The sequence below is a fragment of the Beta vulgaris genome, chromosome 8 (genome assembly GCF_026745355.1).
Source record: "Beta vulgaris subsp. vulgaris cultivar EL10 chromosome 8, EL10.2, whole genome shotgun sequence".
Classification (NCBI taxonomy): Eukaryota; Viridiplantae; Streptophyta; class Magnoliopsida; order Caryophyllales; family Amaranthaceae; genus Beta; species Beta vulgaris.
Genome location: NC_079209.1, coordinates 44735958 through 44808046, shown reverse-complemented (window position 1 = coordinate 44808046; position 72089 = coordinate 44735958). Strand labels below are relative to the sequence as shown.

The 72089-nt window shown below is 36.5% G+C and overlaps 3 protein-coding genes, 1 long non-coding RNA gene and 1 other non-coding gene across 5 annotated transcripts; 1 reads left to right on the top strand and 4 right to left on the bottom strand.

Annotated features, from left to right (window-relative positions):
* Positions 1 to 4280: 4280 nt before the first annotated feature.
* LOC104883678 (protein NDL1) lies at positions 4281 to 9105 on the bottom strand. The gene is made up of 11 exons (XM_010668227.4): positions 8747 to 9105; positions 7335 to 7434; positions 6686 to 6783; positions 6457 to 6545; positions 6266 to 6326; positions 6095 to 6181; positions 5945 to 6022; positions 5800 to 5856; positions 5659 to 5714; positions 5406 to 5541; positions 4281 to 4780 (listed from the first exon to the last, which is right to left on the bottom strand). The coding sequence occupies exons 1-11, from the start codon at positions 8810 to 8812 to the stop codon at positions 4568 to 4570; spliced, it is 1041 nt and encodes a 346-aa protein (XP_010666529.1). The 5' UTR covers positions 8813 to 9105; the 3' UTR covers positions 4281 to 4567.
* Positions 9106 to 15835: 6730 nt separating this feature from the next.
* LOC125492734 (uncharacterized) lies at positions 15836 to 17176 on the bottom strand. The gene is made up of 3 exons (XM_057391564.1): positions 17047 to 17176; positions 16694 to 16936; positions 15836 to 15870 (listed from the first exon to the last, which is right to left on the bottom strand). Exons 1-3 carry the CDS (start codon positions 17174 to 17176, stop codon positions 15836 to 15838), a joined length of 408 nt encoding a protein of 135 aa, XP_057247547.1.
* A 22757-nt stretch (positions 17177 to 39933) lies between these two features.
* Positions 39934 to 48318, bottom strand: LOC104883677 (glutaredoxin-C4). The gene is made up of 5 exons (XM_010668226.4): positions 47865 to 48318; positions 41690 to 41763; positions 41285 to 41383; positions 41072 to 41198; positions 39934 to 40148 (listed from the first exon to the last, which is right to left on the bottom strand). The coding sequence occupies exons 1-4, from the start codon at positions 48269 to 48271 to the stop codon at positions 41122 to 41124; spliced, it is 657 nt and encodes a 218-aa protein (XP_010666528.2). The 5' UTR covers positions 48272 to 48318; the 3' UTR covers positions 39934 to 40148; positions 41072 to 41121.
* Positions 48319 to 50238: 1920 nt separating this feature from the next.
* On the bottom strand, positions 50239 to 53123 carry LOC104908374 (uncharacterized). Its single transcript, XR_792167.3, has 2 exons — positions 52369 to 53123; positions 50239 to 52272 (listed from the first exon to the last, which is right to left on the bottom strand). It is a non-coding gene; the product is annotated as an uncharacterized LOC104908374 (long non-coding RNA).
* A 15875-nt stretch (positions 53124 to 68998) lies between these two features.
* Positions 68999 to 69105, top strand: LOC125493065 (small nucleolar RNA R71). Its single transcript, XR_007269446.2, has one exon. It is a non-coding gene; the product is annotated as a small nucleolar RNA R71 (small nucleolar RNA).
* The last annotated feature ends 2984 nt before the right edge of the window (positions 69106 to 72089 follow it).

The window sequence follows — 72089 nt, the reverse complement described above, 5'->3', positions numbered from 1 at the left end:
TGACTGACAAGACGATCGCAAGAGCAAAGAAAGGAGATCACTCGGGAAAAAATTGCGGATGAAGTATGGTTGGATGTTGGTGAATAAAATGTATTGATTGGAGGGGAGGATGTAGAAGATGAAGAAAGATATTCCGATAAAGAAAGATACTTCGGTGATGATAATGAAGCAATCAATTGATAACATTTATATCTTTTATTGTTATTAGTATCGAAAACATGTAATCTCTAGTTATTTGAAGACGAATTACAAATTATTGTAATTATGATGATTATTATTGTTAACCGTACTTGACCAAGATTGTAATATTTTTTAATAAAAATATAAGAAGCTAATAGTAATATGAATAATAAAATAATAGACAATAATACAAGTATAAGACAATAATGCAAGTATAATACGACATAATCATCGTGGTACTTTAATTAAAATTTTAATAATGACATGATCAGCTAATAGTGATATGAATAATAAAATAATGGACAATAATACAAATATTTATTGATCATTAATTATTTGGACCTTATTGAAACTTATGGACTTGATTAGACCTAATTAATAATACTATTAAAGCACCACAATAATTATATTGTATTATAGTTGTATTATTGTCTATTATTTTATTAAATATTTAGATTATTGTCTATTATTTAATTATTCATATTACTATTAGGTGATTATGTTATTATTTAAATTTTTAATTAAAGTACCACAATGTATAGTATTATACTTGTATTATTGTCTATTATTTTATTATTCATAATAGTACTATTAATAAGACTATTAGATATCTTTTCTGTATAGACAAGTATATAAATATTTTTTTTGTTAAATTGTTTATCATAAGAGATAATTAATAATAATTTTTTCAAAAGGGTAAATTTTAATAATAATTATTTTATAATAAATTTTGAAGGGTAGTATTTACGTTAGGGGTGATATTTATGTTATAACTCATCAATTTTTTTGTCGAATAAGGTCAAATAAGTTCCAAATCAAGTTCAATAAGGTCCAAGAAGTTTCAATAAGCTAAGGTCCAATCAGGTCAATAAGTTTCAATCAGGTCTAATAAGTTTCAATAAGGTTCAATCAGGTCCAATAAGTTGAATCTGGCCTAATCAGGTCTAATAATTTTAGTTCAGGTCCAATAAGTTCAGTTTAGATAAGTTCAGGGTTATTCAGGTGAAGCGAACACACCCTCAATTGTATGCCAAAGTTCTCTATTATTGCACTTGATTGGAACTTATTAGACTTGATTGGGACTTATTGCACCTGATTGGAACTTATTGCCTTGATTGAACCTGATTGAAACTTATCTGAACTGAACTGAACTGAACTTAGGGTGTGTTCTATTCAACTTATTGGCCCTGAAGTTATTGGACCTTATCTGAACTGAACTTATTGAACCTGAACTGAACTTATTGGAACTTATTAAACCTGATTGGACCTGATTCAACTTATTGGACCTGATTGAACCTGATTGGAACTTATTGCACCTTATTGGAACTTATTGACCTTATTGAACTTATTAGACCTTATTGGCCCTGATTGAAACTTATTAGACCTTATTGGACCTGATTGAAACTTATTAGACCTTATTTGACCTTATTAGACAAAAAAAATTGACTATTAGTAATATAAATATTACCCCTAACGTAAATACTACCCCTCAAAATTTATTATGAAGTAATAATCAATAAAATTCATCCTTTAAAAAAAATAATTATTATTAATTATCTCTTATGATAATTAATTTTTTAAGTTGAACAGAACGCACCCTTATTTGAACTGAACTGAACTTATTGGACCTGAAACTTAATTTATAAAGGTGAAGAGAACACACCCTTAGCTTACTTTAGCACTATATAAAGCAAATTCTTTGTCGTATCAGGTTGAGCTTATTATTATATTATTATTAAGGGGGATTTATCTTGATCAAGCATTCAAATTCTTAGAACCCTAGGAGAAAGAAAGTTCAGTTTGAAGTTTTTGAACTCTATTTCCAGATTTTATTCAAGATTAAAAGTTGGTAAGTTGTTAATATCTCTAATCTTGTTTATTTTATGTTTTATTTTAATTAAATCTTGCTTTATTAGTTTATTAAATCCCCTTTTCTCTTTTCCCCTATTATTATGTTGATGAGATTTCTTGAAACTTTAATTTGTTTTCTCAATATGATGTGTGATGTACCTTTCATTTAGTCTGCTAGGGGAAGGGATGTAACTTTCATTTAGTTTTTATATCCTTAATCTAGGTTAGAGGGTTTGACATAGGGGTTTAGCTTGTTAATTAAACATGATTTCTTTGGTTTGCTGGGTGATTGATCACCACCTAGCTAGCATTTAGGAATCCCTAGTGGATGATTGGGATATGAAGTTAAGGACATACTATGTTTGATTGTTAGATTGACATTTCCATAAAAATAGGCATTTCTTGATCTAGGGTTTCTTGATTAATCATCTTGTTATGTATTTGCCAGATTAGTTTCTCATGAGTCATGTCATGAGTGACTAAACGGGATTTCTTATGAGCTCGAGAGAGTAATAAGGGTTCTTATTGAATGATCATTCCCCATGTTAAAGCCCATATGATTCCCCTTGATATTGATTTTGAATGTTTGAATTATTTGATTGTGAATTTTCCTATTCCCCTAGTTCCTTTATCCTTGATTTACTTTGTTCATCCTATTTTCGTTAACTTGAGTTATTGATTTTCTCGCCATTTTAGATTTTAGACCTCAGTTTCTAATAACTTCAAAAACGTAAAAATAGGTTTAGCTCATTGTCATTGGCAAATGTATCTTTGTTTACCCAAAATGGAATACAAGCACTATATTGAATGACGGGGGTAGTATAATTAGGGTTGTGCAAACACCATAATCAGGTCAAAATCTAGGCCGGACCGGATCGAAGATTTTGATCCGATCCTCGGTCCACAAAAAATCCCGATCTCAATTTCTGTTATTTTAATTAAAAAAAGTTTGAAAAGGTAGAAAGTTGAAAGCCTAATATTTATTGCCTTTAGTATTATTGTTAATAAAATTATTAAATTTTAATGTATATAATTTATAAATATCTTCAAGTCAAATAAAAAAATTAAAAATTATAGATTCCGGTCCAATAGGTCCAAAACTAGACCATAACGGAATTTTTCTAGTTTAATCTCAATCCAAAACATTCCCAAATTTCAGTTCATCGGTTCAGTTTAAGTACACCCCCTAAATATAATAATAGTGAACATGCTAAAGATAGAAGAGTTCAAACTACATGGAAACAGATAAAAAAAAAAGTGATCTAACTATTCTTGAACGGGAAAGTAGTATTTTGAGAGGAAATTCTTTCGCATTTATTCATTCATTATCTTGTAAAGGAAGGAGGAATATAAAAAAGAGAAAGAACAACAGCACAGAGATGACCAATCCATAATTGGTGCCAGCTCAGTCATGAAAATGAAAAAATGGACCCACCAAAAGACAACAATGATTGGTGGCCACCAAAAAATATAGCCAAACCCCAACGCCCACAAAAGCATACCTTGGCTTGAACATCAATCACGCATTCACGCCTTTGCCAATAAAGACAATAGTGCCACCGCACATACACTCCTTTGTCCTTGTTGCCTTCCATGTGAAATTGTGAATTGTGATGGAATTTATTCAAGTACAAGTAACCCAAAATATATAAAAATGTAACATCTTTGCAGCTTAAATTTTGCTTGCATTTCAAAGAGCATAATCATATACTTCATCCAATTCAACTTTTGTTACTTTTTTTCTCTTTTTGGAAGTGTTTCTTTCCATGATATCCTTTTGAAAACGTAAAAAGAAGATACACATGGCAACTTAGCTAAATTGGTGGAAATGTTTGTTCTTATTTGGCAAAACTCAATTAGGTGGAGTCATTTCAGCCTAATTTTCTTCTTCAAGATTTCACACTGGCCTAAACTTTTCAGCTCCATTGTGTGTTAAGTGGGATTTTTCCAAGTTTTGTGTAGAATTAGATCATACACTGTCTTGACCGTTAATTATCACTAAATTAGATGTAGAAAAAGATTAGTTGACTGGAATTAAAAATTGTGAGATTTTACACAACAAAATTTTGTTACAATCTTCTTCAGCTAGACAATGATCACAATTTTTGTCATCAAGATGGTTAACAAAAAAAGTGTGAAAATAAACATAACGTCGTAGAGTCCTGGATTTATATTAAGGTGTGCGAAAACTCGAAAAGAATAAAAATGCTTGAGTTAGCAAGAGTATAGCCATTAGATAGAGATGATAAAAAAAAAACCCATGAATTTGCTCCATTATTAATTGCTCGTCATCATAGAATGTTGTTGTAAAGATTTACAAGCAAATAACCAATCTCTGCTCGCTTATGAATGACTACAAATGAATGAATAATAGTAACCCCCCTCCCCTATATAAATGTCCCCTTCCTATCAAAAACATTCCTAAATATCTACATCCCTCCAACTATGAACCTCCATCGTCATCCCAAAAGATATAAAAAAATTACAACAGAAAGAGTGGAAAATGTAGGGAAAATACACCTTGTAAGTCATCCATTCAAAGAATACGAGTCTTTATTGGTTTCAGCTTCAAGCCCATGCTTTCAGGGGAAAGCAACTCGGGTGAGATACAAGATGGACTGAGAGGACTTCTCGGGCTTCCGTTGAGATGAGACGGCCTGTACAATCCGTATCCCATGAGAAAGTATTCCAGTGGGACCAGCATGGCATGCGGCTGTTCCTCTGTCACCATTGATCCACAAGATTGTACCTACAATTTATCAATCCCTTGTTAACAACAAACACTTCCATTGTGTACTTTCATTTGACTCAAAAGATACAAGCAATTCTTTAGAGAATTGTTTACATATAGAGTTAGGCTATTCCAGAATTGTACTACATAGAACATGGAGAGGTAATTCTGTGATTTTAGTTTGAGATGCACCCCACCATACTCCTCTCTCGTTCTGTAGAGAGCAATTTCTCTAAATAGCCCATTTCTTCCATATAACTACGCAAGGCCAAACTTCCTTTTTTCATCAGAAGTCATCTCTTTGAGCAAAAGTCACTCAAGAAAATCAATTATATCTTATAACAACTCACTTCTGTCTCAGGCAGCATAGACCCAATTTACCCTATAATTATTGAGGGATACATCACACCAAGTCTATCCAATCTATATCTCAAATGGACGGGATTAGGGCAAACAATAACAGATCTATATCATGGTGGCTAACCGCTAACTTAATTTGGTTGAAGTGGTTTCAGAACTGGGGGAATATGTTCATGCATTAATTGAATCAACCAAAACTGGAAAAATCTTGATAAGAAAGACTTGTAAACTAGGTAACCACAAAGAAAGCATGTTTAGAGTCTTGTTAGTTTCATGCAAATACCTCAACCAAAGCACTGCATCTTTTGTCCAGTTTTGAGATCATGTGAAGGGCATCTGCATGAAAAGGAGATTCATCCCCAACAAATATCAGCGTCCGACATTTCAGTTTTTTCAATCCTTCGCTAAAGTCGGTCCTCCTGCTTGTTTGAATAATACGAATGGGAAAAAGACAGATGATTAAAAATAAGCACAAGAAAGAAGAGTAATTCATAGAAAGGTGGGAGCTTGACAAGCAAACTTGCCACAGAACTCACCCATTCATCGTCTCTAAAAACCGTAAGACGTTAATGCTCTGCCTCTCATCTAGTAACTGAAGAGACAAGCAGTTGGTTAACAAACATGGCCTAACGAGAGAATACACAAAAAAGATGCAATGGAAAAGAATGAATGCTAACCCTTCTGCATGCTTGCACTATGTCTGATTCTGGGACTTCTGCACTGCCACGAACTTCCTGCATATAATGCAAAGTTCAAAACAAGCTACCACAAAGCAACTTAAAACTGTGAAGTCTAGATTGGAAAGTAACATCTAAGCAATACCTTACTAAAGTAACGTTTCAGCAGACACTCCTTCACCAAGCCACATATTCCATAGAAATAAAGCAAATTCGACAAAACCTGTAAATTGATGAAATTAGTGCACAACTTTTTGTATATAAGATCTAGCATAAGATAGAGAAGGCAACAAACCTTATTGTACAGCCATTCAGTCCATGAAGGTCCTTTGCACAGAGGTGACACAAGTATCAAACCAAGAACACGCTCTTTGTACTTCAGCTGTAATACCAATAACCTTCATCAACTATATAAATCAGCTAAGATAATTATTCAGGCACCGTAACAAATATGCGAACAACATACAGCGAATAGGGTAAGTATGTAAGCTCCTGCTGTTACTCCCATGCACATCACTGCACCAAGCCTAAACAAGTATAACTGCTGTCAGAATTAACTAACATAGAAAGAGGTGAAAAAGTTACAAGCAACAGCAACTTTTGCATGAAGAGCATGAGTATCATACACACACATGCGTGCATGGAAACTTAGCTTACCCAAAAAAGTTGAGAACCTCGAGGATCTGGTCAGCTAAATCTTCTGCTGAGGGCACAGGATTATCTGGACATAACGCAGCAGCTCCTAACTGCAACAACTCTTGACAAGAGTTTAACAAGTATTATGTGAATAATAGGTCATTTACAACACTGCAACAAAAAATTACACAAAGAAAAAATATGGATAAAAGCAGAATATAAAGGAGACCATACACGAAGAGTTACAGACCTCGTGTCCAGGAGGGCTAATATGGTAGATGCAAAAGTTGTGGAGCAACAAAGAGGCGGCCTCAGGGAAAAAGAATAATCCTTGGAAACAAGACATATCTGTTCAATAATTAAACAATCACAACACATTAGCTAGAATGTCAGATATACTAAAAGTGAGAAACGAGAGTTACCAATAAAAGAAAGTGTGAGAATAAAACTACATGAAGAGAAAAGGAAGAAAAAAGGTATCTATATCATAATATTCAATTTCATCACGAGACTGTCCATTAATGAGTAAATGCAAATCCACCTATCCCACTTTTATGAACCCCCATGCTTGTCCTCCATCCCTCTCTCTGAGTGCCTTCCACTCCAAATGTCAGGATAGAAAAAAAAATGGAAACTTAAGAAACATGAGACTCAGTTGTGTGAGTCTCCATGTGCTCCTTCCAAACTCACTCTTGTGGTGGTTGGAGTAGTGAGAAGAGATAGAGGAACCAGTGTCTTCTCGTATCATAACAATAGCACGAGCAGTAACTATCATATATAGAACTTTTTAAGATACCAGCCAACTACTCCAGCTTCTAGCATGAGCAAATCACATAATGGCAACATTACTTTCATTGCAAACCTTCAAATTAGAAACAAGTTTTCGCCACAACACTTACGATTTAAAGCCAAATCTGGATATGTAACCAATGCTGGCTTATCTCTGTCTCCATAAACAATGACAGACACAGGGCCGTAGCCTGTTTTTACATGGTATTCCTGCAATCAAATTAAACAGAATGCATCATCAAAAGGAAGCAATAGATACACAAAAAGAAAATGAAAATAAGGCACGGAATATCGGCTTATAAATGAGACTAACTTGCTGGATATTCACAATAAGCATAATCTATGGACTTCCCAAAAACAAAAATAGAGATTTCTAGATAAAGTTAAAAGAGATAATTTGTCATGTTATTACTTGCTTTAAATGAATAGATTAAAGCAATATACATAACTTCTTCTTATGTGATATAAAACAAAAGGAGGAATCCAGATAGGATTTCACCTTAAAGTAGCTTGACATGTGCAACTAATTCTCTGACTTCTTTCCAGAAACAAAATTAGATCTATACAAGTTCTGGTACTTTAGTCTAATACTACAGAATAATACCACCCTACTATTTCAATCACTTCCTTAAGAGGCTAAGAATCAAACTCAAACACAATATTCTTTACTTCAAGTCTTCAACTCTTTACCCATTTGTATTATTTGAGCACTTAAGATAAAATAGTTTAGCTACTTTGTTAAATAAATAAAAAAGTAAAAGTTGAGAATGAAATTGATGATTAAGGGTTCTTCAAAAAGCTGACAAGAAGTTTCAGGAGGGGAAACATTCACTGCAATGATATGAATTTTGGAAGTCAAAAGCATATGATAAGAAGTGAGTAATATTTATACATAAGAATAAATAACTACAATAAAAAATGTGGAGAAACCCAGAAAATCCCAATTTCACATATAAAAAGACAGATAATTGCAAAAATAAAACAAAAAAAATTAACTAAATTCAATCCAAAATGATCACTTCAACTTAGAATAACAGTAGTTGCCACCATAATACACCATAGAGAAAAGTCCACATTTCAGGTAAAAAAGAGGTCATACAACAGAGATAGCATAGTAATAATATCCAATATACTAGAACAGTCAAAAAATTCATATTATATAAGTTTTAGACTTAGTCATCTAAAATTAGCAAAATTCAAGCAAAAATACTAGTTAAACAGCACATATTGAGTCAATAAAAACGAATAAATTAAGAATTTCAAATATCCCAATTTCCAATTTTCTGAATTGCAAATTGCCAAACAATTACAAGCAAACAATCCAATGCATTTTGAAGAAATACCCAGAAAACGAAAAACCAAGATCTATAATACCCAGTTGCTAAAATCTTCAAACTCAGAAAATAAAATCCCACAAATGCAAGAAATAGAAAACCAAAATTCCACAAAAAAAAAAAAAAAAAATTAACAACAAATTCTACATTTCCTGAAAAACCCAGAAATGAAAAACAAGAAATCGAACCTTTCCACCAAGATAAATAGTTTCCATATCAAGAGAAACTGAATCAGTGCTGGAAAAATCCGCCATTATTGAATAATTTGAAGGGGACAACGGCTTATTTATTTCTGGGTAATCTTCTGTTGTTCTAAAGCCGGTTTCTTTTTGGGTGTCCCCTCCTCTTTCTCTCTCCTCTGGACCTCCAAACTTCGCAGTTTCTCTCTCCTCTTTATGGGTTTGCTTCCAGAAATTCAGACCTCAAGCTTTTGATCGCTTATATACAAAGCTTTCTCTCTCTAGAAAATTTCTCTCTCTAACACTCTCTTTCTCTCTCTAGAACTCCGAAGATCCCTGCGGTATAATCTCCCACCGACGCCTTTTTGTAATTTCTCTGTAAATTATAATTATTCTATCATATGAATAATTCTAATAATTTTTTAAAATATACATAAAGTAAAGGAAGAAGAATGAAGAATTTTTAGTAAAACGACGACGTTTGCGTCGGCTCTACTGATGATGTAGTTGACCGTTGAGCTGGAGGTATCAAAGTGTCCAATTTTCTGTTTGAAATGGAAAATGATATGTAATGGTCCATGTATGTAAGTTGTAGGTGAAGGTATGAAAATCCAATCAATATTAAGCTGGATGAACTGTTAACAGAGAGTAGTTTTTTGGAGGTTTTTTCCAACAACGTTTGGATTAGGTTATTCACTCATACTTTATCTCATATTTTCTCTCTATCTTAGGGTCTATTGACTCTATTCTCTTCGACGTAAAACAACTGAACTGATTGATTCAACTAAACTGAACTGAATTGAACTAAATTACGTTATAACTAATAATAGTGATAATAATATAACATAATATTATTTAATTAATAATGATTTATTAGTAATAGTAAGTTATTAAATAAAATTTTAATAAATAATTAAATAATAATAATAAATTATTGTGAGATAGATGGAGTAGTCCGTAATAAACAGATAAACTAATAATTTGACGAACAAAATTAGAATATCGAAATATAGAATATACTTTATCACCCAACGCTTAAAAAGAATGCTACAAATTTAATATGATGTGTACATTAATTTTCATGTTTTTTTACTGTAATTTTCAAAAGAGTTCAAAATCTTTCCTTTTTTAAAAAATCTTTTCTTTGTCGTTGATCGGTTGTTTTGATTGCGCTAGATTTTGATTTTCCTATAATTATGTGTCTTTATGCTTTATTTTAGTTTAGATTTTGGACTCGGAAAAATAATCCTGATCCAATAAGTATTAGGTTATTTTTTTCTTTCACCAAAATATTTAAATAGACACACGTTATTTTTAATAACAATAGTAATATATAGGAGTAATAATAACAATAATAATATAATAATAATAATTTTAACCATGATAGTAATATTTATAATAGTAATAATATTAATAATAATAATAATATTTATTATCAGAGAATTAAATGACTGAACTGAACTGAACTGATTTCAACTGAAATGAACTGAAAATAAGTTGGGGAGAACAAGCCCTTATTCTCATTTTTTCCTCTTTAAGAAAAGAAAATCATGATACGTTAGATGTATAAATACTAGAACTCTTCTTATATATAAAAAACTAGTTACTAGGCCCGGGCTATATCCCGGGTAAGAAAAAATTTCATTTATTAATATAATACTTTATGATAAGAATACTAAATATATCTTAGCATAGTGGTTAAAACTTTAGTATATGTACTTGAGGTCTCGGGATCAAACCCTATACTATGCAATTTCTTATTTTTTTTATTGTACATGGATTACATAAACTAAAACTTCCTAGGGAGAGCGCCACGTGGCACAATTTCTTGTTTTCGCACGCCTTTTAATATATTTGTATAGATGTAGTAATAGAAATCTTGTAGATTATTAGTTTTGAAGCCTATGTAATACACAAAATATAGTCAATAGGGTGAGGTCAAAATTAATAGACATTAAATGATACTATTAATAAAATATTAATAGTAGTAATTATTATATTTACGTGTTTGGTACTTCGTGAATTTGTTTATTAATTACATAGTTTCTGATTTAGTTGTTTTATACATGACGTCATGATCACACTTTTTTAACATAAACTAGTTATTAGGTCCGGGCTACGTCCCGGGTAAGGAAATTTTTTATTTATTAATATTATAATTTAAGATGATAACACTAATTATTATTTGGTTTAGTGGTTAAGACTTTAGTGTATGTTCTTGAGGTTTCAGGATCAAACCTTACACTATGCAATTTCTAAATTTTTTTATTGTTGTGGATTGCATGGAATAAAACTCCCTTAGGGAGAGTGCCATGTGGCATCGTTTCTGGCTTAGGCACGCCTTTTAATATATTACTCACTCCGTCCCAATTTAGTTGCTACATTTTGACCGTAGACACTATTCACGTCATAACTTTGACTATCTTTTACTCCTTATACATAAAAAAAAAATATATATATAGTCATGTTGGATTTTATTTGATTCGTCTCAATTTGTATTTATTTTCCAAATATATTATTTTTATAATTTTTTCATATATGTAATTCAAGATATTGATGTTTGAAGTTGCATCTCGTAAACTGTGATAAAGCAAATGTAGCAACTAAATTGGGACAGAGGGAGTAGTATAGATACTTAGGAAATACCCTATGAGTCTGATAATTAATCTAATTGTACATAGTAATAATGGTATATGGGTAACTAATTATTATATTTTTGGATAATAGTTATGGTTTTCCGGTTGATAGTTTTAAGGTCTGTTTGATTCAACTCATTTTTTCTTATCTTATCTTATCTTATCTTATAAGATTTTATAAAATCTTATTTGATCTTATCTTATCCGATCTTATAAAATTTTATATAAGTTACAATAAGTTGAATTGAACAGAACCTTAATATTTGTTTAATTGGTAATTATGTTTATTAAATGATAGGAGTATTATTTTATCATGGTTTTCGGATTAATAATTATTTTAACTAATATTTTCTTTTAAGATGGTGTAATAACTAAATATATTGGATAAGAATTATGGTATTTGGATAATTAATTATTATGTTTCTAGTAATAATTTATCGTCTTTTTCCTTTTTTTTAGAGGAATAGGGTAGGGGTGATTTTATTGATAATAAAACTTTTGACACTTACAATCATCCCGTGGAGTCACTAGAAAACAATAAAAGTTAAAAATAAACCTAGACATATTAGCATCGTTTCTGATCAGGTTTGATCTCCTATACGATGTCTTTGCACCTTTCTCATTAGAGCTTCATTGGTGCAACATCTTTAGGTTAGTACTACTAATACATTACTAGTTTTCGAGACCAGCATCCCTTAGACCAACGTTCCACTAGTTCCATAATTCTACAGCACAGAGCTTCCAAATTTGTGTCACTAAATCTATACACAACAAGCACACAACCAAAGACATGAGGGAGCAATGCCCCTGTTGTGTTCATGAACATGATGAACTGAGTATTCCAACCCTACCTTGATAAGTTTGTGGTAGTTCTTATTTATGACATCTTGGTATTTCTGAAGAATTCAATTAAGTGAGCATAAAGGACACTTGAGAAAGGTGTTGGAAGTGTTAAGATATGAAGAAAAGAAGTCGTGTGCAAAGTTGAAGAAACGTGAGTTCGGGTTGAAACAAGTTGCCTCCCTATGGTACATCATTTATGAGAATGGAGCCTCTGTTGATCCCAAAAAGATACAAGCTATTATGGAGTGGTCTAGACCCACCATTATCCTTGAAATTCAGAGTTTTATTGGTTTTGCTGAAAACTATGGAAGATTTGTCCAAGATTTCTCTAGGATATCTATGCCCATAACTCGATTGGTGAAAAATCAATTAAGTTTGAATGGAGTGAGAAGTTTTTCAAGAGTTGAAGAAGCGTCTTGCCTCTTATCCTGTTTTCACCCTCACTTTCGGTACAGGAGGATTTGTAGTATTCAATGATGCTTCTAAGCATGGATTAGGGTGTGTCTTAATACAAAATGAGAAACTCACAACCTATGCTTCTTGACAACTCAAACCCCATGAGCATAACTACCCAACCCATGACCTTGAACTAGTCGTAATTGTGTTCGCTCTCAAAATATGGCGACACTACCTTTATGGTGTTCCATGAAAAATTACCGACCACAAAAACCTCAAATACATTTTCGCACAAAAAGATTTAATTGAACCTGAGTCAGCATAAGTGGCTAGAACTCCTAAGATACTACGATATAGACATCCAATATCCCCCTGGCAAAGCCGGTGTTGTAGCTGATACCCTTAACCGTGCTAAAAGAAATCAGCAATGATTTAAGAAAGATGAAAGTGGAGATTATTCAGCGAAAAAGGGATGCACACTTGTATGCATTGGAATTGAGGTTGAATCTATTGGAAGAGATAAAAGACGTACAAAGTGAAGACTTGGAACTTGAAAACATAAGGAATGATGTGAAAAGAGAAAATCACTGGAATTTGTGATACAAGATAATGGCATGATGAGACTTCAAAGTAGAGTATGTGTCCCAAACAATGAAGCGTTAAATAAGAGAATTATGGAAGAAGCTCACAACAGTCCTTTCTCTATTCACCTTAGATGAAGCAAGCTGAAAAATGATCAAAAGCAAACATTCTGGTGCAGAAATATGAAGCAAGAAGTTGCAGAATTTGTGGTAAGATGTTGAATTATCAAAGGGTAAAGATCAAACACTAGAGGCTTGCAGGATTGTTGCAACCATTAGATGTTCTCGCTTGGAACGGGGATTCGATCTCAATGGATTTTATTATGGGATTACCACCATCATCTCGAGGAAAGAACTCTACTTTGGTTGTTGTGGATAGATTGACAAAATGCTCACATATATTGGCCATTAGAAATAATTGAAGCTTGAACAAGCTAAATGAGTTATATGTGAGCACAATTGTCAAGTTACATGGGGGTGTCAGGTGACATTGAGTTTACAATTGTTAACAACACAACATATGAGATCCATCAAAATGACACCAAATTCTTTTAACTAAACTGTCATGATCTTTTCTAAGACAACACATTTTTTCGAATGTGTAAAAGGTGGGCTTTGTGGCAGGAACTAGGAAGATAATCAATGGATACTTGACTGTTATTCGATAAAGTAAAAATGTGATATTACAATTTACCTTGAGGAAATAATGCAATCCAAGTAGTACATGAAACACCTTTATCGATTCTTTCATGAAAGTAAAATGCTGGTGTAACATCCCGTCCAAAACCAATACGACATAGCCTTAAGATAAGGAAAAGGTTATAGATAATGGCAACGGAAATTCAAAGAGACGGAGATGCCACTCTAAGGAGTAGAACAAAAACTAAACATAGAATAACCATCATAGGTAAAAGTCAACTCCAGTACATATAATCAAAAGGGAAAATGAGGTCCCATACCCTCATCTCCAATAAGTCTCAAGAGTCATACGACCACCAAAGTAAACCTCAAAATCATAGAGTAAACAAAACTAAGACAACTGAAAACCATAGTTCCAATACATAAGTCAAAACTAGAATTAGCTACCTAAAACCAACTAAGTAACTAATCCTAAGTCCAGATTTGGAATACCCCCGATCCAGACTAGAACCACTCCAAACAGCGTCATCGTCTGCACAAAGATACAATAATTTCCACAATCAGTGGGGAGTAACTAGCAGTTCTCCCAGCTCAAATAGAAACAGATAAGAGCTTAAATAATAAGAAACAACATCTGAAATCATAATACCAAACACCAAACTCACCATAAGATACAAACGATAACCATGCAACAAATGCGGTCAACGATGCAACAAATGCAACAAATGCGGTCAACGAGCTCACAATAACAGACCATACCGCCTGTGAGTAGACTCATTGGACCATACCGCCCAAGGCCTACGTTGCATACTCGAGGAACCATACCGCCCTTTTCGAATAGCTATAATCTACGGATCATACCATCCGTAGTAACCAATGGACCATACCGCCCAAGGTTTAGTAACCAAATCCTAGGACCATACCGCCCTTAGGATAACAACTCAAGTTCCTAGAACCATACCGTTCTTAGGAATACAACTCAAGCTCCTTGAACCATACCATTCATAGGATTTCCTAATGAAGACCTCTAGAACCATACCGTTCCTAGAGTTACTCTAACCAACAACGTGCAATCATACAAGTCAAGCACACATCAACCAAATGCAACCATCAATATGAACAAGTTATGAGCGTAACTCAACCAATCTTACCATCAAGGTTCCAACATGAGTCTGCATAGCAACAACACGTTTCAAGACTCAAATCAAGGGTTACCCATCACATAAGACACATACCCTTAACGTAATACTTAAACCACCCAAAAACTACTCAAACATCCTTAGCATACTTACCTAAGACCAACCAAGCAAAGACACACAAGCTGTAAACCAAAAAAAAAAAACGCCACATCACGACCCAGGGGCAGACCACCCGTCGCGAGGTGCGACGATGCTCGCGGGTCGCGACTGGCAGCCGTCGCGAGTCGCGACGAGGCTCGCGAGTCGCGAGCAGCCTCTGCCGTGGCCTGCGAGCTTCGTTCGCTCGCCCACGGAACCCCTCTGAGGCTTGCTCCAGCCATCCCCTTCTACTCCAGCTCCCTTTACACCCATACTTACACCAAATTCCCTCGTAACTCCATGACTCACAACAACAACACCAACAACACAACTCCATCAACATCAACAACGACAATAACAACAACAACAACTCCATCAACATCCACAACGACAATAACGACAACAACAACAACAACAATTCCATCAACATCAACAACGACAATAATCAACAACAAAAATCTCCAATCACCAAAACAACGACAATAATAACAACAACAATCTCTAATCACCAAAACAACGACAATAATAACAACAATAACAAATCCATCAACAAGACAACAACAATAACAACACGAAATTAACCATACAATCTTCAAGTTCTTCCTAACATGATACTACGTTCTCTAACGCATTTCTAACAACTAAGTTCAATATCTATACTCTACCGAACTATAATAACGCTAGTTACCTTTTTCTTGGAAGATTCACAGAAAAGGTTCCAAGTCTCTAGAGATCTTGAGAAATATCACCACTTCCGCCTCCTATGAACACAATCGCAACAAACTCAATACACGCTTGAAATCGGTACAAATATGCATGGTTCGAGAACAAGTAACAAAAATCTGATTTTTGTGTGAGAAATGTGGATGAAGAACAAAAGCTTTTCCCCTCCTTTTTTCTTTGAAAGTGGCGTGTGAAATGAGGATGACAAAGGGAGAGTTTTTTTTGATTTTTATTTTCAGAAAAGAAGGTGAAAGGATGATGATTAAAAAGGCATTAAGAAAGGTAGATGAAGAGATGACCTTTGGTTATCACAACGTTACAAGAGAACTTAAAAATCTGTCCAAACTCTTCATATAACAGGCTAATATCAGAATTTTCGGACCTCCCTAAACAAATAACAAAATGTCCGAAGGCTATTACTAGTACAATGTACGTTTTCCGGCACTAAGTAAAACGTTCAAAAATAATATGTATAAGTATATGTTTTCAAACTAAAAATTATTATTACCAACGTAATAAAAATATATACGTATTATACTATCACATTATACACAGGACACACGCAAAAGTACTACATTATCCGTTTCATAAAATCAGCCAGACAACTATATTATACGACTAAACATGCCACATAAATAAGACGCACGTTATAACCTTTGCACAAAGTCAATTAAAAAATGTAGGTGTAAAAATATATATACATAAATATATATATTTTCGAAAATAATTTAGTAGAAATATAATTTATCACATCAGATAATAATAATTAACACGCGAAAATTTCAGAGAAATTTCGGGGTGTTACAATCTCCCCTCCTTAAGAAAAAGTTCGTCCTCGAACTTAAAATAACAAGGAAATACCTGAGACAAAAAGCTCGGGATACTTGAGCCTCATCGACTCTTCCGTCTCCCAAGTGGCTTCCTCGTACTTTTGGCTTCTCCAAAGCACCTTAACCAAGGGTATCACCTTCCTTCTCAGGGCACGATTCTGACGGTCCAAGATCTGAACAGGTCGCTCCTCAAAAGTCATGTTCGGCTCAATAGAGACCGACTCTATAGGAATGACATGAGACGGATCGCTGCGATACCTCCGCAACTGCGACACTGGAACACATCGTGCACCCTGACAACTCAGGGGGCATAGCCAATCTGTAAGCCACCTCCCAATCCTCTCGAGAATTTCATAGGGCCAACATACTTCGGGCTTAACTTGCCTTTTTGCCCAAATCTCGCCACTCCCTTCATCGGAGATACTTTTAACAGCACCTTATCCCCAACGGTGAAAGAAATAGGCTTCCGACGCAAGTCTGCATAAGACCTCTGCCTATCTTGAGCGGCCTTCATTCTCGCCTGAATCACCTTTACTTGCTCGACAGTATCTTGGATCAAGTTGGTCCCAACACCAACGAGTCACTTTGTCGCTCCAACAAGTAGGACTACGACACTTTCGCCCTACAAGGCCTCATAAGGAGCCATCTGAATGCTAGCATGGTAACTGTTGTTGTAAGAGAACTCCACCATTCAATGACTTCAACCAAGACTCTTGAATTCCAAAGCACAAGCACGGAGCATATCCTCCAGAGTTGAATAGTCCTCTTGTCTGCCCATCCGTAGCAGCATGGAAGCGGTACTCAATTTCAACTTAGTACCAAATGCTTTTGCAGAGATCCAGAAATGAGACAAGAATCTAGGTCACGTCAGATACTATATCCTTCGGAACACCGTGCAACCGAATGATTTCATTAGCGTAGGCTTCCGCTAACTCTTCCATAGACAAGTATTCTTCATCGGAATAAACGAGCTACCTTAAGTCAATCGGTCCACAATCACCCACACCGCATTCTTACCCCAGCAGTCTCGGAAGACCCATAACAAAGTCCATCGAGATAGAATCGAACTTCCACGCGGGAATTGGTAATGGTTGAGCAACACCGGTCTCTGATGCTCGATCTTAATCTTTTGACACACCAGACACTGCCACAAATTCGGCCACTTCCTTTTCATGCAAGGCCACCAGAAAATTCGCCTTGAGATCCTTGTAAAGCTTATCACTCCAGGATGAACTGAGTAGGGAGTACAATGAGCTTCTTCGAGAATCTTCTTCTTAAGCTCCAAGTCATTAGGCACACACCAACGACTCATAAACTTTAGACCTCCCTCGGAATCGACTTCGAAATTTTCGGCTTGGCCCTGATCCTTAGCTTCACAGATCTTTTCCAACTTAGGATCATACTTCTGCTTCTCTCGCAACTCTTGGAACAAGGCAGGCTCGGCACTCATAGCACAGAGAGTTTCCACCGAACCCCGAGGTACCACCTCGATTCCAAGCTTCCGAAATTCATCACATAAGTCTCTCGGCGGAATTCTAACCGCATTAAGGGAATGCTTCGACTTACGGCTGAGAGCATCCGCAACCACATTAGCTTTGCCCTCATGGTAATCAAGCTGCAGATCGTAATCCTTGATCAGCTCCAACCATCTCCTCTGCCTCCTATTCAAATCCCTTTGAGTGAAGATATACTTGAGACTTTTGTGGTCGGTAAACACCCTACACGATACCCCATACAGATAGTGTCGCCAGATTTTAAGAGCGAACACCACAGCAGCCAACTCCAAATCATGAGTAGGGTAATTTTTTTCATGCACCTTCAACTGCCTGGATGCATATGCCACCACTTTTCCCTGTTGCATAAGAACACAACCCAATCCAAGCTTCGATGCGTCACTATATACTTCAAACCCAACCCCTTCAGTAGGCAAGGTTAGAACAGGAGCGGTAGTGAGGCACTTCTTCAATTCTTGGAATGCTTTTTCACACTCTTCGGACCACATGAACTTACTCTCCTTCTTCATCAATTTAGTCAACGGCTGAGCTATCCTTGAGAAGTCCTTGACAAACTTCCGATAGTAACCCGCAAGACCAAGGAAACTCCGAATCTCGGAAACATTCTTAGGACTCTCCCAATCCACCACAGCTCTAACCTTAGAAGGATCTACCATAACTCCATCCTTGCTGATAACATGGCCTAGGAACGACACTTCCTTCAGCCAGAACTCACACTTGGAGAACTTTGCAAACCATTTCTGTTGCCTTAGAATACCCAAGATCAACCTCAGATGCCTCTCATGCTCTTCTTCATTCTTAGAGTACACTAGGATATCGTCGATGAAAACAACTACACACGAATCCAGGAACTCATGGAAAGAGCGGTTCATCTGATCCATGAACACAGCAGGGGCATTAGTCAGACCGAAGGGCATGACAACAAACTCATAGTGCCCATATCTTGTTCGGAAGGCGGTCTTAGGAATATCCTCCTTCTTCACCGGAATCTGGTGATAACCTGACCTCAGGTCAATCTTCGAAAATACTCTTGCACCCTTTAACTGGTCAAACAGATCCTCAATGCGGGGCAAGGGATACCGATTCTTGATAGTCACCTTGTTCAATTCACGATAATCGATGCAAAGCCGCATACTCCCATCTTTCTTTTTGACAAACAGCACAGGAGCACCCCACGACGAGACACTTGGCCTAATAAATCCCTTATCAATCAATTCTTGCAACTGAGTCTTCTGTTGAACCCTAGTTTTGATAATGACAAAGAAACAAAGGAACAAACTAAGTAGTGAACTAATGAATTATTTAAGTGTATGGTGTCTAAGGTATCAATGCAAGGAACTGGGAGAATACAAAGTCAATGAAGAAGTCAAGAGAGGATTTCAAAGGCTAAGTAAAGAAGTTTCTATGTTGATACTGGAGCAAGCATTGGATCAAGAATAATAGAAGCTAGGCGTTTTATTTTCTAGTTCCAATGTAAAGGAACAAAGAAAGAATGGTAAGGAACTGTGGCAGAATATTTGAGAATGAAGCGTTTGTTCCTCTGTAAGGAACAAACTCAGTGGCACTTAGTAAATATGTTAAAGGAACTGAACTAATATAAGGAACTAGACTTAGGCGTGTACTTAGTATAAACGATTAAAAGATAATGGAGTAAGTCATGCCTAGATTATAGGAAATTAGTTATTTCTAATTTCAAATGATAAAATCAGTTTTAAAAAGAAAATCTGTTTTGGAAAAGATATTATTTTTCGGAAAATAAGAAAATAAATATCCGGTTGTTTGAAAGATTTTATTTTAAAGATATTATTTTCTTAAAGATTAGAAATTCAGATTTAAAGATAAAAAGAGTTTATAAAAACTGATTTTCGGATAATGTTGAAGGAACTCCTATTATTTAGGAGTAATGGCTGCATTTTATCCACGTTCATTTATAGTTCATGGGATCATGGGACATGATGTAAAACGTGTTCCTTAGGGGAAGGAACATCATGGGTAAATGGATTAAAACGTGTACTCTAACATTAATCCCACGTTCTTCATGATTACCACTATAAATATAGAAGTCTAGATAAGTTCCAAATTGTGTCTGACTAAGTAATTAAGTGAGTTTAACTTATTAAGTGTCAGTGCCTTCATTCTCTCATAATAGCCATTTATTCTTTGCCTTCTTACTCTAATTCCACTAAGCTTATTTCGATCAATTGTATTTTGGTTTTTGGGGTAAGGGAACTTTGAGTGAAGTTCTGTAAGAGAAAGGCTTTGAGTGAAGCTTGTATGTGTGAGAAAACTTCGAGTGAAGTTGAGAGGAACTGCTGTTAAGGGAACAGTGGTTCAGGAACTTGAGTTTAGGAACTCAAGGTAGGGCTCAAGTTAGAATTAGGTTGTAACAGAGTTGTTTGGCCTAATTAGTGAAAGTGTTGAGTTTAAAATCCCTAGTGGTCGAGGTTGTTTCTTCTTGTTGGGCCCAAGAAGTTTTTCCTCGTAAAAATCCCTTGTGTTCCTTTAGCTTGTTTATTCGTTTAAGTTTTAATTTCCGCAAAAAGTTACGTTTATTTCTACACCTACAATTCACCCCCCCTCTTGTAGTGTTCCTAGGGAAATAACATCTTCAACTCTTGCAACTCAGCAGGCGCCATCCTATACGGGGCCTTCGAGAAGTCAATGCTGAACTCAACTTCTCTTTCAGGAGGGATACCCGGTAGCTCATCAGGAAAAACGTCCGGATACTCACGGACAACAGGGATGTCCTCTAACTTCGCTTCTTGGGTCAAATCTTTCACCATACAGAGGAACACTTGCTCCCCTTTCTGACGGAGCCTTTGCATTTTGAGAGCAGATACGATCTTTACTCCCTTCTTCAACACCACTCCACTATAGGAGATACGCTTGCCACATGGACTACGAAGAGTCACTTTTTGATCGCGGCAATGAATCTGAGCACGATACTTGAACAACCAGTCCATGCCCAAAATAACATCAAACTCGACCATGGAGAATGCCTTGAGATCGGCAGGCAGATCAATACCCAGCACAGAGATAGGCACTCCACAATACTCGGCCAAACAAGGGTAGTTCTCCCCAGAAGGTAGAGAAATAAGAGTTCGAATAGGAGAACTCGAAGTCAGATTAGCTTTCTTGGGAAACGAATTAGACACACAAGACACAGATGCACCAGAATCAAACAACACAGAAGCAGGAACAGAATTAACAAGAAAGGTACCAGAGATGACGTCGGGATGAACATCGGCGTCGGAATGAGTCATACTGTAAACCCGATTCTTGGCGGAGCAGAATGACTAGGAGGAACAGGGGGCTTAGCTGTAGCCCTCGGATTCTTGGGACACTCATAACTCTTGTGACCCCCTCTCTACAATAGAAGCAAACAATAGCAGCACCTCACAATCCTTTCCCGGATGAATAGGCTTCTCACACCTCCGACACTTGGACGGATCAGAACCCTGCCTAGAACCGGAGCCTTGGTATCCACCACGGAAACTGGCTCAAACCTGGCTTCTTAGCCGGACCAGGGCAACTGACGGAAGAAAGGCTTCCTCACAGATGCGGCCTTAACACTTCTTCCTCTCTCACTGATGCATGAACACTAAGGCCATCTCATAAGCAGCTTGAAAAGTAGTAACCCCGAACACAGCACCAGGGTCCTTACCCTCGGATTCATCTTCTTTATATATCTCTTAACCCTCTCAGCTTCGGTGGGAATGACAGTACCAGCAAATTTAGACAGCTCCGTGAAGCGGTCGGTGTACTTCTGGATGTCCATACTCCCTTGAGTCAGAGATAGAAATTCTTCCTGCTTTTGCCAGCGCAACTCATCAGGGTAAAATCTCTCTTTCAGCTTGGTAGAGAACTGGGTCCACCCAAAACCAGCTGTAGCCATACACACATCCTTCACCATACTCCACCAATTATCCGCCTCTTTCTTCAGATAGTACGTCCCAATCGGTACCATTTCGGTAGCAGGGCAGTTTGTTGCTGTGAAGAGCTTCTCCATCTCCCTTAACCAATTTTCCAGAGCCACAGGATCAGCAACACCATCATAAGTAGGGGGCCTGTGACGGTCAAACCGGTCGAAAGCAGACTCCCACTACCGAAGAAACAGCCTATTAGCTAAAGAGATGAAAGCATTTTCCAGGCTTACCGACGACGACGCGCAGCTTCCTTTCTAGCGGCTAACTGTTGTCGTGGAGGCATACTACAAAACAGAAACTATCACATTAGTCTATCAAAATCACATAAGCAAGCATTAAATCGAAAACATGTAAACAAAATGTTTCCCCAGGTTTACTTCCTACCCAGGTAACACTCATACACTCTAGACTTGAAATCTAAGACACTAGTAATCCTAGTCACAAGTCTACTCACTTCTGGAAAATAATAGCATCCTAAACAGAGCTTCTGGAACGTTTTGCTCTGATACCAACTGTAACATCCCGTCCAAAACCAAGAAGACATAGCCTTAAGATAAGGAAAAGGTTATAGATAATGGCAGCGGAAATTCAAAGAGACGGAGATGCCATCTAAGGAGTAGAACAAAAACTAAAATAGAATAACCATCATAGGAAAAGTCAACTCCAGTACATATAATCAAAAGGGAAAATGAGGTCCCATACCCTCATCTCCAATAAGTCTCAAGAGTCATACGACCACCAAAGTAAACCTCAAAATCATAGAGTAAACAAAACTAAGACAACTGAAAACATAGTTCCAATACATAAGTCAAAACTAGAATTAGCTACTTAAACCAACTAAGTATCTAATCCTAAGTCCAGATTTGAAATACTCATCCACTATGACAAGCTCCCTTTCTTTGCTCACACGGGGAACACACAACCCCGATCCAGACTAGAACCACTCTAAACAGGTCACCATCTGCACAAAGATACAAAATTTCCACAATCAGTGGGGAGTAACTAGCAGTTCTCCAGCTCAAATAGAAACAGATAAGAGCTTAAATAATTAGAAACAACATCAGAAATCATAATACCAAACCCAAACTCACCATAAGATACAAACGACAACCATGAACAAATGCGGTCAACGTGCAACAAATGCAACAAATGCGGTCAACGAGCTCAAACATAACAGACCATACCGCCTGTGAGTAGACTCATTGGACCATACCGCCCAAGGCCTACGTTGCATACTCGAGGAACCATACCGCCCTTTTCGAATAGCTATAATCTACGGATCATACCACCCGTAGTAACCAATGGACCATACCGCCCAAGGTTTAGTAACCAAATCCTAGGACCATACCGCCCTTAGGATAACAACTCAAGTTCTAGAACCATACCGTCTTAGAATACAACTAACTCCTTGAACCATACCGTTCATAGGATTTCCTAATGAAGACCTCTAGAACCATACCGTTCCTAGAGTTACTCTTCCAACAACGTGCAATCATACAAGACAAGCACACATCAATCAAATACAACCATCAATATGAACAAGTTATGAGCGTAACTCAACCAATCTTACCATCAAGGTTCCAACATGAGTCTGCATAGCCAACACAACAACCGGCAGTTTCAAGACTCAAACCAAGGTTACCCATCACATAAGGACACATACCCTTAACGTAATACTTAAACCACCCAAAAACTACTCAAACATCCTTAGCATACTTACCTAAGACCAACCAAGCAAAGACACACAAGCTGTAAACCAAAAAAAAAAAAAAAAACCACATCACGACCCAGGGGCAGACCACCCGTCGCGAGGTGCGACGAGGCTCGCGGGTCGCGACTGGCAGCCGTCGCGAGTCGCGATGAGGTTCGCGAGTCGCGAGCAGCCCTCTGCCGTGGCCTGCGAGCTTCGTTCGCTCGCCCACGGAACCCCTCCGAGGCTTGCTCCAGCCATCCCCTTCTACTCCACCTCCTTTACACCCATACTTACACCAAATCCCTCGTAACATCCATGACTCAACAACAACAATCCAACAACAACAACAACTCCATCAACTTCAACAACGACAATAACAACAACAACAACTCCATCAACATCCACAACGACAATAACAACAACAATCCTAACCAACAACGACAATAATCAACAACAAAATCTCAATCACCAACAAGACTAATAACAACAACATCTCTAATCACCAAAACAACGACAATATAACAACAATAACAAATCCATCAACAAACAACAACATAACAACATGAAACTTTAACCATACATCTTTAAGTTCTTCCTAACATGATACTACGTTCTCTAACGCATTTCTAACAACCTAAGTTCAATATCTATACTCTACCGAGCTAGAATAACGCTAGTTACCTTTTTCTTGGGAAGATTCACAGAAGAAAGGTTCCAAGTCCTCTAGAGATCTTGAGAAATATCACCACTTCCGCCTCCTATGAACACAATCGCAACGAACTCAATACGCGCTTGAAATCGGTGCAAATATGGCTCGAGAACAAGTAACAAAAATCTGATTTTTGTGTGAGAAATGTGGATGAAGAACAAAAGCTTTTCCCCTCCCTTTTTCTTTGAAAGTGGCGTGTGAAATGAGGATGGCAAAGGGAGAGTTTTTTCTGATTTTTATTTTCTGAAAAGAAGGTGAAAGGATGATGATTAAAAAGGTATTAAGAAAGGTAGATGAAGAGATGACCTTTGGTTATCGCAACGTTACAAGAGGAACTTAAAAAATCTGTCCAAACTCTTCATATAACATGGCTAATATCAGAATTTTCGGACCTCCCTAAACAAATAACAAAATGTACGAAGGCTATTACTAGTACAATGTACGTTTTCCGGCACTAAGTAAAACGTTCAAAAATAATATGTATAGTATATGTTTTCCAAACTAAAAATTATTATTACCAACGTAATAAAAATATATACGTATTATACTATCACATTATACACACGACACACGCAAAAGTACTACATTATCCGTTTCATAAAATCAGCGCAGACAACTATATTATACGACTAACACAATGCCACATAAATAAGACGCACGTTATAACCTTTGCACAAAGTCAATTAAAATAATGTAGGTGTAAAAATATATATACATAAATATATATATTTCTCGAAAATAATTTAGTAGAAATATAATTTATCACATTAGATATTAATAATTAACACGTGAAAATTTCAGAGAAATTTCGGGGCGTTACAGCTGGCCTATGAAAGAGATTTGTAAACAACGGAGTTGATTTAATAAGTTGCTCATATTAAGAAATCTGGAAAAGCGTTAACGGGATGATCACCCATTTTATCTAGAGAGTTTGAGATTTCACTAAAGTCTCCTTGTATAATGTAAGATATTGTTATATAATTAGCATATAAGATAATTTCATTCAGAAATTCTACTTTAAATACTTCCCTTGTTGGAGCATAAATAAAGATTGCAATAAAAACTAATTTGAGGAATAATAAGATGGATAGATCAAGCTAAAAACAAGATAATTTAAATATAATAATAAAATTAAAAGGATATACTTTATAATTTTTCCACAATATATATACATAAACTCCTTGAATATATACCCTTGGGTTGGAATATACTCAAAAGATCGGAAGCCACACTAACTTGCAACAGCCTAAGAAGGGGGAGATTAACATTTTACTTCACAAAGCATAATGATGTTGATGTTGTTACTCTAACAAAAGTTCCTCATTTCGACCAAGGCATTCTTCCTAGAATTTTCAAAAATATTCCAAAATGCAATAGACTTAATTTATTCAATAACAAAATGGCGAATATCATCTACCATAGTAATCATGCTTGATTGGACTAGTTTCTCTTTCTTTTCAGGTATTAAGAGAGATCATCGTCAATCTCCTTGTCCTCAATCCTCCTTTTAGCTGACCCATATTGGAAAGAGAATTCCATTGGAATGAAGAGTCAACTCCTATGTTTTCAATATGCTTTAACAATGGAATTGTTTGTTTACAAAGAGTGGAAGGAACTTCAACAAAGGAGTTGAACTTAATCATTGCATTATCATCTTGGCCTTCTAAGAGAAAGGTCTTGTTATTAGTAGCATTCAAACAAGGCTTTCAAAATTCTGATGATTATAATTAACCAATGACAAAATTGATTTTCATCAATATGATCAAAAGAACAGAAGACTTGAATGGCAGTAGGAGATATAATGGAAGACATCTCCCACCCAACACCTTATATCTTACTCTGAATAAGGTTAGTATTAGGAGAAACTAGAGGGATCAGCAGAGAGGCCTCATCATCAGAGGAATCTTTGGATTGAATTGAATAAGTCGCAATTAAATCATCTTTCCCTTTTCCATACATAGGGGGGCAATTTTCTTACCAAAGTTTGGGTTAACATCATTCTTGATACAAATACCTTTAGCACCAGGATAAGTGTAATACTCCGTATTTTTAGTAAGTTATTAGTTATATTTTTTTAAAAAGGTTTTATATACTAAAAAGGCTTTTATTAATTATTAAGGCTTTAAATAGGCCTTTGTATTAAATTATGGGGTTTTCAAATAAATTCTAGCCCAAATTATATACTGGGCCTAAGTTTACAACTTGTAATCCAAGTAGTTAGAAGATATTTTAAAAAGAAATTTCAAAAAGAATTTACAAAAGGTTTATAAAGAAAAAAAAAAAAAAAAAAAAAAAAAAAAAAAACTTTATCACAAAGCAAACTCACGCACAGCGTGAAGTTTGTGATTAGTTGCCTACTTGGTTATTTGTTATCTTTTGGTTATTTGGTTGTTTATCTTTTGGTTAATTAGCATCTAGACTATTTATCTTGTGGAATATTCCTCTATTCTACCTATATTATCATAAAAGATATTTTATCCTAGCTAAAATTAATTATCTTTCTCAAAAATCTATCTTTTAGTTCCTATTCCTATTCTTATCCTATTTACCCCAACTAGTATAAATATGGGTCTCCACCCACCATATTCTTCACACCAAATTTGAGGAATAAATCTCTTTTCTCAAGTTTAAACTCTCTCCCCTCTTAGCCTACCTTCTCTATTTTCCTCCCTAGTAGTTATTATTTTGAAGGTGCGTGTATATGTAGATTTTTAATATTGTTATGCACATATAGTATTATGTTTTTAGGGTTGTTATTTTAGATTGTTATATATGCGTGAGTTTAGTGTCAATATTATAAGTTCAGCATAGTCCATAAGTGTATTGCTAAATTAACCTCTTAGTGTACTGTTAAGTTTATTAATTTTATAATTTTTAGTGTGAATAGCATGTAGGTGTTAAGTTTCAACATATTCCATAAGTAAGTGTATCATTCTACATGTTTTACGTGAGTTTGGTGTTAATCGTGTCACGATGGTTTTGTTAATTGGTTTCCGTCAGCTTTCAACTGGAACTATGTAGGTGTTAAATTTCAATTCCATAATTTAACTACTTCCGCCAAAGTATCCCAGTGTTAATTGTTATGCTATATGTGTTATCATAAAAGTTATTATTTCATATAGCATTGAAAATTTCCAAGATGAGTTTATGAACACGTTATTTATATCATTTTCATATGGCTAAAGTTTTATATAAGAATTATTATTCTTTTAAAGGAGGATTATTTCCGAAAGATTTTTATTAGTTATATGATCTTTTATGATCACAATTTATAAAGAGGCCACGGCTTGTTATTTACTAACAAGAACGGTAGCTATTATATTTTACCCATGTACTTTTTGTATAAGTCATGTGGACAAGGTATTCCCCTCGTAATAGACTCAGTAAGGAATACTAAACTTGGGGGTGTGCACACTTTAGGAAAGGTACTTAGGCAAGGAAAAAGGAGTTTTATTAAAGTTATATACTTTATAGTATACAAGTATCCAAGGAATTTATACAAGTTATTTCAAGTATCCAAGGAAGGTTTATATGAGTATTTTGAATGTTTAGTAAAGTATTTAAATTTCCGCATATACATGTACTCAGTATTTTTACTGACACGCATTTTGTTTGTTTTATGGCTTTGTCCCTGTGATGATCCTTTTGGTGAGCAGACTTTTCAGGTTGACTGATGCATACTACATATGGGAGCTAGTGAGGAGTACTACATAGCTTAGTTTAGTAGTCATTATGTTTTACATTTCCCTTTGTCTTAGTTGAAACAATAAATTTTTATTTATCAATAAAGAGAAGTTATTTTATTAATTCCGCTGCATTGTTAATTTAGTAGTTAGTATTTTAGCCTTTAACTATCACGTGGCGGTAATACTCTCAAGTTTCTCAAGTGTTTATATTAAAATATATTCTTTATAAAGAGAGAAATTTGGGGGTGTTACAATAAGTTAATATACCAATATAGTTACCACTCAACAACATTTATTTTTTTTAATAGGGGACTCTGAAGAAGAGTTCTTACTTAGGCGATTGGCTTCACATTCACCCCATTAGCTTGCTAAACTGTGGCAGCATGACAACCTTACCCAACATCCTTAGTAAGAGCATCATGAAGATATTTTTGTTTTGAATTCATTAGTAAACTTAATAGTTAATTGGGTTTTAGGGGATTTTATCAGGGGAAACATTAATAGAGTGATCAAACTCACCACAAAATGAGCCTTTTAACCAGCTCGTACTAAATTACATATCCATTAACCAACACTTACTTCAAAAAACTCCAATAATGGACCTTGAGTATCCATTCTAACACATTCTCTAGCAAAACGTATCTTGTTACGCAGAAGAGACCTCTGTTCCAATTAATTAGTGCACCAATATCATTAGCAAACAATAGGTTAGAAATAGAATCAAAATTAAGCAACTCGGTAGGAGGCCAGGGGATCATAACCTAGAGATCAACAATTTGATCTCTACTAGCTAGGTACGGGTCAAAAGAAGGTTTCCAATAAGAGATGGAAAATAAGTCACCCCAATATGTCAAGTCTCTCACTCCAAACTAGAGCAAGATCCTGGAGATTGACAAAACCTCAATAAAATTCAACCATTTTCCATTTCCATGTAATCCACATCATCTTTTACTATCTTCCAAATAACTTTAATTTGAGCAATTATAGTACGAAGGTCTAATGGAGCATAAAGTATTTAACCTATTAATCAAGACTTGGATAATTCAACATGTCCGTTATGAGGAAGATCATCTAACAAAGAGGCTTCATGAAATACAGGGGGTTGGAGGATGATAATGGTTCCTAGGAGGGGGAAGTATTAACTTCAAAGTCACTAGAAAAATCATTAGAACTTTTTTTAGGGTTAGGGTCTTTAGGCAAATCTTCCTTAAAAAACTTTTTGTACTTTCCATAATACATAAGAACATACAGTATAACTGAGAAATAAATAAGGAACAAGTAAGAAGGATAAAAGAGGTAGAAATGAGAGGTGATAAGAAAAATACCTAGGTATCCCTTTATAGGGATGTTTAAATTCATACTGGGAACCAATGGGATGAGAAGGGAAACTAACTATAATTTTGATAAGTTCCATCACATTTAATGTTGTGACAAGTAGTTTCTCACTTAACGGACTAATAAGAAGGGTCATATACGCTGACTCAACTTTTCTAGGCGTCGAAATAACAGAAGCAAGCACAATTAATACTCCACAGCACTGATGGAACTGAACGAGAACATATAGGAAACTCTCGCTCGTATTAAATGATCTCGGTTGGCTCGTGCTTGAACCGATGAAAGTAGAAACCCTTACTCCAATTAAAATTATCTTGAGAAGGCTAATAACTAATTTCAAATATTGAAACAAACAATTTCTCAATCTTGGAAGAAAATAGAGAAAAAAGTGATAATTTCACATGGGTATATTTGTAGTTATAACCTTTAAATTGAATTGGGGCTAAACTAGAAATCTCATTTCCTAGGCTCTTTAATTGCCAAGAATAAAAGAGAAATGAGAATAAAATATTCAAATTAGAAGAAAGGAAATGATGAGATTAGTCGTCGTTATTAAAGAAGAGAATTGAGAAATTGAATTGGGGGAGGATCTAAGGTTTTCGAATTGCGAATTTTTTTGCTGGGTTTCACCGGTTTCTTTTTCTTTCTCTCTCTAGCTCTTTCTCTTTCATATTTTTATTCTGTATATCATGGCTTATGTATAAAGGTTTGTCAATCTGTTTGAAATAATACGGTTATAATATCTAATAGGTAAACAATTCGTTATGAGTACTCTATCCTCAAATTGATATTTTTTTGTTATTCCTAACAAAAATCAATTTCGTGTGTTGATATTCGATCACAACAAAATATGTTAAAGATATAGTATTTTCAAGGTAAAATTCAAGGACAAAATGACAAGACTAAAAATTTAGAATTCAATGCGTTGTGGTAATTTGGAACCACTAACTCGAAAACAATGATCAGTGCAACAGAGATGCTCGATATTATTCATCATTCTGTTCCATAATGTTAATAACCCACTCTCACATGGTACTTTAGAGTGAGAGGTTAGAGTCACGTAAAATTGTGCCCTAAGAAACTAAGAAGAATAGAGGGAAAATATAATTAAAAGATGACCAAATACACTCTCCAAAAATCTTGATTATAAGATGAGTTAGCAAGAGGAAGCAAAAGACTCGTCACTTTATGGTAATAATCAGCAAGGCAATGAAATCATTATTGTGAAAGTTACAAAAACGAAATAAAGTTTTTTTTTTTTCGAAACTTGCCTTCTTGCCTGATCGTGCGGACTTGCGTGAACCATCAAACAAAGATTCTGACTAAAGTTCTTCTCACCAGTTATTGGAATTACTCTCATTCCCGATTGGGTGGGTTTTCCCGGACAATCAGGTGAGATTCATATTTCTTTTTTTGTAATCTATACTTTAACAATATAATCATCCAATTCTTCAAAAATGCAATCATATAATATTCTCATGAGACAATCTGATTTAGGAATAATACTTTATGGATCAAGAAAGCAATACAAAAGCATATATACAACATGCACAATGGCAAAAAATATTTAAGGATCTATATCATGCTACAAGTAAGACAAGTCAATACATGGAATAGTAAATTGATTGACATAGAAATCATTACTTTTTATAATATAATTAACTCCGGGAAATTATAATTTTATCCTAGAGTCTCAATAGTTTTATGATACTTGAATGAACTCAAAGCCTTTTAAAATTTAAAGGATTAAATTGCTTCATTGAATTACATATGCATTACAAAAATAAGGGATTGAATATGTTCTGAATGAGAATAAGGGGAAAGAGAATATCAAGGTTGAGGCTTATTTTGAGGAAGATGAGGGGCTGGCTATTAAGATTGAATCTGATGAAGAGGAGGGTAAGGAATTTGATATGTATTTTAAATATGATGATGGGAATCTTAAGTTGTTCAAGGTGTATGAGGAGTTAGATGTGGGGTTTGAGGACGATGGCCTAGAAATCCCCATGAGTCCCTGTCTTGAAGAGGATGAAGAGATGGATCCGGATGATCACCATGCTTTCCTCTTGATGCGCAGAGGAACTCATTCGAGTTCCTGAGGTTTTGTTTATCACTACTTGTCTCTTTCATTTTATGCTATGTTTTACAGTTTATATTCATTGATGATTTTGGATTTTTAGTCCCTTTCTGTGAAATTAAGGGATCTGATTTTGTTATTGTGCCTGGTGGATGATGCTTTGTTGTTATTTGTGGTTGTTGGATGTGTAAACTATTTGCCAGTGGGTTGATTTAATTTGTGGTTCACTAAAGTTTGTCATAAAGGGGTTATAAATCCCCATGAGTCCCATGAAAATATGGATCTGATTTTGTAATTGTGGTTCGTGGATGCTGCTTTGTTGTTACTCTTTGACTATGGTTTGATTTACTTTGTGGTTCACTAAAGTTTGTCATAAAGGGGTTATAAATCCCCATGAGTCCCATGAAAATATGGATCTGATTTTGTTATTGTGGCTGATGGATTCTGCTTTTTGGTTGTTGGCTGAGTCCCACGAAAATATGGATCTAATCAGTTTAGCTCATGGGGCTGCTGGAATGCCCTAAACTTGGATTGTGGTTAGCTTTAGTTTATGGTTGATGGCTCTGTGTAATTAGTGGCAGTTTGAGGCTTGCTTTGCATGAAACCTAAATATGATGATCTCTATGATCTATAGTGAGAGGTCAATGTCATACATGTTGTAGATGAAGATGGGACTCTAATAAACACATACCTCATGTTTATTGAGCTCAAAGTTTCATTTTTAACTTGTTGAGGAATCAATGCATAGTTATGTGTTGATGACATTTATTTTTCCCTGATGCACTTGTATTAGTCATATGATGAGGGTCGTTGATGGCTCTGTTACATACATGGCAGTTTTAGTCTTAATTTGCATGAGTCCTAAAAATTGATCTCAATGATCTAATTTGAGAGATCAATGTCACATAGGTTGTACATGATGATGGGACTCACTTGAATACATAACTCATGTTCATTGAGCTCCAATTAAAGTTTCTTTTTCAACTTGTTGAGGAATCAATCATAGTTATGTGTTGATGACATTGGTTTTCCATGATGCAATTCTATAAGTCATATGATGAGGGTTTACTTTTCATTGTCTACCATTGAAGCTTTATTGTCTTCTCCCTAATTCCCTGATCTCATAAACGGTGACTAAAAATTACTTCACTTGGGTTGTGAAACATGATAGATACATGTGCATAACAATAACCATTAACAATAACCATTCACATATACATCAATGAATGAAATTATTACATGACTGCCCCATCTATACTTAGTATATATACACAAAAGACACATAACCAAACCTTAAACACAAGTAATAATCACAATGCACTACCTACCTCTAAACAAAAGTTTGCATTATGAGTGTCACTTAGCACTAACTAGGATGGTTATGTGTAGCAGTCATCAATAATTGCATTCCAAAAGGCAAAAAAGTAATGAGACCCAAACTTTGCTATGTTACCTACTCTTGATCAACACTCACTTCTTCATGTAAGTACTGGATACTTTTTGAAACAGGCACCAATATTGTATTTATACTCAACTACTTCATCAACAACTGACTGTTTAACTTGTACATTATCAGATAGCATTCCAATCCTTTCCATATGTGCCTTTCCATGATGAGGGTTCTTATAGTTGTTACCTCCCTTCACCTTTAAAATCTCAGTCATGACATATTAAAGTTGTAACCAAGAAAATTTAATCTTCTTTGTGTCTAGAAATCATATGCATCTTTGACCCTAGTGATTAACTCATCTAAATTCTGTGAAATGCTTGACGTTGAATAGATTGCACAACCCTAAAAAGACACAAATCCAATATGTTGAGATCAGGGGATTGGGGGGTTGGTTGACCAACTTAATGTTGAACCCATCCTTTATTGCTGCCTCTCTGAATTCCATATCATTATCTGATATGTGGGGTCGAGCATTATCTTGTTGGATGACTATGTCTTTTGGTAGATGAGAAGGTCATTTGCTAATAATGGCTGGTATGACATTGTCTATGATCATCCTCCTGATGACTTATTGTGTGACTGATTCTACTGCCTTAGTTTCAATAGTGTCTGCCGGCCTATTTATGCTTCTTTTCTTTGCTGCCACATATTATACAAAAGGAAAAATGTTATATTTGCCATCATGTATATCTATGCCTTTGCTATCATACATCGGCCTTCCTATGACCCCCATGAACATGATTTTTAGTGGATATCTCCTTGATTGACAACATCTATAAGGGTCATCTTCAAAAGGTAGGAGGTAGAACCTCCTCATCTCAGGGTTCAAGTAAAACCATTTTTCATCTATGTGAATAATTTGCATGTCAATAAAAGTTGGCTTTGTTGTGGTTGTACCTGGAAGAAGATGGGACAACACCCACTTCATTCTTGTCAGCTTGTGTTCCTCTTTGACCCTAGAGTGGTTGGTTGAAGTATGCAACCTTAACCTACCCTTTTTCAGCAGCCTATAAACAGTTACAGGAGGAAGTTTCAGTCCCCTTGCGAAGGACCTTATTGTAGTTCGAAGATGTAGGGTTACTTATTGCAAAAATTCGTCAGAATATTGCTTCGATTTCCTCCCACATTTCCCAAACTTCTTTGTCCTCACATCAATTGCATTACCTTGCTCTCTCTGTTTCATTGCATCTTTGTATATTCTTGAAATAGTGCTTTTGTGAACACCTATTTGTACTGCCAACTTTGTTTGAAACCCTCGTGGAAGTTTCCCATCAAGTTGTATTGCAACTAAGTTGTCAACAATGAGCCTCCTTTGTGTAAGAGTTAAATTTGGTTTGGTACTTGTTATGATTGCTTCAATATTTTCTGTTGCTTCTGCCATCTCATCTTCCTCATTGTCAATGTCTTCTTGCAGTCGCAGCTTTTCCCACATCGGAGTCTCTGCTAACTAGAAACCTTCCTCCCCCCCTTCAACATGATCCATGGTGACTAGAATATGAAAAAAAATGGAGCATTTTTTTTTGCTGTAATGTTAGGACATGATTTTGTAAATTAATCCTAGATCTTTGGTGAAGTGTGCGCAAGTGTGCAGTAGCTCTGTAATTTTTTTTGCAAACAAGTGAACTGTGATTTGGTTAGGAGATGAATGTTAGGAAAGAGAATTGTTGAAGGGTTTTTGAACCTCTTAAATATGATGGGGTTGTAAGAAATTTATAAAGCAAGTTTGAAAATTACATTTTGGTGGGAAATGAAAATTTTGGGTTGACTAAATTTGGAGGCAAAATGATTTTAGGTGCCAAAATATAGTGTGGTGCCAGCACACCTGCCCCCTCCCCTGTGAATTTCCCCTCCTTTTTTTTCTCTTTAGGCCCACTTTCTCTCTCCAATTACATTTAATCACATTCCCTTTCTTTTTCTAATTATCCCTTAAGAAATTTCAACTAGGAGTCCGTGCCACTTCAATTGTAACGAAACGGAGGTAGTATATCGATTTTGAGTTGGCATTATTTTCTCTCTGACGCTAACCCACTTAATATGTGCGTCATATTTCCACCTTCTTCATTCTCTCACTCTGTTTTTTTTCCCTATTCTTACAACCCAAAGTTCTTATATGGTAGATATTCATTATAGAAAAAGAAAGTTGGAAAGTAGTATTTAACAATAAGTGATCTAAAAAAGGTAAGTTTTGAAAAAACTTCTTTAAAGTTTTGTGTAATATCTAAAAGTTTCTAAAAAGAATTCGTAGAAAAGAATCTAAAAATTAGGTGACCTCATTCCTAGGCATTTTTAGCCTACTAATTACCTACCACAATACGGGTCTTCTTTTGGTAAATAAACCAAGCAAGCGAAAAGAGGAATGACAACATACAAATTAACTCTTGTCTTAACAAATTTATGTAGATCAAAAAACAGAGATGCATGCAAAACTTAGCAATATGATTGCGCTAAAATCTGAGAAAAAGGATGATTTTTTTTTTGTTTTGAAAAACAGTTAACTTCAAGTCACATGTCGTTATATTTAGGATCTCAATAATGTTATGCTAATAATTACCACAAGTTTTTCAAACACGACTATTTATTTAAACAATTTAAATATTTGAGCATTTATCATTACAACATGATATAATTTACTAAACATATAGGGGCGAAGTTCTAACCCGTGGTAAGCTTGGTTTTCGAGTTTCAATTAGGTTCTCTTATGTCGTCTTGAATAGTCTCAATGTGAAATATTCTCTTTTACTGATACCCCTTTCGCTTAAAACTCTAACAAAGTAGGCCCCCTACCCCCCCCCCCCCCGGCTCGTCAGCAACCTGAGCATCCTGCTCTTTCAAGGTCGTCGGCGAGCCACTACAGACAATTATTGCAGGCACAGAACCATCGCAACCTAGGGGGAGCCAGTACTTCTCACCCAAAAATCATAGCCCTACTGTCGCCGCCATAATTCTCTCTCCTTCGCTCGCCAACTTTTTCGTCATTGCAATCACTACCATCTTCTCCTATTCTCTACTCAAGTTCTATGCAAATTGTCGGTGATGAATTATTGAATTTTATCCTTATTTTGGACTTTGTATTTCGGTGAATGATTCCATGATTGCTTGGGATTCGTTGAACATATTTTCCCTACCTTCACCGCCGGAATTCTCTCTCCTTAGCTCGCCGACATTCTCGTCTTCGCAATCACCACCATCTTCTCCGGTTCTCTGTTCAAGTTCTATGCAGATTGACGGTGATGAATTAGTGAATATGTAGGTTTTTGGAGTCCTTTTGATGAAGGAAAATTGAATCAAAAGGACGTAGAATTTTCTATTAGGTATAGTCGGTTTTTGTCTCAAATACTCAAAGTAGATCTTTACTAGAGTGGAGCTACCTTGATTTTGAGCAAAAAAAATCAAAATATTGAGGGTGAGTAAGGGAAAGGTTCTAACGTGAGAGATCAAAATGATATTTCTTCATAAGCCAGAAAAATGGATGGTGAAAATGAGGAGCCTATGTTTAGGGATCCGCTAGCTATTTACTCCAAAGTATATGAGCGTGGAGGAGAAGGGGAAAGGTTTACATTGGCGCAATGTATGTTCTCTAATTTCGAAAATCGCGTGAGAGCTAACAATGCTTAGTTGTAATTTTAGCTTGGCTTGATCTTAAGGATCCTTGCCTTGAAAAATTCATCTCTAAAGGCATACCCCGTTTGAATCTGGTAGTTCTCAGCGCATCAGCTCAGATGCAATTTTCCTACCAAAAGGAAAATACTCTCTCAAGAGAGCATTGAGTCATATTGAGTCACCAAGGAATATGACTCTTCAAATAATCATGACCCAAATTTTTTAATTGACAAAAAATCATTGGGATTGTTCATGCGATGAGATTCAAATCTCGCCATTGGTTGATAATTATCCGAATTGTATTGTGAACGAATTCTGCTTCTCCCACTACTTCCTTCAGTATAGTATACCCGTTAATGTAAGGTGTCTTCCTCTAAGAAGCTAATAATGTCTTCTTATATATCACCATTACTGACAAGGGATTATCGATCACTATGAGGCACCACCAGAGTTGTGACTCAATCATCACCAGAGTTGAACATTAAAGACATCCATAACAAGCAATTCTTTACCTATTTTACTTGTTATTTTTACTTTATATGGTTTTAACCGTTTATAAGAGCTAATAAAGCTCAGTTTTGCGTTTGATTTGTTTCTATTTATCGTTGGTGTGGTATTTTCCTACTTTTTAGTTCCGATTTTTAGATAATGCAAAGTCCATTAATGTAAAAAAAAAATATATATATATATATATATAACAGTCTGAAAATATTACTCGAAGGTGATTCCCATAATATGCCTAATCCTCTTTTGCAAATTCCTTGGACTTGATCTTTAGCTAAGGTAAACGAATCAGTAAACTACTAATATAATATCTCTACACAACACATGGCCGGCTCTCCTAAACGTGCGGAAGTATGGAGACCTTCGTTAATCGTTATGCATTCATATCTCTCTTCCCTCACGAAAGCAACTTAGCAACAAAAACATTGACCAATAATTGTTGTATACTTGTATGTATAATGTATGATCATCATGTGTTACATGAGATTGGAGTGTAATGCGCAGAAAGAACATCCAGCAAATGTTAACTTCAAATCAAAGTTGCAAAACAGCAAAGTCATTTTGTAATCAGCAATTGAACTACATTACAAATATTGTCATTGAATAGTATAGAATTAGGCTAAGGAAAATGAAACAGCATCTCCATAATTGCTTCCAGTATAGACCAAATTGGTAAGTAGGCCTTGTCTTTAAGCAAAGTGACATTTTATGTGCCATCTTTTAGTATGAAGAATCTCTTAAACGTTAGGTTTCTCCTACATATTTTACCCACGTTATTGTTATGTACTCCTATTCTTTTCTCTTGTTCTTTCAGTCAACTTTTATTTTATTTTATATTATTTTTATGTTATTTTATTTTATTTTATTTTATTTCTCTTCCATGATCGAGAATGTTAACCGACAATTAAGCACGTAAGGTTTACATCCGAATCCATTTGTGATATTATAAATTTTGGACATTTAACATTACATGATTCAGTTAAGTTATTTTTTTTGGGCCTCCTTTCGGAATCTCGTGGTAAGAAGAATTTCCTATGTGCCGTCTCGTACAGGACCACCCAACCAGAGACCCATTCAGTTAAGTTATATTAGGTTCCTACTAGTATCAAATTGTACACAAAGTAGCAAGTTGAATTGATTTAATCTTTTTGTTCTGCGACGGGTAGAATTGACTTAATTTGTTGATCATATATCAAATATGGAACACTACAAGATATAACACTAATTACCTATCTAATAACTAGTATACATATGGTGATTTTGATAATTAATTTTAGTATAATCTTATGAAAACAATTCATGTTTGTGTTTTTTTCGATTATTTTCCTTCTTTATTAACGATCTATCTTTCTTTCGATTATTTTTTTTATAGCTTTTTCTCATACTTTGGTCTAATTTGACTTCTTCATCTCTTAATATTTTTGTTCCATTTTCCATCAGTATTTGTCCAATTATGTCTCCTATCTCCTTTCATATCACCAATGATACTACTGATTATTTGATTTTCACACCTCTTCTGAATTGAAAAAAGATTAATTCACGATTAATTCACGGCAAACGAAAGCTATAATCTGAAAATAGATTCGATCAATCCAACATTAGCTTTTTATACTTTCAGTTTAGAGACCCTTAATATTCTATTCATTAATAAATTCTTAGCTTTTAAATTTCATTTTAAAGGATGTTTGATGGGAAGTTCCACATGGAAAGAAGAGAACCATTGTTAGAGAAGGTGATATAATACATTTCAAGGCATTCTCAGATTCAAGAAAATGCATGAAGGGCTAAATAAAATAAAATAAAAAGACAATGAAGATGAGTTGATGTTAAGTGCAGGAAGGGAGAGAGGGATGGGATTTACTCTTATGACTTTCGAGGTAATACATTACGCTATTGGCAAATACTTCTACTCACAAAAAGAGGGTAATAATTTCGCCACCTTACATGATAAATGTGGCTATTTGATTAGATTTTAACTACTTAAGTCTTTGTTCCATGACATGAGTCTAGTGGGAGCGCTTGCCTAGCAACCGACATACCTTGTATATGGTGCATGCACCTGAATAATAACCACTGACCAAGACCATACTCCCAAAACATACAACAAAAGTTCCACATATGGACGACAATAAATAGGTACCCACCCCTCCTTTTCCTTCCCCACCCCTGCCTCACCACCATATCAAAAGCCAACAGCATAGCCAGTGTCAGTAATGGGAGCGATGCCCACCACCATAACGGCGAACATTGATGGCAACAGAGATAGCAACTAAAGCCTTGCTGTTCACCAATAAGATCTAACAAGATTTTTTTGTTTAATTGATGTTGGATACAGATGGTCCCTTCGGGACAGTCTCAGATCACAGCTCACAGAGAGAATCTAACAGAACAGTCATAATCAAGCTAAAAACACAGTGTACTAGTGAATTCAAAAAAGTGAAATGGATTACTGCAATTTTGCTACATCAAGGACATCCATACCTTTTACCCAAGAGAAAGACACCATATAGTACGAAAGACAGTAAGACATCATATAGTATGGGGACTAGGGAGGGCCACGAAAATTACCTCAAAAGTTACCATACTTACCATTGTACTATGTAAGAACTGAAACATGGAAATCCTCCTTATATTACGGAACCTGATTGCCAGTTGCCACTACCTGGACTTTCTGATGAGGTGACAACCTATTTTATAAGAGTACCCATCGCTAAGAAGGGTAACAAATGTCTATAGATACTAGAAAACCAAAGAAATTACATCTGATAAGAGACAAATGACTCCAGAATCAAGTGCAAAAATTAAAAGGAGAGAAAAGATTACAATAATTGTTCCTCACTTCTATTTATGGAATCCGGATAGGTAAGAAAATACTACATTTCATCACTAGCAAAAGCCATAAAACAAAACCGCATTGTATGTGGATATCATAGCAGATAATGGATTCAAACTTTTGGCGAAATCTTCAATGTAAAGCCTGCTTGACCGGTACCTAAAACAATCATAAAAAAATTTCTCCAAATTGTCATCTACTCAATAAATTTCAAGATTCAAGAGGGATAAAGTTCGAAGCAGAGAAACACATAGGAAGTTTTCATTACTGTAGTAAGATCTTGTATCTTTATCACACTAGCTGAGATTAGTTATGATGTCTTTCTTTCTTTTGCACGACTCTCTCTATTCAAATCATGAAAGTGACCAATATTGTAAGGTCCTTGTCTCAACCCCCCCCCCCCCCTTTTCTTTTTATGGAACTTAATTATCTTCTTATGAATCCACAGATACTTGCTACAAACTGACTAGACTTTCACTGAAATACATAGGCATTTACATCTACTTAAGCTAAACCATTTAGCATCCACCAAGCTGGGACTGTCATCAAGAAGGGGAAGACACAATTTCTTGAATCTCACACCACATAGTGAGATCTATGATCTGCTTTTCTTGCTTAGAAAAGATGGTCTTAACTTAAAAGCAGCTTTCAGAAAAACTCCAGTTGCAGGTTTATGGCAATTGTAATGAACCCCGAGCCAAGATGGATCCATAAGTCATGACAAGATCGGAAAGAGATCCCTTATGACAATTGTCATATGGAGAGAAAAATAAGGAAGAGAGGTTCAAAGAAAATTAATTTATGGGGTGATGAGTGTCGACTGCACCTTTGGATATGTTCATTCATAAAGTTTTAGTGCAATTACCTATTAAGAGATGCTCATTATGATTTTTTCATATCAAACGCATAAATTTTTGTTCTCTACTAACCAACAATCCAGATTAAAAATTGTATGACATGAAAATTAAGAAGGAAGAGACAATAAACAAACAAGAACATCAATCTTGAGCTAACAACACAACCAAAAGATCATATTCATATATCATGCCGAAAATAGTGTTAAAACTAAAAAGAATTATTACCCATCTTGAATTTAAATTAGAGGCTACTGTCTGACTTCAAAGACATCGTATCACAGATCATCATGATTTGTTGCATCAATACCCAGAAGTTTGGCTAACTCTCCATTTTGATAGGCTTCAAGGGTATCTGAAAGATGTACATGTCCTCTCAAGTCATATTCGACATTGTTGAGAAAGGAAATGTTACACTCTGTTACAAACTAAACAACTAACCATCTGATCCACCAATGTGTTTCCCATTGATGAAGACCTGGGGCACTGTGCGTCTCCCAACAATACCTTTGAGTGCATCCTGAATGTCCGAACCATCATCTACAAAACCACAAACAGGTAAACACAAAATAGAGGAAAATACAGAACTCCTAGCTGAAAGTTCCACTCTGTTTCTACTCAGAGAAACATACATAGATCTATCTGACGGAAGTCCAGGAAATAATTGATCAATCACCTTCAAAGGGCTAAGAGAGAATCCACAACTTCATTGGAATTCAGCACTCATGAACTTATTGTGCATTAGAATGTGTGAATTGGACCAATTGGTTATGCATAAATTAAGTCTGACAATAAGTCATTATATAGTAATTCAAATGAGGTTTCACTAGGCCCTTGCATATATACCTCTTTCATCCAGCTCAATAACATGTGGTGCTTGGTTCAACTCTTTGAAAACCTCTTTCGCCCTCCTACAGTACCTGTATAGCAGCAATATCCACAAAACTTATCCTTCATTGATATATAACAATGTGTTAAAGAAATAGATATTCTACACTAGACAAGGAAAATAAGATATTATTATCACCTAAACTAGATACATCTCTTTCATGTATTAACACTTCCAACTTGTGATATGTGCATGATGAGTCAAGAGTTGTATAAGGTATTTTAGGTGCATTTACAGGCTTTTACTTCCTTTTAGTTGCATCTAGGATCACTTCTGCATAAGTTATGGCTATTGTGCTCTATGGCGCTCTGTGTTTTTTCTTAATTTTACAAGTAATTTCATAGTCATTTGGATGCTTTCAGAGTGTTTAAGACTCGAGTCGGATGGTTCGTGTCTAAGAGTTTGAGTGGAGAAGGCTAATTTGCATTGAGTTTTCTAGTAGCGGTAATAAAGTCAAAGATTGGAGATCAATGTTGCGTCGTCAAGCCCATCTCTTTCATGGATAGATCAATGCCTCTGTCCGTAGCAAACAAGGACCCGAAGCCACCCATAGATTATGTCACCCTTCTTAGTATCTCACTCCCAAATAAATGCGTCCATGAGAAATTTGGCAAAGTTTACTTGCCCGCAGTCACTGACTGAACCCGGATAGAGAAAGACTCACTAACACCGAATTCCCAATCTAAACGCCTAATAATTTGCTTTCAAAAAGTGAAAGAGCTTAAAAGAGTAGTATTCAGATCTCCTTTACATTTCATGAATTTAAGAAGATCTATATGACCACACATAGGCCAACCAAAGAGGGTATTGTACTCATCCCATTTCATAACACATTCCATACCATTCAGGAGAAAATTGTTAAAAGTCAAACATTAATTAATTAGGTATACTATTATTATCATTTACTTTAATTAACTATTGAAGAATTTACTGGTGGATGAAATGAGAAGGTTTGTCATCCAGGAAATGTTTAGCAGATACAAATTTTATAAACGTAGTTCATTTCTATTGTAAAATATAAGAAAAGAAAATAAAGTGAATATGTAGAAGAATATAGGACAACCATATGTAAGGAAAATTAAATTCAAGAAATTAGTATTTTGTTATCTTGGTTGTAGCGCGTATCAATTTCTCCTCAATATATATTGATATATTTAGTTGAGTTAGTAATTTATAATTTCTAACTCCTACATTTGGTATCAGAGCCATGTTATTTTCAATATCACAAAAATATGCCTACCAACTTCGTTCAACCACAATTACCCCAATTATCAAAAGAACAATATGAAGATTGGTAGGGAAAGCAGTTTTGGTTCCCAAGATTGTGGGAAATTATTAGTGATGGGTTTGAAAAACAATCAGATGAGACAAAAGCTTTTGCCATAGAAGGGTCAAACAAATTAGGAAAAAGTTTTAATGAATGGGCATGACAAAAGATGTTCCATGCTTTTAATTGTCAAAGATATGGACATTATGCATCCGTTGGAGTAAACAAAAGGATCAAGGAAATCGACTGAATTTCGTTGAATCGTCACGAAACAATGAAGAAAGTCTTACATTGTTGCTAGCGCATGAAAAAGCTAGTAATCAACAAGAAATGTGGTTTTTCGATTCTGGAGCTAGTAACCACACATGTGTGGTAAAAGAGAATTTTTTATTGACTTTGATAAAAAGATCAAAGGTAATGTAAGTTTGGGAGATTCATCCAAACTACAAGTTGAAGGTAAAGGAAAAACACGAATATTTCTTAAAAAAAGGAAATGAAGAATTCATTTCTAATGTTTATTAGGTGCCTAATATATAAAGTAACATCCTTAGTATTGGGCAACTTTCGGAAAAAGGATATATTGTTCATATGGAGGGTAATAAATCTTCTTTTGAAAGGTGGAAGACTTATTGCTCAATAAAAAATGGCGAAGAATTGCAAATTTTAGCTACAACTCAACATCATTGTACAAAAGTGTTTTTTAGGTGTCGTAGAAAATGAGTCATGAAAATGACATTTACGTATTGGGCATTTGCATTGCAATGGGCTGAAATTTCTCCAATCAAAGAACATGATACAAGGGTTGGCAAATGGCAACCATTGAAAACCTTAAGTGTGTTTGTGAAATATGCACGATTAGGAAACAAGCTAGACTTACGTTCCAAAAGGGATTCTCAAGGAGAGCGAAAGCACCGTTAGAGTTAGTACACACAGATATTTGTGCACCATTGGAACCAATATCTCTAGGAGGTAATCGATACTTTATTACCTTTATCGATGACTATAGTAGAAAATTGTGGGTATATATGTTGAAGGAGAAATCGGCTATGTTTTATACGTTCAAACAATTTAAGGCTCGAGTCGAACGAGAAAGCGAACAGAAGTTGACAATTCTTAGCAGGCTATGGGCCTGTGCAAGCAGACCCATAGCCCAGGGCCCGGATTTTGGAGGGCCTCATATTCCAGATTCTTATTTACTCTTCCTCCTGTACAGTTATTTATCTCTCCTCAATACCTCAACAATTACCCAACATGTATAGTTATTTCTCTCTCCTCAATCAATGCCTCAATCAATGCCTCAACAATTACCCAAATTCTACGTGAATTCTGGTCTTCAGATTGTTTCTCCTCTTCATACTCTTGCATTTTTAAAACTTTCCCATATTCCATTAATTTTGCTGTAACCAAGTTTTCATCAAAAATCACAGAAAATAATTTTTGGATTATTTTTCTGATACAAAAAGAACCCAAACTAATTTCGAATTTGGGGAAAGTATCATTGATTTTGGGGATTTTTTTTCGAATTAACATTGTATTAAAACTCCCCACGTAATCTGGGAATTGGGGACAGAAGAATTGTTGGGTCTGGTGACTCTGGTCTGCTAAGCCACTGGTGGCTGGTGGCCTCTCTATCTGGAGAAAAACATAAGTCTATGGAAGAATTTATCAAACCACTCTTTCACTCATCAGGTAAGAATGGAAGATTACCTAATCAGATTCGTAGGAGTAAGATGTAAAGGTTTCTTTGTTTTAATTCTTTAATGTAAATTAATGGTAGATATTGTGTTTTTTTAACTTAATAATAGATATTATGTTTATAATTCTTTAATGTAAATTAATAATTGTGATCTTGAATGGATGAATCTTCATAATATATTATATTTTTGTGAGCCTGGCATTTTTAATGTTGTAGAAAGAAGACTTTTCTATTTTATTTTATTATCTTTTATCAAATCTAGTATTCTGCTAACTACATGAGTGGAAGTATGGCTGATTTGCACTTTGGAGATTCACTTGCCAAGTTGTTTACTCCTTTTTGCACTTTTAATTACATATGTAATATGATTTGTAATTTTGTATTGAAGTAATTTCTTATGAAAATCGCACATTTTTTATATCATAGGAGCCCAATTTTAAAGATTAGAACAGGGCCTCTGACAAGTTTAAGACGGCCCTGATTCTTAGGTCCGATCAAGGAGATGAATGTACATCGAATATTTAGAAGATTTTTTTAGAATCGCAGGAATTCGACAACAATTTACAGCCTCCTATACTCCACAACAAAATGAGATTACCGAAAGAAAGAATCGAACAATTCTAGACATGACAAGAAGTATATTGAAAGAAATAGGATTGACGAAATATACTGCTATGAAAGAGGAAATAACGGCAATAGAGAAAAATAATACTTGGATATTGACGATTCTGCCAAAGGGCCAAAAAGCTATCGGAGTAAAATGGGTATACAAAATAAAGAAAGGCGTTGATGGAGGTATTGAAAGATACAAGGCACGACTTGTAACGAAAGGTTATAAACAAAAATATGGTGTTGATTATGAAGAAGTATTTGCTCCCGTAACTCGTTTACACACCGTGAGGATGTTAATAGGAGCACACCATAAGTGGAGGATATACCAGTTGGATGTTAAATTTGCATTTCTAAATGGAATTCTTGATGAAGAAATTTATGTGGAACAACCACAAGGTTTTGTAACGGAGGGAGAAGAAGATAAAATGTACCGTTTGAAAAAGGCACGTTATGGGTTAAAGCAAGCTCCCCGTGCATGGAACTCACGCATTGATGGATATTTGATTCACAATGGTTTTGTTAAGTGCCCATATGAACATGCACTTTATATGAAAAAGAAATGTGATAATGTTCTTATAGTTTGTTTATATGTCGACGATCTATTGTTCACCGGCAATAATCTAAGATATGTTCGATGAGGCAACAATGTTCAAGGAATTTGAAATGACTGATTGTTGTCTAAAGAATTTCTTTCTTGGCATTGAAGTGAGCCAGTGTGAAGATGGTATTTTTATTTCTCAAAAGAAATATGCAAAAGAACTTCTCGAGGAATTCAAAATGAACTTATGCAGATCTATGACCACTCCTGTTGCAACGGGGATAGATATTACAAAGGTTCGAGAAGGGAAATTGATTGCTCCAACTTTGTACGAGAGTTTAGTTGGAAGTCTAAGATATTTAACCATACCCGACATTGTATAAGGAGTTAGGTTTGTGAGCATCCACCATCTATTATCCCTCCGTGATATGAAGAAACTAGGTTTTGCATGGGTGTTTGATACTATTGATGATGCACATAACACGAGTTATGTTTTTGTTTTTGGACTGAACAAAATGATTGCCCAAGCTTGTGCTTGAGTTTCTCGCTTCCCTTGAATTGAGGACTCCGAAGGGTGATGTTGTTTTCTCCCTTGATGGTATAGAACGAGGTATGACATGGGATGAAGTCAATACTCTCTTTCATTAGCCTCCACGTAGTCATATGAAATGTAAAGGAGATCTGAAAACTAGTCGTTTTAGCTCTTCACCTCTTCCACCTTCTGAAAACAAATTACTCGGCACGTTTAGATTGGAAATCCGGTGTTAATAAGTCTTTCTCTTTTGGTTGCCTTGCGCATCGCATCCTTCATAGATTTGTGCTCCAACTTTTCCTCAGCAAGACAAAAGCGAGTCAAGTCACTATGTTGGACCTTAACACTCAAACTGCTTTGGTTGCTTTCCATCTCGAGTGACTGTGCATGGGCAAATAAACTTTGCCAAATCTCTCATAGAAGCATTTATCTAGGAGCGAGACGCTAACAAGGGTGACATTTCTATGGGTAGCTTTGTTTCCTTTGTTGCTACAAACACGAGCATTAATTTGCCCATGAAAGAGACTTTTGCCTCTACCAACTTCATCGAGACCTCGTCCATGATCGTTATGGATGGCTTTTTCACTATGTGAAGAACACAATTTTATTTGGTTTGTAAATCCTTAGCCGACCCACAAATGCACGACTCGTCTATGATGCCGTGCTCAATACTCACTCTTCGCACTCTAGTGTTTGGCAATGGAAGCATCTCGAGGTCGGAGGCATAGTTCAGCGTAGTTTATCATATGCTAAGAAGCTTCTAGACCCTTAACATTTAAATACAATATCCTTTGAGAGGAATATTTAGAAACAAAATATATTGTACATTACTTCACCTACAGCAAAACCTAGAAAGTAATAATTAAGCTTCACGAATTAACAAGCTGTATCTTAACCTCTACGATGCCGGGTTTAATATTCTTTGTGTTACTCCCTTACTACTCTGTTAATTAACTTCTGATTTAAAGCAAGCGCATTGCCAGTCAATGTCTTCTAAGTTCAAAGGACTCCAATAAAAGTAAATAGCTATTCTAGTTCAAGATTACTTTCATTAGCAGCTACATCTATTGAACTGCTATTAATCAGCAACTTAGATAAAAAAAAAGAGTGGAATAAGTTGATCGAATACAGATTTTCTCATATACAACAACTTGACGAAAGATCACACAATACCCAAACAATATTTGCCTCAACTTTTTTACCAGGAAAGATAAAACTTCTATATCCATCAACTAAAATCATATCTTCAACTATTAACCTAAACATCGTACACAGAATTAGGCAAACCGAACTATCAACTTAACCATACCCTAAATCCCATATTCTTCATTTCAAAAGCGCAATGTACTTCAAATTTAACCCCTTAAACCCTAGATTATCATTCAAAATCTCCAATCATTTATAACAATTCCAAAATCGAGCTCAAATATTAAAAATCAAGCACAAAACAAAAACAAAGAATCAAATAGTAAGAGTGAGAGAATTACGGGCAGTAAGACTTGGAGAAGATGACGATTTTATTGTTAGCAATAGTTTTGTTGATGAAATCAACTTCAGAAGATGAAGCAGATGCAGGAAATGCAGCGACAAAAACTGAGATCAACATCATCACTGCGATGTTGCGGCGTGCGATTTCTCTCTCCATTTTCGGCGATGATGTTGAGGTTTGACTTTCGGGTGCTGCTATTTTCTGCACTTTGTTGTAATAATCTTGCAAAATTGGAGATCTAAATAGTTTAGTGCTAATAATATTCTGATTGTTATAATTGGGATTTATCAGTAAGATTCGTAGGAATTTTCGGAAGGTGATAGTTGAATTTTGTAGTAGAAAGTTTAATTGGGGGTTTTCTTTCACATTGAAAGGTATGATTTTTACTAAATTTGCGACACTCATTTTTTCTTTTTTGTCCTTTGTCAAATGCCCACCCACCAATTACTTTGGACTTGAACTCTTGAACTTGAAGTGTACTCTTTAGTATTTACTGATTAGTGGCATTAGTCCTATTTTTTCAAGAAGGATTGGGGAGCACATGTTTCTCGTGCCAGATTTTGTACCTTTTTTTGATCCATATGAGCCACGAAGGCGGTACAAAGTACAAAGAAGGGGGGGATTCGAACATGTGACCTATCGTTCACAGCACCTCAATCTTAACCACTAGGCCAAGACATCCTTGGTTGCCAGATTTTGTACCTTAAGTCGGTGAATGAAACAAATTGTTGGTGGTTTAACTAAGAATTAAGAGAAGGTATTGTATCAGATTCGTCTGACACAATACAACTGGTCGGACCATATCAGTTAGTCTTAATTTTTTTCTGTTAGTCTTAATTTTTTTTTCAGTTAGTCTTCATTTTTTTTCAGTTAGTCTTCATTTTTTTCCAGTTAGTCTTCATTTTTTTTTCAGTTGGTCATCATTTAGTTAATGTTTTTTAGTTAATTTCTAATTTTTTTCAGTTGGTTACAAAAAAAAATTCAATTGGTTTCAATTTTTTTCAGTTGGTTTCAATTTTTTTTCAGTTGGTTTAAATTTTTTTTCAGTTGGATGTAAATTACCTCTAAATGAAAGTAACTTACCTATAAATGAAAGTAAGTTACCTCTAAATGGAAGTAACTTACCTCCAAATGAAAGTAAGTTACCTATAAATGAAAGTAACTTACCTCTAAATGAAAGTAAGTTACCTCAGTTACCTCCAAATGAAAGTAACTTACCTCCAAATGAAAGTAAATTACCATATCAAGTATCTTCTGTCTCCACTTTCAAGAGCATTCTCTACCCAATCTTCAACTCGCTTACCTCCATTACCACATTCTTCTCCATTTCTATCCAATTTTCTCTGTCCAAAACATCATCAACAACAACATCAGCAAACTGTCATCAAATTTGAAGAGTTTATTGACGCAGATCTTCATGGAAATTATTCAGAATCTGAGGCTTGTGAACTTGGTAAAATAGCTTCACTTTGCACCCACGAACTTCCTCATCAAAGGCCATCGATAAACACCATGAGACAAGAATTAAGTCTGCTTGATGATATAGAAGTGTTATAAAGAGGTTATATTCTTTCATTCAATGGACACAAGTATTTACAGTTAAAACTAGGTTAAGCTAGAAGTTAAATAAGGATACAGAAGATACATACAGTAGGAAAGCAAGGAGTTAGAAAAGATTGATTCTATACATAAAAGGATGAAGGAATATCCCTAATATCCTGCCATGATATCTGGAAGATAATAGGAAAGGTTTGACTATGATTTAGAGAATCATACGTCAATCCTTATCAGATGACAGTTCTTGAACTGAAAAAAAATTAGGAGGTCCGACGGAAAGTATTGGGTCAGACGGTCTGACCCAATACTTTCACAAGAATGAATCCCTCTGTTTCTAGAGTTCTCGTTTCTTTTAGACACAAGTATTGAGCAGAAATCACGAGTGAGACTTTTGTTGTATTAAATTAGAATTAAATATTGAAGTTGGTACACTATTCATGAATTGTTATTGAGGTGAGAGAATGTAGACCACTTGACAACCTCGTCTTGTTTATAGGGAAGGTGGTAATATAAAAAATGAAAGGTGATAATATTTAATGGGACATTCCAGTTTGTACCATTGTACTTTGTTCTTTTTCATTTGGTATCCATTTTTGTTTTTGGATTTCATAAGATACCACTGTAGTTTGAACTTATTTCATATCGTAATATTCCCTCTGTATTTTTTTAATCTTTCCTACTTGGTATCTTGCACAAAAATTAAGGAAAGGAGAGATTCACCCCACATGGGAGGAATCTGATTTTATAAAATAAAGAGAAAAGGGAAAAGGCATATATCAAGTACAATGAGCTGATTATTTTTACCATTTTGTACATAAGGCATGAAAGTGACACCTGATTTTATTTTAATAAACAAAGATGAAAAGTAGAATTACATTAATTACACCAGCCAACCAAAAATAAGCAGGGAAAGCTACATTTTCATTTCCTTCTTTAATTTCATACGTGTGTTTTCGATTCAAATTCCCTCCTAATAAAAATGCAACCAAGTTACAAATTTTGAATCAAGTATATAAAACCCCATAAGAACTCCACAATGTCCACACTCCACACCATTAAGTGACTTAAAAGAGGAGAAAAAAAGAGTTAAATATTGGGCATCATTGCCATCAATGGCCTCAGGGCATGAAGGGTCTAACAATGAAGATGAAGCATCTGTCCCTGTAGCATTTGTATCTCAGCCACATCATGGGCCTAGGCTCAGCAATGAGGTATGACAAAAAGTAGCAGAGTGGCTTCTAAGTCACACAGTGGTGGGAAATCTACCATGGGGAGCCAAGAAGCTATGTGCTGAGAAGTTCAACATCAGCACAATGACAGTCTACACCATATGGAAGAAGGCCAAGCAGCAACATGATAACAGGCAACTCATAAACGTCAAAACCAACAAGCACAAGTGTGGAAGGAAGAGAGCCACAATCACTCTTCAACAGGTTTCATCTGTACCTTTATATCAAAGAACAAGTTTGAGGTCATTAGCAACTTCACTTAACTTGCATTTCACAACACTAGGAAGGATAGTTAAAAGGGTGGGGGGGGGGGGGGATTAAGGCCACATACAAACCCATTAAAGCCTGATTTGAACATGAAAAAACAATTGAGAAGATGTATGTGGGTACTAAGTTTAATACAAAAAAAACACACTTTAAACGAATCCAACATACATAGACTTGAGAAATATTGTCCATATAGATGAAAAATGGTTCTACATGACTCAGAAAAGGGTAAGAGCATATCTCCATCCAAGGGAAAAAACACCATGGAGGAAGATAAAAAAAAATAAGAATTTCATACCTAAAGCTATGTTTATAGCTGTTGTTGCAAGACGAAGGTGGAACCAAGATGGTTCTTGTGCATTTAGTGGCAAGATTGGCATATGGGCTTTCATCAAACAAGTTCCAGCATAGAGAAGATCAGAAAACAGGCCTACGGGCACTTTAGAAACCAAACCCATCGAAGCAATTACAAAGGATATTATAAGGGACATGTTGGTTAACAAGATTATGCCTGCTATCGGGGAGAAATGGTCAGATGACTTAAGTAAGGTCATTTACATTCAGTAAGATAATGCACCATCACACATAACAAATGACGATCCAGTTTTTCAACAGCATAGACTACTAGATGGATTCGATTTTAAGTTGATACAATAGCCTCCTAACAGCCTAGACATGAACTGTTTGGATCTTGGTTATTTTCGATTACTACACAAGTAGAATAAATGCTTATTGTTGCGGTCATTAAGTGGCTTATTGCGGCGTTTTTAGCCACGCAGCAATTAAGGAGGCAGCAATAGGTAATTAATATATTGCTGCAATTTTAAATCGCAGCAATATTTGAACATATTGCGGCGGTTTTGGGGTAAAATCGCAGCAATATATTTATTTTATATCAGATTTATAAAAGGGATATTGCTGCGGTTTCTTGGAAAAACCGCAGCAATAGGTACAGGTGTAAACAAGATTTTTTTTTTTAGCATTTTGCCATTTAATTCGAAACATAAAAAAAATTCAGAAAAATTGCAAAAAAAATCAGAAAACGAAATGAAACTAACAAAGAAAAAACAACAAGAAAAAACTGAACAAATTAAAGTAAAAAACAACAATACCAAAAAAAATGAAACTAATGAAAAAAATTTGCGATACAGAAGAATTACAATAAACGAGATTTACACTACACTGAACAAACGAAAATGATAATTACACTGAACAAACAAATCTGAAACAATGACTACAACACTAATTCTCCTCCAAATATTTAGACTTTATTCAGCTTAAACTTCTGTCTACTTCAAATTCAACGATCAAAACCCAAAAATCAAAACCTTTTCAGTTCTACAACAATTAAACCTGCCAATTAACCAATCGACACAAATTAAACCCAAATTATACAACATAAGAACATAAATTTCAGCAAAAAAATAGGGTTTAAGCATGAAATCGCACCTTTAAACGAAACAAAACGAGATCTGGTAAATTATCCTAAACTTTCACTCCCCCAAATTAAATTAAAAACCCAGATTGAAGATGAAAAGAGAGAAAATGGGGTAAGAGGAAAGAACGCGAATAGTAAATTCTGATCAGATTTTATATGATTATTTTTCCAGATTGCTAAAGAATTGAATTAAAAAAATCATATGTTTGCTGAATTTAAAAACATATGAGAAATGAATAAAAAAGAGTCGGCGGACTGGAGGAGGAGCGAAGAAGTTTGGACTTGGAGTCCAGGTGATGAAGCGACGGCAACGATGGCGGTGATGCGAGTCGGCTGACAATGGAGCGACGACGATCAAGACCAGAGCAGATCAAGACGCGAGCAGATCAAAAAAATTCGAGGATTAAGGTGGTTGCGACGGAGTCTTCGACGAATTATTTACATGGTTGCGACGGAGTCTTCTTCTCGTCTTTGTGTCTCCGATTCTCTTCGTATTTTTGGTTGGTCATTGGCGACGACAAAGGAGATATTAGGGTTGGTGTTGGGGAATTGAGTGAGGGAGTTGGGGAAGGAAGCCTCAGCGTTTGTGTTGGTGTTAGGTGCGAGAAGAATGAGAAAGTGAAGAGAGGGAAGAGAGAGATAGGAGATGAGAGGTTGAGAGGGAGAGAGAAACGGCGTGAGAGCTTCAGAGGGAAGGGCGTGTGATTTGAGAGAGGGAAAAGTGAGGAAAAAAACCCTAATTGTGTGTTTTATACTTCTTTTTTAAATATTTTTTTATGATATTGTTGCGGTTTCTGGTAAAAACCGCAATAATATATTCAAATATTATTTTAATATAGCAGCAATATATCTGGTCAAATAGTCAACTTTTTTTCAAAAAATTTGATGTTGATACCATATTGCTGCGATTCTAGGCCGAAACCGCAACAATATCTTCATTTTATATTTTATCTTTCTTTTTACGTGATATATTGCTGCGTATGGGTAAAACCGCTGCAATACCACCGCAGCAATAAACAATTATTTTACTAGTGCAAACATTGCAATACAAGAAATCTCCAAGGACAATTGACTAACTAATAACTGATGTGAATGAATCATGGGAAGAAATACATCCTAAAACTCTAAGGAATGCGTGGATGTCACTTCAATTTTACTTAACTGAAGTTCTCAAGGTATGGGGAAGTAATGAATATGATGAGCCTCATGCAAAGAAAAAACAGTTGGAAGACTTAGGATTACTACCAGAAGAAGTTGGTCCAAGTATTGAAGATGTTCAAAAGGCAATTCAGTTTTTTGATGATCACTTGAATGACAACTAAAACATCCAACAACAAGGCAAGTTTTTGTGAAGATTTTATTTTGTTGAAGGAAACACATTTTGGGTACATAGAAAAAAAACACATTTTGGAAACATTGTGGATGCTAGGCTGTTTTTAGGGCTGTAATTTACCTAAATTTACAAGTCCATCATGCAAGTCTATTTATTGAATTGAGTGTCATCATGTTGGGTACATATATCATGCAAATCTAATCTCTCAATTTATCATAGAGGTACTTAACTAGAGGTGGCAATTACAAAGACTTCATTAGATGTTGTCATGCCTTAAGCACATGTGGTGGCTACTGTGAGCCTCATCACATAGCTAACATGATCAAATCTATGTTGTCTTTGTAAGCCTCACAAACAATTAACTAATGCACTGGCCATATTCATCCATTCATCATCACATGACTTATCAGCCTATTGTAAATGCACTTTTCATAATTCAATCACACTGGGAAATCAACTATCAGAAGAGAACATTAGAAGATTACTGTCAACCTATTATAAATGCACTTTTCATAATTTAATCACACTAGGAAAATAAACTGACAACACAAAACATTATAAGAGTAACTATCAACCTACTGTAGATGAACTTTTCATAATTCAATTACACTAGGAAATCAACTAACAACACAGAACATTATAAGATTAACTATCAACCTACTGTAAATGCACTTTTCATAATTCAATCACACTAGGAAATAAACTAACAGCACAGAACATTATAAGATTAACTATCAACCTACTGTAAATGCACATTTCATGATTCAATCACACATTAGGAAATCAACTAACAGCACAGAACATTATAAGATTAACTATCAACCTATTGTAAATAGACTCAAATTCATTATAACTATCTAAAAATTCGAAATAATTCAGCATCACACAAATACCACACTCAAATTCATTAAAACTATCTAAAAATTCGAAATAATTCAGCAGCACACAGATTCCACGCACAAATTCATTATAACTATCTAAAAATTCGAAATAATTCAACAGCACACAAATTCCACACATAAATTCATTATAACTATCTAAAAATTCGAAATTATTCAACATCACACAAATACCACACTCAAAGTCATTATAACTATCTAAAAATTCGAAATAATTCAACAAAAATTGAAAGAGTTAGCGGAACTCCCTCGAAGGCTAACAATGCTCAAGTTTTATAGCTGGGAAATGGATTCTCAAATTCTCGTAAATTTCCTCAGGAGATGGCAAAGGGAACTCATCAATTTCTGGCTCAAATCTGGGAACTTCCGTGTCTAGTGTTTCTGGAACAACAAGTTCCTCTTCTTCCTCGGTGTTGCATGGCTTATTCATAGCATTTTCAGAGTCTGGAACAACCTCAGATTCTTCATAAATCTCAGAAGTAATTTTTTCAGCCATTGTTGAAATTAAACAGAGTGAAAATATAGATCAAACAGAGTAAATCTCATATTTGAATGTTGTGATACTAGTAGCTAGCCCAGACAAAAGGAAGAGTTACAGTAAAAACAATTGATGTAGATCTAGGGTTTTCAAGATAATTGATGTTGTAGAAAAAACGAGGAGCCCAGAATAAACGAAGAGTTGATGAAGACACTGAAAAACGTAGAAAAGATGAAGAGAAAGAGAGAGATGTAGATATAGGGTTTTTCGTGAGCATTGATGTTTCAGAGGGTTGATGTGAAGATTTATAGCCCAAGAGAGAAAAAAAGACGTTGGAACATTTAATGGAGGGGATTTAATGGGGAGTAGTTGAGAGTTTTCCATAAAGATGAAGAACCGAAGGATTTAAGATGAGAGAGTCAATGGTAAGGGAAGAATTTGAGAAGGAAGACAAACAGGAGAGAGAGAGAGAGAGAGGGGCGGGGGGGGGATCTGGAGGAGATCGATAATATCTGTCAGTTCTCTAGTACAAGAAATAATAGTTATTTATTATTTTGGGAAGGTATTAGGGGTAAATATGCAAACAAAGAAGGGGTATTGTTGTCAGAAAATATAACTTAAAATAGATAGATTCAAAATGAGAAGATTAAAAAAATACACCTTAAAACAGAAAGTGAGAAAGATAAAAAAATACAGAGGGAGTATTGCTTTAAAATAAAACATTAGTTTAGATTAAATAGGATTATTAGTTTGCCTCGTTTACGTTTCTTGTGTATCGAGAATAGTTCAGCTAAGGTTTGGGAGTCATTTTGGCTCTTATGGGTCAATAATGAAGTTGAAATTATCGTAAGACGACTAGAACCTAGTTTTAGATGTCAAAAAATGCCTCTTGTTTCTTTTACGAAATTTGACATTAAATTTGGTTATTAAGGACAATAATGACGCCTAAAATCTTAATTACGCAAAATAGACAAACCACTAACCCTATTTAACCTCCAGATTAATGTTTTCTTTAATATAATGTTATAGCATATAATAAGTCCAAACTAAAGTGGTACCATATGAAATCCAAAAAATATTTGGGTACCAAATGAAAAAGCCCAAAGTACAGTGGTACCAAGTGGAATTTCCTTATTTCAATTGGCGGACCCATACCAAATAAGGAAATGAAAAATATATTTGGCACAAATATAAATGGAAAAATGGAAACTCTATTTAGGAACCGATGGAGCATATTTCAATTAGCACACTATTTAAATACAACTAGTTTCTGGCTCCGAGCAATGCCCCAAGTCCCAACTACATGAATCGTATCTTTATACGTTGTAGTTATTGAATAATTATTTATTTTTTGCAACCTAATTTATTGTGGTTGGCTCAAATGATGAGTTTTTCCATCTTACCTAGTAAAGTCTAAAATTCAATTCTTAACACCGAGCATTTGATTGAGATATAAAGGAGGGGGTTGGTGGTGTATAGCTTGTAATGGCCCTTTGGGTGGGGTCACTGTGAGAGCACCTCCCCACACCCCCACCACCCCCTCCACACACACATATATATCTCTATTATATAAGCCAAAGGGGGAGCAATGGTGTCCCCCTTAGAATTTACTTAAATGCCCCCAACATGGATATTATATTTCAAGTTTCCACAAACAACTTTTGGCCACCTAATCAACCCCAATTCCATGCATAAACTTGCCAAAACAAAAATATCAATCAAATCAAATTTAAACTCAATTAACTCATATTAGATTCAATCACATAAACTTGCCAGTAAAAAAGATTCATAATCAAGAACTTACCAAACGTTAATACTACATACAATAACAAAAAAAATTACACGGCAGAACATCCTCTCAAAACAATTTTTCCATAACACAAACTCCAAAAAAAAAAAAAAAACCAGTTCTCTTCATAGATTTGGAGCATCACGACATTCTCAAATACGGAACTCTGAAATTTGCCGATTCTTTACCGTTGATCAAGTAAGCAATTCGTTATTGAAAATAAAATTATGTGTGCTCTTATATGTTTAGTAAATCTTAAAAATATGTACTATGTTCGAGTAAAATTAAACTCAAATTACATTAACTCTTACGAATAAGTGTTGTATTGTATATTCTTTTTCCAAAAAAAAATTTAACTTAATTACAACTTATTTAAAATTCAATTTAAAGATAGTTGAAATTCAAATTAAAATTACATCATAAATGGTCGGAAAAAAAATGAACTTTCGTCAAAAATGACATCAATATTCGTGCCCTGGATATATAAAAAAAATTGAGATAAAATATGAGAACTCGAATTATTTTTGTGCCCATATATTAAAAAGAATTTGAGAAAAGAAATACTTAAACCCATATATTGAAATCTAAAAATTAAATTTCGTTAATATAACTTTAATATCCATACCCAAATATAAAAAAAAATTGAGACATAATATGAGAACTCGAATTTGGGGGAAATCAAAAAAATACTTAAACCCATATATTAAAATCAAACAATTGTGCCCATAATTGAATTCCAACATAAACTGCAGAGCTTGGACCATGACCGCAAGCAAGCTCGACTATTCATGACGGGCAGAGCGAAAGCCAATTCCATGACCGCCAAAGCCAACTTTGCAACTTGCTTAAGATAATCCTCAACTAATAATCGATGGTCTCATTTGAATAGAGAGAGAAAAAATCGAGTGTGTTGTTTGAATTGGGGGAAATTGATGAAGATGGTGTTCAATTGAATAGAGAGAGAAAAAATATTGCGTGAAATTCATAAATATGAGTATGGTAATTGAGGGAGTAGTGGTTTAATTTGGGGGAAATATCGTCGCGCGCACAGACACACACACACACGCACGCACGCACGCACGCACGCACACACGCACGCACGCGCACACACACACACACACACACACACACACATATATATATATATATATATATATATATATATATATATATATATATATATATATATATAATATTATATAATAATATAGCATGTTCCTATTTTGGAGCATCTGGAAAGAGCAAAAACATAGTTATTTTCAATAATGAAAAATGGTGCCCTCAATAGGTCCTGCAAAATGCACGATTTTCTCATCATGAGTGGATCACTCGTCTCACTATCGACTTGCCAAGCTCGAGGCACTCCCTTTCAGGGAGAACCACCACTTCCCCATACTGCCCTTCTCACACCTACTTTTGTAGTGTGGGATACCCCTCCTAAGGTCACCTTTAAACTTAACTTTGATGGTTTTGTTCGAGTAGCCACAACAGCTGCTAGAGTCGTCATTAGGGACCACCAATGCTCTCTTCATCGAGCAAAGCCTTTAAATCTTGGAGAATCTATCGTGTTAATCGTCGAGGCTACGACCCTTCATCACGGTATAAAGCTAGCTCTCCAGTTTGGCATCATCCAAAACATCATCACTAAAGGTGATAATCTCATGTTCATCAATGTGCGTAATAGAATCTGGTCCACTCCATGGATGATTGCCAACATCCTCCATGATTGTACAATCCTATCCAGTCTGTCTTGGCAAGACAGACACATATTTAGAGAAGCAAACATAACAGCTGACTGGATAGGGCATTTAGTCAGTGATTCATTTGATGTTATGCCGTGTAATAATCTCGCTTTGAATCCGATGCATTAGGAACTCCACCTCGTGAGGAGGGTCTTTTAGTATCTTTTTCCTTACAAACACACACTGACAGGCTAAAGTCGCATCACCTAATCAAAAATAACCTAAGGTCCACTAACTAGTAGTCAGGGAAGTCAGGATCGAATCCACAGGGAGAAGTTGTACTACTGTATCTGAACTTTAATATTATACTAACAAAATCAGATGAATGGTTGTGTTACTAAGCTAAACAGGTAACAGAATTAAATAAGAAGGTGTAAATATATAGTAAAGTACTAGAATCATGGATCACTATGCATACAATTCGGGAAATCAAGGATAAACGATAACCACCTAGTAAGTCAATTGTCTAGGGCACACGTAATTTCTCTCGAACATTACCTCCCTCAAAGATCACCCAGCCGCTCTCGCATAGTCAAGGGTCACTTCGCCTAATAATTGAAAACCTATACGGTATCTCTCCTCTCGAAGTAGATTCAATATTGCAGAAGTAGAAATATAATCAGGCCTAACTTATAATCCTAGCATGAAGAAACAATCAAAGGAAACAATTGAAATACCAGATAATCAAACTAATCTATCAATCCCTTATTGTAACATAGATCTCCAAATTCTAGATTAAGAACTACTCACTCATAATCATGAAATCAATAACAAGATCATATAAAAACTCATACTTGGAAACATGGCAAATAACTAAGGAAACAATATATTTAACAATGGAAGAAATAACAAAGAAGTAAAGAAGAAAAATTACCGAATTATATTGAACTATGAATAAGCAAAAGGTTTGATCTTGAATTCAAATCACAAAGCAATGAATTAAGGTTCTTCAAACTCTAGAGAGAAAAAACTAATAATAAAAACTAGATAGGAGTTAATAATTCTGATTTCTCTATTTATACAAGCCCTAAAACAATAGAAGAAAATCTCGAAAAAAGGGCCCGCAATCATTAAAATCTCGCGTCACGCCAGCCGCCCGATCGGGCCAAATCGCCCGACGGTATCGGGCTCCAAAGAGGATGATTTAGGCAAAAACCGCAAGACGCCCGATGCAATCGGGCTGACCCGCCCGATGACATCGGGCGGCCTTATGAAATGGGAGGCAGAGTGCTGGAATGGCGCCCGACGTCGGGCCAACTCGCCCGATCGGGCGAAAGACCGAATTACGACAGGGCGTAAAACGCCCGATCGGCCCGCAGCTGAAATAGAAGAACTGGTATATCGCCCGATCGGGCTGGGCCGCCCGATCTCATCGGCGCCGATCGGCTTATCTTCGTTTTCTTTTCTTTCCTTTGCTCCAAAGTCCCGGAAATCATCCTCGGGATCTAGAAACTCGGCATCTAACCTCTCTAATCCACTGTGCAATCATGTAAAGTAGGGTGATAGCTTCCAAAACCTACAATTCAATACAAAATAGCAAACCACAACTAGATGGAGGAATTAGTACCAAATGGCTCCTAAGAGCACCATAATCACAACTTTTAGCACATAATTAGGGGAGAAAACTCTATATAAAACCATAACATCAAACTCCCCAAGCTAAACCTTTGCTTGTCCCTAAGCAAAGCACAACATGAATATGAATAGAATTTGCTTCACCCCTTAAAGTATGAAACTCAAACATTTTGACCTCAAAAACCTTCAAGCAAGCAAAGTTTAAGTTCAGTTGATCAGATCACTTTTGACTACCAATCACTTAAGCAGATTGTCCGAAATAGCAACCATACATAACTTGCACATCTTGAAAAGGAGCTCACCAGGATGTCACTCCTCTCAATTTTTGTGGCGAGCATAAAGTGTGCCCGAACGCTCACCAACCCAACCATAATATCCCTTCCCTCTCACACTCTCATGTGTTTAGAAAAGGTGAAATATCGCTCATCCTACTCAAGTCGACTCGAATAACAAACTTAAACTTCGACTTTGGCACATTGACTCTGTATCATTCCAATAAACATTCAAACAAGTGCTCAAAAGGTCTTTCTGAGGGTTGTAATGGGGCTCGGGTAAAGGTATGGGAATTATTTGGGAAATGTGGTGGAAAAGCCCAGAAAAGGGGAGCAATCAACACTAGTAGAACTAGGTGTGGTAAAACAGCTTCCATGATCTCAATCACATACCCAAAATAATGACCAACTTTAGATTTTTTGAACCAACCAACAATTGTTTCTTTGATAGTTTTCAGCAAAATGTATTGTTCTGGTTTTTACTCTTTTTTCATGACTCGTGACTTCCTGATTCTTTTCATGTGTTATTTTTTTTTTTTTTTTTTTTTTTTTCACTTCATTGTCATCATAAACATATTAATCCCAATCAACCCGAAAATCAACCACACTAGTTCTATCCTAACAAATGCTCCCCCAAGCTAGGCTTGGGACAATAAACATTGAAAAGGCTCAAGGCGTGTAATGTGGCTTGATATAGATCCAAAGAAACTCATTAGGCTCAGCAGGGCTAGGAGGGAAATGATTTTTTTGTAGAAAATTCTGAGGCCAAAAAAATCGAAACAATTGAACGCCTCTATCACAACACAATGTTCAAAGTCATCAGAAATTAACGAGTACAATGCCAAAGTCAAGATAAGAATGATATGAGGAACTAACACACAAGGATAATTCGGACATAAATATGCATCCGAAGGCTCGAATGAATCCTTACAATGTAACCAGTCCAAGCATGCAGTTAAAGTAGGTGTTTTATCATCAAAATCTACTCAAGACCAAGGCAATCAAAGATCACATCACAACATCCCAATCACGAATGCCAGATTATCCAGTATAATGAGTTAAATCATTTTTAAAGGCAAAGTTTGGGGCACAGGGAAGCAATTTCACTATTCATGTTCAATTCGTGTTTTTGATATTTTTTTTTTTTTCAGCAATTTTTTTTTTTTTTTTTGTTGTTTTTTTTATGAGAAGAAAAAGTTAACCAATTAACTAGCTTAACTAACCTAAGAACACAACACTAACCTACCTAAAAAGCAATAATAGTGAGAGGGGTACTTACAGAAATCCTCCCCCAAGCTGAACGAGGCAATGACCTCATTGCAACAAGAGGAAGGGGGGACATGGATATCAGTCATCCATGTGCACGTCCTCACTAGCATCATCGCCATCCACCTCAGGGCCGGGCTGACTGTAGCTCGGGTTCCACGTATACCACGAAGGATGTGCATCATGCTCAGCAATGCGATGCAAGCGGCAGTTCTCGTCATACATCGAGTACAAAGCCAGGTGTTGATCGTTGGCTAGTGTATCGACCCGATGACTAAGATTCTGGAGAAGAGCACCATTGGCATCAACCTGCTGGCTGATACCTTGGATAGCCGCTGTATTGGCTGTAATGCCAGTATCCATGCGGTGAAGCAGGGTCATCATTTCCTGAAAATCAAAGGAAGGAGGAGCAGTAGAATATGTGGGGAGGGGAGCATCAGAAGATGAGGGGATTCCTCAACATGGGGGCGACGATAATATGTACGCTCAGGGATCTGGGGGGGGGGTGGGAAAGTCAGAACCTGCAATGGGAAGGTGATAGTGAGGTTGGCCAGGTTTGATTTTGGCCAAAGGGCTGGGCAGGTCAATGGAACGCATTCCGTTAATTTGCCACTTGTATGTGTCCCCACCCCGTTCTAACCAATGCAGGCGAGTGAGATAGGCATAGTCCAAGAGGGTAGGGCCTAAGGCTGGCTGATACTGGGTCTCGTCAAAGTCTGGAATGGCCCTAGCAAAAAGAGTGACTAGCCCCCCGTTCACGATGGGCCGAGAGGAGAACGTCCCGTCGGCTCGCCTCTTAGGGTATGTGGTGGCAATACGCTCCATTTGGAGCGCAACATGGTGAGGGATGTTGTAGTGGAAACGGCGGGGAGTGCCCCGATACATGTATGCTGAGTAATAAAGCTCATCCCCGCGAATGAGCTGCCCCTCAACCCTCCCAAACAAGGTCTTAGACATGAAACGAACCCAAATTTTGAAGATGGGTTTGTATATACCTAGCATGACAGTGTTGAAGGTAAAATCTGTTTCATCCCCCGTTATAGCATAGTAGACATCCCTGTGATGATAGTCAGGTGGATGCCCAATTTCCCCCGGTTGAGAACACGGAGTATGCGAGCAAACTCCGGCAGGGTGAGGGTGAAGTCCCGATTTAACAGCCTATAGGAAACATGTGAGATTGGTCCGGAACGAGGGTGAGTCACATTCAAGCTACTATAAAATTCAACAAAGCACGGATAGGTATTGACATGAACAGTATAAAAGGGTTCCATACCAATGATTTTCATGAATTCCTTAAATTCATTGTGAATGCCCAATTTATCCAAGAATTCAATATCGAGAAATGTGGAGGACTTACCTGCGCCCCTTGAGGCGCTGAAACCGTTCCCTCTGTTCTTCCGTGGAGAAGATGACGTCCGGGAAAGTCTCATCTCTGGGAATTTCCGGTGGTGGTGGTGGTGGTTGGGACCCCGTGGTAGATTTTCGTCGCCTTGTGAACATGATGCTAAAATATGCAAAAATATCAACTCACTCTTTAATGGGGAAAAGATGGGGAAGACTTGAAGCACTCAAATCCTCACTTTAATGGTGGAAGAAAAAAAAAAATGGAGAAAAAGATGAAGGAGAGAGATAGAGTGGAGAAAAAAATGAAGAGAAAGTAGGATGAGAGATGAGTAGAAAGTGATAGGAGAGAAAAATTGGTAAGAATTTGAAGATTTGAAGGAGGGTCTTCAATGGTGGAAAGGGGGTTTGGAGAAGAAGATGGGAGAATTTGGGGGTTAGGGTTTGGAAGAGAGAGAAAATGTGAGAAGAAGTGAGTGAAAAGAAGGGGAAAATCCCCTTTAAAATCGCCAACCGGAACCCGAGCCCGATCGGGCTAGCTCGCCCGACGCCATCGGGCGTCCCTTTTTTTTTGAATTTTCCTGAGTTTGGTTGCGCGCCCGATCGGGCTGCCTCGCCCGATAACATCGGGCTTCTGCCTTTTTCCCCTGAAAGAATGATGGTTGCGGGCCCGATCGGGTGTCCAAGCCCGATCGGGCGATATTTTTTTGTCTTCTCAATTTTGGTTGCGCGCCCGATCGGGTGTGCGCGCCCGATCGGGCGTTTTTGTTTCGTAAAATTTGCGGACGTGTGTTTCGCCGATCGGGCGGGGGCCCGATGGATCGGGCGACGCACTTTTCCTTTGTTTTCTAATTTTCGTGTTGCGCGCCCGATCGGGCATCCTCGCCCGATGGCTTCGGGCGGTACCCATGAGCTCTTTTTTTTTTTTTTTTTTTTCTTTTGGTAGGCACTCCTGCACACATGTAACCTGAAGAGGGATATCAGTACCCTCTCACTCTCTCACCAAACACAAAAAAATGAACATATAAAAAAAAAATCAAAAAATAAAAAAAAAAAACTAAAAAAACTACGAAATCAAAAAGAAGGAAATCGGGTTGCCTCCCGATTAGCGCTGGTTTATAAAGGTCCCGCACGACCATAATGCTTCATCCCTCAAACAGAAGGGGAGGGGGGTTGAAGGTATAAGCTCCTCCACAGATCCAACAGGGATTCCGGTATAGTACAACTTCAGACGTTGTCCATTAACTTTGAATTTCTCGCCTGTTGCATCTCATCACCTCAATAGAACCAAACTTGTTAGTGTTAGTGACAGAAAAAGGACCAGACCACCTAGATTTCAACTTACCAGGAAAAAGCTTTAGTCTAGAGTTGTATAGTAAAACCTTGTCACCAATATTGAACTCCCTACTCAGAATTTTCTTATCATGCCATCTCTTAGTGCGCTCTTTGTAGAGCCGCGAACTATCATAAGCATTTAGTCTAAGTTCATCAAGCTCATTAATCTGCAGTAAACGTTTCTCTCGGCCAATTTGCATCAAGGTTCAACTCTTTAACCGCCCAAAAAGCCTTATACTCTATTCGACAGGTAGGTGGCATGCTTTTCCATAGACTAGGCGATAAGGGGTGGTACCAATAGGGGTCTTAAAAGCAGTTCTATAAGCCCATAAGGTGTCATCTAACTTATCACTCCAATCTTTTCTCGATTTAGCTACCACTTTCTCCAAAATAGATTTATTTCCCGGTTAGACACTTCTACTTGCCCACTTGTCTGAGGGTGGTATGCTAGGCCAGTCCTATGGTAGACACCATACTTTTTGAGTAGGGCTTCAAAGGTTCTTTTGTGAAAGTGGGATCCCCCATCACTAATGACAACTCTTGGTACCCCAAACCGTGGAAAGATAATCTTTTTGAACATTTTCATGACAACCTTAGAGTCATTGGTCGGTGATGCAATAGCTTCTACCCACTTAGAGACATAGTCAACAGCAACAAGTATGAAATTGTTGCCTGAGGAAGAGGGAAAAGGACCCATAAAATCAATACCCCACACATCAAATAGTTCAACTTCTAGGATGGTGTTTGGGGCATCTCATGTCTACGGGAAATATTTCCTGTTCGTTGGCATGCATCACAAGACTTAACAAACATACTAGCATCATGAAAAAGTGTTGGCCAATAAAAACCAGATTGAAGTACCTTTGCTACCGTTTTGGAAGGCCCAGCATGGCCTCCACATGGAAGGGAGTGAGAGTGCTTCAGAATGTCATGCACCTCCCACTCTGGGATACATCGCCTGTATATAGTGTCAGCACAGAGCTTGTAAAGCAGAGGGTCATCCCAGAAGAATTGTTTGGCATCATGGAGAAATTTCTTCTCTGTGGTAGCTCAGCTCTGGAGGGGTTTGTCCACTCACACAAAAGTTGGCGAAGTCCGCATACCACGGGGTAACAGAAGTGACTGCCAGGAGCTTATCATCAGGAAAGGAGTCGTCAATGGGAAGACCTTCTTCCATATCTGCATATTGCAATCGGGACAAATGGTCAGCTACTACATTTTCTGCACCCTTTTTATCTCTGATCTCCAAGTCAAACTCTTGGAGCAGCAAAATCCACCGAATGAGTCGAGGCTTGGCCTCCTTTTTGGCGAGAAGGTACTTCAATGCAGCATGATCAGTGTAGACAATGACTTTAGACCCGAGCAGATAGGTCCTGAACTTGTCCAAGGCATAGACCACAGCTAGCAGCTCTTTCTCTGTAGTGGCATAATTGACTTGAGCTTCATCGAGTGTCTTGCTAGCATAGTAGATGGCATGGAGGATGTTGTCTTTTCTCTGACCAAGGACAGCGCCCACAGCATAATCACTGGCATCACACATAATCTCAAACGGGGGTCCAATCTGGAGATCGGATGATAGGAGCAGTAATCAAAGCTTGCTATATCCTGTTAAAAGACACTAGACACTCATCAGTAAACAGGAACGGGGCATCCTTGAGGAGCAACTGAGTAAGTGGTTTAGCAATTTTAGAGAAGTCCTATTGTAAAGCGGCGATAAAATCCCGCATGACCAAGAAAACCTCTAACACCCTTAACATTCACAGGAGGGGGTAATTGCTCAATCACTTGAATTTTTGCTTTGTCCACCTGGATGCCTCGTTCAGAAATAATATGACCAAGTACCACTCCTTCAGTAACCATGAAGTGGCACTTCTCCCAGTTCAAGACAAGGTGGACATCCTCACATCTTTTCAGTACTTTAGTCAAATTCAGCAAACATGCATCAAAATTAATGCCATACACACTAAAGTCATCCATAAATACTTCCATGATGGACTCAATAAATTCAGAAAATATGGCCATCATACAACGTTGGAAAGTAGCAGGGGCATTACATAGGCCAAAGGGCATCCTTCTATAGGCAAAGGTACCATAAGGACATGTAAAGGTGGTCTTCTCCTGGTCATCTGGGTGGATAGGGATTTGGAAAAACCAGAATAGCCATCTAGATAACAAAAATGAGAATGACAAGCTAGACGTTCCAACATCTGATCAATGAAGGGAAGGGGAAAATGATCTTTCTTGGTGGCAAACATTTAATTTCCTATAGTCAATGCACATACGCCACCCAGTAACTACTCTTGTAGCAATTAATTCATTTTTCTCATTTTTAACTACAGTAGTACCACCCTTTTTAGGAACCACTTGAACTGGACTCACCCACTTAGAATCAGAAATAGGATAGATAATCCCAGCATCAAGCAATTTCATAACCTCCTTTTTTGACAACTTCCTGCATGTTCGGGTTCAAACGACGCTGACCTTGTATACTAGGACGATGATCATCCTCAAGATGAATTTTATGCATGCAAAAGTCAGGGCTTATGCCTTTCAAATCATCAATGTTATATCCAATGGCCTTTTTATGTTGTCGCAAAACAGAAAAAAGTTGAGACATTTGACCATCATTTAATGCAGCACTAACAATCACAGGGCAATTTTCAGAATCATCCAGAAAAGCATACCGCAGAGAAGGGGGAAGGGGTTTCAGTTCAGGTTTCTTTACCTCTACCGGTGGAGTAGCACATACTAACCGTTCATCCTCATGAGTGGTAGTACCATCAAGCTCGACACAGGTAAAAGCTGCTTCCCAAGCATCCGCTTCAGTAGTCCGGTAATATCATCACCTGTGGAAGAAGTAAAACAAAGCAAAGCCTCCAGTGGATCCCGCATAAGGGATTGAGGCATGTCATCATTAACCAGCACATCAATGACATCTATTCTGTAACAGGCTTCCTCTAGCATGGGACTTTTCAAAGCATTGGTCAAACTAAAAGTTACCTTATCATCCCCCACAGTCAAAGTTAATTTCCCATTTTTTACATCTATGACAGCTCCAGCAGTATGAAGGAATGGTCTCCCTAAAATGATTGGGATTTGAGTATCCTCTTCCATGTCAAGCACAACAAAATCCACAGGAATGTAAAATTTACCTACCCTCACAGGAACGTCCTCTAAGATACCTAGGGGGTATTTAACAGAACGGTCAGCCATTTGAAGAGTAATGTTGGTACATTTTAAATCTCCCATGTCAAGCTTTTTACAAACAGTCAAGGGCATGACACTAACACTAGCACCTAGATCACATAAGGCTTTGTCAATAAATATGGTGCCAATATTACAAGGGATGGAGAAACTCCCCGGATCTTTCAATTTAGGGGGGGATTGATTTTGAAAAGAGCACTACATTCTTCAGTAAAGGCAACAGTTTCTACTGCATTAAAGGCTCTTTTCCTAGTCAAAATTTCCTTCAAAAATTTAGCATATGCAGGTACTTGAGTAATGAGTTCAGTAAATGGAACAGTTACCTGAAGATTTTTCACTACCTCCATAAACTTACCAAGTTGGTGATCCAGCTTATTCCTTGATAGACGAGTGGGAAGGAACCTTGATCGCAGGAGTGGTGAGGACTGTTTTCAGGTACTGTCTGCTTCTCTGCATTGTGTTGGTGGTAGCCTCAGGAGCTGACGAAGTTTCATTATGTCTGCATTTTTTCTGACTCAACCGGACCATCCTTAGGCATTGGGGACCATCATAATGTGTCCACTCCTAAGAGTGATGGCGTTGGCAGTGTCCCTTGGTTGCATTGATTGTGAAGGTAAGGCCCCAGGTGGCCTACTAGCAGAAGAACTAGCCAACTGAGCTAGTTGAGTCTCCAACATCTTGTTATGCGTGCCCAAATTTTCCAGTTGAGCTTTTGTGTCAGTTGAAAAGCATTGAACCCCTTCTGCATCTGGAACATCATATTCTTCAACTCTGTCATGGCTGGGTCAGCAGGAGGAGCAGGCTGTGGAGGGCTGGATTTCTCTGAAAACCAGGTGGAGCTTGTTGTGAAGGTTGGTATTGTTGACCCTGTTGTTGAGGTGGATATGGTTGTTGGGGTTGAGGGTTCAACACATTAGTACTCCTATATGAGAGGTTGGGATGTGTCTTAACCCAGGATTGTAGGTGTTGGAATAGGGGTTGAATTGGTTCCTAGGTTGTGATTGGAAAGCATTGACGCCTCACAGTTATTTCCCAGCGCAGGACACTCTTGAGAGTTGTGCCCAGATATTCCACAAGCATCACATACATGCACATTATAGTTAGAAGCACTAGCCATCGCATTAACACTCATATGGGAGGAATCATTACCTAACTTCAGGGAGTCAATTTTCTGAGTTAGAGTAGCTAGTTGCCCAGACAGTAGAGAAATGGCTTAACATCATGTTTACCACCCTTTTTCAAAGAGGAACGAATGGTAGAGGCTTGATTAGATGCTAGCTTCTCCAAAAGTTCATACCCTTCCTCAATTGCTTTATCCATGAAGAACCCACCAGATGCTCCATCAATTACCCGTCGTGTATCTGCATCAACTCTAGTGTAGAAAATCTGACAAAGTACCACTGGTCCAACCCATGATGAGGACATAGACGCTGCAGATCCTTGAACCGCTCCCAAGCTTCATATAGAGATTCACCAGGATCTTGGGTGAAAGTAACTATGGCATGTCTCATATCTGCAGTTTTCTGGTAAGGGTACCACTTGATGAGGAAAATCTTGGAAAGTTCTGGCCAGGTGGTGATGGTGGAAGGCAGCTGTTATACCAGAACAAAGCTTTATCCGCAGAGAGAAACCAAATAGAAGGAGCTTCATCTCATCAGGAGTAACACCAGCTTGCTTCTGAGTAGCACAACACTGTAAAAATCTCTGCAGATGCTGATTTGGGTCTTCAGATGGTAACCCAGCGAACTGATTGTTCTGAACCATATTCAAAACTGAGACTTGATCTCAAAATTTGTAGCAGCAATAGTGGGCATCCGTACCCCAGTAGGCACGTTATCAGGAGATGGTTGCGCATATCTCTGAAGGTTCGAGTAACATTCTCACCCATGTTGACAGTAATAGGTGAGGTGGGGTTTCTTGGTGTGGGGAATGTGGTGGAGATGGTGTCTTTTGGGAGGGTGTCCCTGCAGACAGCTTAGCTTGCTTTAGTTTTCTTTCTGAGTCTACGAGCGGTCTTTTCAATCTCTGGATCGAACGGGATGAGATTTGGAGATTTCAATTTCCTGCTCATACACCAAAAACACTAAAACAAACGTGAGATGCTCCAAAGAACAGGTTTCTTCAGAGTAGAGGTTAGTTTAATACTATAATTCAGACAAAATAAAATAAACCGTCTCCCCGGCAACGGCGCCAAAATTTGACAGGCTAAAGTCGTATCACCTAATCAAAAATAACCTAAGGTCCACTAACTAGTAGTCAGGGAAGTCAGGATCGAATCCACAGGGAGAAGTTTACTATTGTATCTGAACTCTAATATTATACTAACAAAATCAGATGAATGGTTGTGTTACTAAAGCTAAACAGTAAAGAATAAATAAAGAAGGTGTAAATATATATAAAGTACTAGAATCATGGATCACTATGCATACAATTCGGGAAATCAAGGATAAACGATAACCACCTAGTAAGTCAATTGTCTAGGGCACACGTTAATTTCTCTCGAACATTACCTCCCTCAAAGATCACCAACCGCTCTCGCATAGTCAAGGGTCACTTCGCCTAATAATTGAAAGCCTATACGGTATCTCTCCTCTCGAAGTAGATTCAATATTGCAGAAGTAGAAATATAAATCAGGCCTAACTTATAATCCTAGCATGAAGAAACAATCAAAGGAAACAATTGAAATACCAGATAATCAAACTAATCTATCAATCCCTTATCGTAAACATAGATCTCCATAATTCTAGTTATAGAACTACTCACTCATAATCATGAAATCAATAACAAGAATCATATAAAAACTCATACTTTGGAAACATGGCAAATAACTAAGAAACAATATATTTAACAATGGAAGAAATAACAAAGAAGTAAAGAAAGAAGAAAAATTACCGAATTATATTGAACTATGAATAAGCAAAAGGTTTGATCTTGAATTCAAATCACAAAGCAATGAATTAAGGTTCCTCCAATACTCTAGAGAGAAAAAAAACTAATAATAAAAACTAGATAGGAGTTAATAATTCTGATTTCTCTACTTATACAAGCCCTAAAACAATAGAAGAAAATCTCGAAAAAAGGGCCCGCAATCATTAAAATCTCGCGTCACGCCAGCCACCCGATCGGGCCAAAATCGCCCGACGGTATCGGGCTCCAAAGAGGATGATTTAGGCAAAAACCGCAAGACGCCCGATGCAATCGGGCTGACCGCCCGATGACATCGGGCGGCCTTATGAAATGGGAGGCAGAGTGCTGGAATGGCGCCCGACGTCGGGCCAACTCGCCCGATCGGGCGAAAGACCGAATTACGACAGGGCGTAAAACGCCCGATCGGGCCCGCAGCTGAAATATGAAGAACTGGTATATCGCCCGATCGGGCTGGGCCGCCCGATCTCATCGGGCCGATCGGCTTATCTTCGTTTTCTTTTCTTCCTTTGCTCAAAGTCCCGGAAATCATCCTCGGGATCTAGAAACTCGGCATCTAACCTCTCTAATCCACTGTGCGATCATGTAAAGTAGGTGATAGCTTCCAAAACCTACAATTCAATACAAAATAGCAAACCACAACTAGATGGAGAGAATTAGTACCAAATGGCTCCTAAGAGCACCATAATCACAACTTTAGCACATAATTAGGGGAGAAAACTCTATATAAAACCATAACATCACACACACACACACACACACACACACACACTCTCTCTCTCTCTCTCTCTCTCTCTCTCTCTCTCATACACACACACAAACAGAGAGAGAGATAGATGATTTTTGAAGGCTATTTTAAGTCTCTCGAATTAAAGGTGGGTTCTTTAGTGTTTTTATGATGGTGTAGTTCGAATTTGATAAGTTTTAAACCACTCTAAACTGATTAGTAACAATGGATATGGAGTTATTAATTCCTAACCAAGGATTAACTAGCTGCTTCAGCGGCTGCAATGGCTATAAAAAAAATTGAGAAAATGTTTAGGGTTTGAAGACGTTAAACTAATCCAAGTTGAAAATCAACTAAGGGTCTACATTCGCTGCTAAGACTTTGGATTCACTTTGAAAACTTTATTTCACAAGGAATAGGTTAAACTCAAATCACACATAGCCTCTAAGGAGTAGGCGTGTGCTTTTATTTATAGCAACAGCAAGAAAACCTTGCTCCCCAAGCTTACACAAACACACTGCCAAACTAGAATTATTTAAGGAAAGTTGTCCCTTAGTTCAAGCCTAGAATCTAGCTAGAACTTAAGGAAACAAAAGCTTTAAGGAAAGATGTGTAATCTTTCCTTAATTGCACAAAACCACAAGGCTGTAAGGACACTACCTTTGCACGCCACATACAACCCATGTTTAAGGAAACTTTCCTAAATTACAACTCATGACAATTAGGAATTTTATAAACTGAAACAAGCTAACATTTGCAGACCTTATTACAACCGAACTTAAATAAAAATAACTCAACGACATTGACTAACTAATTTAATTAACAAACATAGTAAAAGACATATT

What these genes read in the sequence shown, in the direction of transcription:
- LOC104883677 (XM_010668226.4), bottom strand. Translation starts at nt 48,271, where the DNA reads ATGAGTGTCGCAAATTTAGTAAAAATCATACCTTTCAATGTGAAAGAA. An exon ending in TTCTCCAAGTCTTACTGCCC is followed by an intron (nt 41,764 to 47,864) that starts GTAATTCTCTCA and finishes GCTGCTATACAG; the next exon opens with GTACTGTAGGAGGGCGAAAG. An exon ending in ACACATTGGTGGATCAGATG is followed by an intron (nt 41,199 to 41,284) that starts GTTAGTTGTTTA and finishes TACATCTTTCAG; the next exon opens with ATACCCTTGAAGCCTATCAA.
- LOC104883678 (XM_010668227.4), bottom strand. Translation starts at nt 8,812, where the DNA reads ATGGCGGATTTTTCCAGCACTGATTCAGTTTCTCTTGATATGGAAACT. An exon ending in TCCAGATTTGGCTTTAAATC is followed by an intron (nt 6,784 to 7,334) that starts GTAAGTGTTGTG and finishes ATTATTGAACAG; the next exon opens with ATATGTCTTGTTTCCAAGGA. An exon ending in TTTTTAGAGACGATGAATGG is followed by an intron (nt 5,542 to 5,658) that starts GTGAGTTCTGTG and finishes TCAAACAAGCAG; the next exon opens with GAGGACCGACTTTAGCGAAG.
- LOC125492734 (XM_057391564.1), bottom strand. Translation starts at nt 17,176, where the DNA reads ATGAAGGCCGCTCAAGATAGGCAGAGGTCTTATGCAGACTTGCGTCGG. An exon ending in GGCGAGATTTGGGCAAAAAG is followed by an intron (nt 16,937 to 17,046) that starts GCAAGTTAAGCC and finishes GATGTGTTCCAG; the next exon opens with TGTCGCAGTTGCGGAGGTAT. An exon ending in TCCCGAGCTTTTTGTCTCAG is followed by an intron (nt 15,871 to 16,693) that starts GTATTTCCTTGT and finishes TTGTGTTCATAG; the next exon opens with GAGGCGGAAGTGGTGATATT.